Source organism: Neoarius graeffei, chromosome 13 (assembly GCF_027579695.1).
Source record: "Neoarius graeffei isolate fNeoGra1 chromosome 13, fNeoGra1.pri, whole genome shotgun sequence".
NCBI lineage: Eukaryota > Metazoa > Chordata > Actinopteri > Siluriformes > Ariidae > Neoarius > Neoarius graeffei.
Genome location: NC_083581.1, coordinates 49,949,778 through 50,021,866, shown reverse-complemented (window position 1 = coordinate 50,021,866; position 72,089 = coordinate 49,949,778). Strand labels below are relative to the sequence as shown.

The following is a 72,089-nucleotide window of genomic DNA, read 5'->3' as shown; positions in this document are numbered from 1 at the left end:
GTTCATGTTCTCACTGAGTTTAAGCGCCTGAAGGAGGTAAATAAGTTGAAATGTGTAAATAAACCTCAGTGCAGCTCAGTGCTTCCTCCTGCGTTCCAAATCACTCCGCCCTGAACAGCGAGTGCCCTCTGGAGGGTGCGCACTCTGGCCCTGCGCAGCTCACAGAGCGCGCGAGTGAAGCACACGAGCAGTGATTCGGGACTGAGCCGCTGTGTGTGTGATCCCAACGCCAGCGAATCAGGAAGGTGGATGTCACAGTGACATCGTCCAATGACGACGTCAGCTAGAGCTCAGCACAGCGTTTCCTCGTTCTTCAATGTTTACACAGCACCGGATCAGATACGAACTGGGTTGAATACGTGGGCCCTGTCGGATTCAAGTTGTTCCACCTGTGGAGTCGTTTCCCGGCGTTTTAATGTGCACGGACAGTGCATCCGCGACGAAAACGAGATGGATATGGTCTAATGTAAACACCACCCCAAAGTAAACTCACGCAAACTCCACACAGAAAGGCCCCCATCGGCCATAATAATGTTCGAACTCCAAACCTTCTCATTGTGAGGGGACAGTGCTAACCACTACACAACCATGCCATCCAATAGCCTTTCTACTAGCTCAGTCTAGTCTGGCCATTCTCCTCTGATCTCTCATCAACAAGTTCTGGGTTTCCACCTGCAGAACTGTCACCCATATGGCACCAACAACCATACCATGGTCAAAGTCACTGAGATAATATTTGTTCCCCATTTTGATGCTTGTGGTGAACCAAAACATGATTTTATGCATTGTAGTGTTGCTGACTTGCTGATTAAATAATCGCATGAATAAGCACGTTTATAGGTGTTCCTAATAACACAGTGGGCAGTGAGGGTATCACTGGAAAGGATGCCTGCTAGTTCTAATGAGCAGAAATAAGAAAATTCAAAGTTCTTGTGATACTCACTGTGCATGTTTTTAATGCCTTTTGGTCTTGACATGCTATGCTGAAGCGTAGTGTATCAGACTCGACTACGGAAAGTCTTTTTTTTTTTAAAGGTAGTAATTGGCAACAAATGGGGGAAATATTTCTGAAAATAAATATCTTAAAATATCTTTCTGATCATGTTACTGCCGCTTTATTCATGTTCATACATCTCCAGTCATCTGGTTTAATTTTCGAATTACCATAAATTGCTTATCAGAAGATTAATTTTTATCATGCATGCTACATTTAATTCTGAGCCAGTTAATCAACTCAGATACAAGCGCTTTATGTACATCAGTCTTCCTTTTTTTTGGTGTTTTGGTTTAGCAGTCAGATAAAACTTGAATAGTGTGGGTTTGTCAGTATTGTTTGTTGTATGAACATGTGTTGAATCTATAAATGCTGCAAAGCATTTGTACCACATTATCTACTTATCACCCTGTTCAGAAAATAATGTGCCATGACGAGTCTGGGTTCAGAAGACCTTCTCTTAAGATGCCACTAAGGACTGTTTCTGCTTACCCTGACACTTCAGACCTGTATTTTCAATCTTGAAAAAGACAACTCCTTTGACACATCCAAAAATCAATACATTGTTGAAATTTGCTTTGACTTCAGTGACGGTGCAACCCTGACTTTATGATTTATTACTCATGAAGAGAGGCATCAGGAGAGAAATGTCAGCTATCATGTTCTGAAGTCATAGACAGGCTCTCCGCATGCCACCATGATGATGAGACATAGAGGGGAGATGAGATACAAGATTAGCCTGCCATGGGGCTTGGTCTTCAAAATGCTTTGTTCAAAAAATGTCAATATGAAATGTGAAAGATGGAGGATCTGGAATAAAAGTTCTGGTGTCCTCTCCAGGCTGTATTCCTGCCTTGTGTTTCCAGTGTTCATTCATCACAATCCCGAACAGAATAAAGTGCTTAAATGAATGAATGAATTATATGATACTGGCATACACACAGATCAGCCATAACATTAAAACCACCTGCCTAATATTATGTAGGTCCCTATTTTGCCACCAAAACAGCTCTGACACATCGAGACATGGAAACCACATGACCTTTGAAGCCATGTTGTGGTATCTGGCACCAAGACGTTAGCAGCAGATCCTTTAAATCCTGTAAGTAGTGAGTCTGGGCCTCCATGGATTGAACTTGTTTATCCAGTACATCCTTCAGATGCTTAATTAGATTGAGATCTGGAGAATGTGAATGCCAAGTCAACACCTTTAACTTTTTGTCATGTTCCTGAACAATTTTTGCAGTGTGGCAGGATGCATTATCCTGTGAAAGAGGCCACTGACATTCAGGAATACCATTGCCATGAACGGCTGTACTCAGTCTGCAACAATGTTTAGGTAGGTGGTACATGTCAAAGTAACATCCACGTGCCAGAATCCACATGCCAGGACCCCAAGGTTTCCTATCAGAGCATTGCCCAGAGCATCACACTGCCACCACTCGCTTATCTTCTTCCCAAAGTGCATCCTAGTGCCAGGTAAGCAACACACATGCACCCGGCTGTCCATATGACATAAAAGAAAACGTGATTCATCATACCAGACCACTTTCTTCCTTTGCTCCATGGTCCAGTTCTGATGCTCACATTCCTGTTGTAGGTGCTTTCAGCAGTGGACAGGGGTCAGCATGGACTCTCTGACCAGTCTGTGACATAGAAAACTGTGATGCATTGTGTGTTCTGACATCTTTCTGTCTTAGCCAGCATTAACTTTTTCAGCATTTTATGCTACAGTACCTCTTCTGTGGGATCAGACCAGACAGGCTAGCCTTCACTCCCCAAAATCATCAGTGAGTTTTGGCCACCCATGACCCTGTTGCCAGTTCACCAGTTGTTCTTCTTTGGACCACTTTTGGTAGGTACTAACCACTGCATACCACAGACACCCCATAAGTCCTGCTGTTTTGGAGATGCTCTGACCTAGTTGTCTAGCCATCTAAATTTGGCCATTGTCAAAAACACTCAGATCCTTGCACTTGCCCATTTTTCCTGCTTCCAACACATCAACTTTGAGATCTGCCTATTCACTTGCTGCCTAATATAGGCCACGCACCTGCACTTTCTTTACAGGTGCCATTGCAATGAGATAATCAGTTTTATTCACTTCACCTCTCAGTGGTTTTAATGTTATGGCTGATCCATGTATGTAAAGATGAGGTCAGTGATTTTAAAGTAAGTGGATTTTATGTCTCAATAAAGCTGCATGCACAATGTAGCTGGCTTGCTAACTAGTAAGCATCATAAGGCCATTCTTTATCACTATAACGGCATTTTCTTAATATTACATTTTACTAGCTTAAGACAAGAAAACATTTATGCTAAATGATGGCCATAAAAAGTACATTCTTTTGCACCCATACTAACCACCAGGTGTCAATGAGAATCAACTGGACACCTCCTACCACACACATGCCAAGATCTTCCAACAAAGTTACAAAATGCTTGCAATAAACACCATTGTCATACAGCCACCTTTCTTCTTCTCACCTCATACACATCAGACTATGTGCACATGTACACCATTTGAATCTATCCATGTAACAGCTTGTGACTATGATCAGAGCTACAGGTCACCTGTCATCCAAAGATGACAACAGTCTCCTATAATCTCTTCCATGGTACGCATCCTGTGGTACTATTTAGACCAAATGGCAGCCATCCAGTCCGCAGACCAACTGTTCATCTGCCATGGAAGAAAGACACAGGGGCTCTTTTTTCTGAACAGACTAACAGACTGGCCCACTGGGTGGTGGACATCACCATGCCCTATTAGTGGGCTCCCAAATGTCGGAACAGAAAAGTGTTTGCCCTATCTACAGGAGCTTGTGAGTCTGAATTCAGATCATGCCACAGTCTTCTGGGAATGGGAGTACAAGAGAGCAAAATTGGTTATGCTTTCTGTGTGGGAGGGGTGGCATTAAACTTTCCCCTGTCACTCAGAGTGACATCAGCTAATCTTAGGCATCTGTAAGCTCATATATGCAGTTAGCATTTTCCTACAAATGGGTTTAGTTCAAAAAGATGTGATGGTGTGATGCAGGAACTATCAAGTGGTTGGGAATAAGCAAATGACCAAATTGAGAGAAAATGGAGTTTTTTTTTTAAACAGTGTTTAGTGTTTGTAAAAAGTGTTGTGCCAATTAATAAAGGGTTAATTCAAGATTGTGTGAAACTGCTTATCACATGGTGAAATAATTTAAGAAACCTGCACTCGTAGAGGGTGCTGTCTTACAAAAGTGATAGGTTTAAATCGCACTAATGGCTGAAGGGAACAGGTGAATAAAAATGTGTGGATGTCTTCTCAATAAGCAGAACTACATGTGATGCTGTTGGGACTTAAACTGTGTAAGTTATACCAATGGTATGGTATCTGGTTTGGAGCCTTTTTTAATAATAAAAAGTGGCCCTGGCTTGTAATCAAATGTTCTTGTCACTGTAAGCTACTTAAGTGCAATATGAAAAGATTAAATATTGTATCTTATGCTTAAAAATCTTTAGGTAGGCATAAAACGAGACTTCTTTTTGGTCAGTATCTACAGTGCACTCCACAATTATTGGCACCACTTGTAAAGATTAATAAAAAAGGTTTTTTAAAAATTCCACCTTTTGGTAGCTTCATCTCACACTGAAAAAAGAAAAAAAAATCCAACCTTTATTTGAAATAAATGTATTCAGAGAAGAGCGAATCCCTCATCAAGAAATAATTATTTTCAAGAAAAACACATGTGCCACTATTATTGGCACCCCAGCATTTAATACTTTATACAATCTCCCTTTGCCAGGAAAACAGCACTGAGGCCCTGTCCACACGGCAACGGATTCAGGTGAATCTAATAAAATTGTTTATTGTTTCGGCCTGGCGTCCACACGGCACTGGCGTTTTGGGTGCCCCAAAACGAAATCTTTTGAGAACGGGTTCCAGAGTGGAAAAATCTGGCAACGGCGCCATTGCGAAGTCGTCTGGATGAGTAGAACGGATTTGTTTACGATGATGTCACAACCACATGGCTGTCAGTGCTTCACGCCGGGTAGAAGTGTAACGAACTCGATGCGAGTTGTCAACAAATCCTATAACTTGGTTCATGAAACGCGCTTACAAAATATTTTCACTGTGAATATTTATTGTGTAATGGTGCAAAGTGAGAGAGAGAGAGAGAGAGAGAGAGTGAGAGAATAGCCCTTAGGGCAGAGTCTTTAGTCCAAACACTGCGGAAGCAGTACCAAACCGCGCACCGCCCGTGCGCTTTCCAAAAACAATCCCGCCAGCAAAAATAGGGAAAAAAAAGGAGCGATCTCACCTCTTCAGATGTTGGTTTAAGTCCGACAATACATTCCTCAAAAAGGGCGTAGAAGAACAAAGTAATCCATCAACGTGTAGCATTCAATTTATTCCGGACCATTAAAGAATTCTGGAGGATATCAGAATGTTGGCGTACCGGCTTCCATCTACCCCCATTCATTCCTCTTTCCGCGTCTTTCATTTTATGCTACTGATTAATAATCAAAACTTTATGTGGCTAATGCTACAGAAGAAGGGGTTTATGCGCATGCGTCTACTTCTTCTATTGTTCTGGTGTCTCCGATGGGACCGTCTTACAGCGCACGTAGAGGTGTGGCATGTGTATTGCATCATTTTCAGCAAGCGTTGCGTTGCCATATGTACCTGAAATTTTACTGATCCGTTGCCCATGTGGACGCGATATTTAAAAAAAAAAATCTCGTTGCCGTTGTCGTGTGGATGTAGCCTGAGTGTCCTAGAACACTTTATAAACTTATAAATAAGGTTGGAGATACAGAGCAGGGCATCTGAGACCATTCCTCTGAACACAATCTTTTCAGATCATTCAGGGTCCGAGGCTCTCTTTTGTGCTCTCTCCTCTTCAGCTCACCCCACAAGTTTTCAATGGCATTCAGGTCAGGGGACTGAGATGGCCATGACAGAACCTTGCTTCTGTGCTCAGATAACCATTTTTGTGTTGATTTGGACATATGCTTCGGATCATTGTCCTGCTGGAAGATCCAATGACAACCCAGTTTTAGTTTCCTGGCAGAGACAGCTAAATTTGCATTTAAAATGTCCTGGTATTTCATGGAGTCTATGATGCCATGTACCCTAACAAGGTTTCCAGGGCCTTTGGAGGAAAAACAGTCCCAAAACATCACAGAACTTCCACCATATTTTACAGTTTGGATCGGGTTCTTTTCATTATAGCCATCCTTCTTTTTACACTAAACACACCTTCAGTGTTTATTGCCAAAAAGCTCCATTTCTATTACATCAGACCACAGAACATGGTTCCAGTCAAAGTTGTAGTAGCGTTTCGCAAACTTCAGGCACTTACATTTGTGGTTAACTGACAGAAAAGGCTCCTTTGGCATGGAGGTGGTGTCTGATGGTGGCTTTGGAGACTTGGAAACCCCAAGACGTTACTTTTTCTTGTAATTCACCAACAGTGATCCTTGGGGATTTTGTGTGTGTGTGTGTGTGTGTGTGTGTGTGTGTGTGTGTGTGTGTGTGTGTGTGTGTGTGTGTGTGTGTGTTACCCTCCTCCTCACTGTATGTAGGGACAAAATAAATTTGGGTCTTCTTCTAGGCAAGTTTGTAACAGTTCCAGTTGGTGTCCACTTTTTTATTTTTGCCCAAACAGTAGAAATCAGCATTTTAAGGCGAATAGCTATTTTTTATAACATCTCCCTGCCTTATGAAGATCAACACACTTCTCCCTCATTTGGTTTGTGTGTTCTCTTATCTTTCCTATGTTGATGGATGACTAAAGGAATTTGGCCTTTGTGTCCCCTCATATTTGTCCCCCAGTTAATTAGGAAGTCATGGGTTACAGCTTGAAAGCTCCTACACACGTCAATCATCTCAGAAATGTACAATTTAAGTGGGAAACGTGCTTCAGTTACAGCCCTGTGATGACCTGGCGACTTGTCCAGGGTGTACCCCGCCTTTCGCCCGTAGTCAGCTGGGATAGGCTCCAGCTTGCCTGCGACCCTGTAGAAGGATAAAGCGGCTAGAGATAATGAGATGAGACATGCTTCAGTTACATTGTGCTCACTATAATATCCAGGGATGTCAATAATAGTGGCACATGTGTTTTTGTTGAAAATAATTATTTCTTGATGAAGGATTTGTTTTTGTCTGAATAAAGGTGGAACTTTTTCATCCAAACTGGTCAATCTATTTTTAGCAAAATGGCACCATCTAGGGTATGTTTTTGTAAATATTACTTCAATAACCAATAGATTGCACCAATACTTGAAAAGAGCGGTAAAATCATTTCATTGGGGCATCACGGTGGTGTAGTGGTTGGTACTGTCACCTCATAGCAAGAAGGTCCTGGGTTCAAGCCCAGTGGCTGATGAGGGCCTTTCTGTGTGGAGTTTGCATGTTATCCCCGTGTCTGCATGGGTTTCCTCCTGGTGCTCTGGTTTCCCTCACAGTCCAAAGAAATACAGGTTAGGTTAATTGGTGGCTCTAAATTGACCGTAGGTGTGAACGTGAGCATGAATGGTTGGTTGTGTCAGGCCTGCGATGATCTGGTGACTTGTCCAGGGTGTACCCTGCCTCTCGCCCATAGTCAGCTGGGATAGACTCCAGCTTGCCTGCAACCCTGTACAGGATAAGCGGCTACAGATGATGGATGGATGGCTTAAATCATCATTTCAGTTCCATTCAAGTCCACCTTACAACAGGAACAATACTGCCAAATAATTGAGATGACGGTTTTTTTAATAAAATAGCAATAGAAATAATTATTTAAAATCATAAGATAAATAACAATAATTTATGTATAAAGATAAATAAGGGCGGCACGGTGGTGTAGTGGTTAGCGCTGTCGCCTCACAGCAAGAAGGTCCTGGGTTCGAGCCCCGGGGCCGGCGAGGGCCTTTCTGTGTGGAGTTTGCATGTTCTCCCCGTGTCCGCGTGGGTTTCCTCCGGGTGCTCCGGTTTCCCCCACAGTCCAAAGACATGCAGGTTAGGTTAACTGGTGACTCTAAATTGACCGTAGGTGTGAATGTGAGTGTGAATGGTTGTCTGTGTCTATGTGTCAGCCCTGTGATGACCTGGCGACTTGTCCAGGGTGTACCCCGCCTTTCGCCCGTAGTCAGCTGGGATAGGCTCCAGCTTGCCTGCGACCCTGTAGAAGGATAAAGCGGCTAGAGATAATGAGATGAGATGAGATGAGATAAATAAATTTAAACATGGTTCTATTTGTGTGTTAGCACATGTTTGGGCGTATCATTTATTGTCCTTCAGACTGTCACAGGCTGAGACATACTGTGCATAACAGGATAAGCAGTTTATCAGTTTTGGTAAGAGTGTAGAACTGAAGTTATTAAAAATGCTCTCATGTAGCTCTGCCATAAATGCTTATATTGTTGACACTCAGTGAAGAAGTGAAGTCAGGGTTTCTTATCGACCCGTTCTGAGTCTGTACTCCAGTGTGTGCCTGTGTTTGATTGTAATCACTGTGCTCATGTGATTTGCTGCAGTGCACTGTTACTTCGAGTTTCAAATTTGATTTCTCTAATACCTGATGTGGTTTTGTTTTTGTCATAAATTGGTTTGTTCTGGTTGTTCTGAGGTTAAGCTGGTCTTGAGGTATTAGTGAGGTCGTGTGTCAGTGAACCGTCAGAGTGTGTCTTGGTGTGTGTTAGTTTGCTGAGGTTTAGGACCAGCTCACTGAGCAGACTGTACTCAGCTCTTAGCAGCAGAGCTTTGTGTTAGTGTATGTTAGTGCTGTGGTTGTGTATTTTAGTGCAATGTTAATGTGTGTTCATGCAGTGGTAGTGTGTTTTAGTGTAGTCTTGGTGTGTGTTGGTGCAGCATTGGTGTGGTGTTATCGTGTGTTGATGCAGGGCTGGTGGTGGGTAAATGCATCATTAATGTAGTGTTGGTATGTTGTTTGTGTGGTGTTCGTACTGTATGTGTTATTTTGTTTTTGTGCAGTGTTTGTGAGGTGTTAGTGTGGCATTAGTTTGTTTAGTGTGGAGTTGGTGTGTGTTAGTGGTTGTTAATGTGGTGTTTGTGTGTGTGTTAGTGTGGCATTAGTGTGTTTTAGTGCGGTGTTTGGTATGTGTTAGTGTGTTAGTGTAGTGTTTGTGTTAGTGCAGTGTTGCTTTGTGCTCATGCGGCATTTGTTTGTTTGTTTGTTTGTTTGTTTGTTTGTTTGTTTGTTTGTTTGTTTTGAGGGGCTTGGTCCTCTATACCATGCACTTTTTGTGCAGATGTACTGTATTTGATTGTCATGTGTTTTTCTTCCTATACAGTACCACTTTACAGCGCTTGCTTTGCCCCAAATACAATTGAACACTGTTTGGAAGTCAATAATTCATGTGAAATATTAGCTTTTATAATGGCTAAGACATAAGTCAGTCAGGGTGTGAAGGCTGCACACACGACTGGTTGTTCAGCGATGTGATATGAGTCCAGTCTGACTTTTATTCAGAACACTGTTTCATAAGGAAGTTGATCGTTCTCCAATTAATGACTGGAAAACCTTCACTGATCAATGTTCAAGCCCTGTGATGACCTGGTGACTTGTCCAGGGTGTACCCCGCCTTTCGCCCATAGTCAGCTGGGATAGGCTCCAGCTCGCCTGCGACCCTGTAGAACAGGATAAAGTGGCTACAGAGAATGAGATGAGATGAGATCAATGTTCACACAGACGCCTCCACTTTTGAGGTGTTATGAATTAATTATTCTTGATGTCAAGGAAATAACCTACACTCACAATCAAGCTGAATAACTAAATGAACATTTCGTTTTGTGTGCTTCATTTCATTCAGCATACCATCAGATCCACCTTTGTTCAGTTTAAAAGTCGATTCCTGCTCAGTAACCAGGAAGTCCAAGTGGCTCTGGAAGACTTTTATTGCCTAATTTGTTCAATGTTTCGATTATGTTGTTTTGTTCAGGTCCTGTATCAATGGTTATTTTATTATTGTGTTTTAAAATGATTGATCCGTATAGGACCATTTTGAGTGACAAGTTAATCAGGTTTATGCTCTTTTGAATGTTCTACTGTTCCCAGAAACTATTTTTGTTCATGAACTCTTCAGTTAGTGTTTTAGTTCTTGTGTGTGTGTGTGTGTGTGTGTGTGTGTGTGTGTGTATTAGATAACTGCCAAACTAATGCCTTTAGGTAGATTTCAGAAAAGTCTTACAGTATTTGGATTTATGTGCTGCAAGCTGCTTTCTGGAATTCCTTGGTACTATCCTGGGCCCATCTGTACATGCTCCTTACGCTGTAGAGCAGCTGGGATAGCTGTGGGCACTGCTGCTTGTCTCTGCCCTTTTACTGAGCGCAGTAATTTGGCTGCGATCAGACAGAGGGATTAGTGGCTTAAAAGTGAATGCAGTGAGTAGAAAGAGTCCAAATCTGTTATTGCATAATCTACTGTGCTGTTATCAAAAGATAAGCAGAAAGTGTTCCTACTGTTGACAATGCACAGGCCCAGGCTCGAGCAAAGCTGCAGCAGTTCTTTCTCACACTTAATGACCTACAGAGTTGTGCTGCGGAAGGTCTGTAGCATTTTGTCTGAATATATAACTGTTCCATTGCTCTGGACTGAGGTCAGGCAGGAATCTTCTGTGTGTATTCTGGTCCTGGAAGGTCCTGTAAACTACAGATCTCAGTGTGGACCTTGGGGACAATCTCATCATAGTACAGGAAGTCGCTGGGAGGAATGTATGCAGTACATATATACAGTCATACGTACATTCATACAATATATACACACATAGCCTACATCCATACATGGTACACTGCAGTGGGTATGGCACACCTGGATGAGGGGTTGATCTGTTGTACTGGGGCGATTTCAGCAGGAATGGCTTTAATGCCCTTGAGCAAGGCACCTAACCCCAAACTGCTCCCCAGGCTGCCCACTGCTGTGGGAATGTCAAGGTCCTGTTGTACATCGCTCTGGATAAGAGCGTCTGCCTGTAATGTAATGTAATGCCATATGGCTGCAATGCTGCTGGTCATAGCTAGGTAGTGCATGGTGTGTACTACTGGACATGGAGGATGGGTCTTCTACTGTTCCTCTTAGGGCTGTTTGGGCTGCATACTAAGGCAACATCCTTCAGATGTTGTTTGTGAAGGTGCTGACAGTGTCCTCATGCAGATTAACATGGTGATGAAGGCTGAGGTTGGGCTGGTGTGCTAGGAGCACACTGGCCATTAGAGCATTACCATGGGAGATCCCTGCATTTATCCTCTGGATGTTATTAGGGTAGAAATCTCTCCGTAGCTGTATCGTGGAGATGATGACTGTTGAGGAAGGGATTTTTATTTATTTTGCTGCTGTCTGTGCTATTCTTTTCACAGGCTCAGCCCTGCTGTCATCAGGTCACTGGTGCCTGGTAATGTGGCTTGGCTCACATGATAAGGGATGTGTATTTTGAGTGTATTGATGGTGCATGGGCAGTACATTTTATCCTTAGGAATTTTCCATTGGAATCAATGAGGATAACTCTATGTGCCACAACATATGTATTCGTTGCTTTTGATTGTTGTCTTAAGGGTTTACCTCATTGACATTTGGCATGGAGGAGGGTTGCGACTCTGGTGGCTCTGTGGATGTGTTTATTGGCTAGCTCTAGCTACATTGAAGCTGTTCTGTCTTTGTCTTGGAGATGCAACTCCTCTCCCAGTGTGTTGAACTCCCTCCTCAGGGCTTTTCTGTCTTGCATCAATCCTCTTATTTCCAGATAAGACTTTTAAGCTCTATTTTCATGCGGCTCAGCTGCTCATTACTAATGATAGCAAAGGGTAAATAATACATTTAGCTTTAGCTAATCCTTTTACACGGCCAATTTCTGTCCAACATGCTACTATTAAGGCGTTTTTACATAATTGTACATGAAACCTGCATTTTCTTATTTTTCCTAATTATTACTACAAATTCATATTCGTATGCGTATTTAACATAAGAATATAAGAATTTTCGAATAATAATTAGAAAAATAAGAAAACATACTTTTTATATTTAAATGTGAATTTAAAAAAAAATACACACTTAAACAAGACTGAGTGCCAGTGTTCCAATTTTTATTTGATTCTTAATGGGTGCTACTTCATCCTGCACAAATGAAGTCTCATGAGTATTTTTACTGTTTACAGTTATTGCTTTACTTGAATACTGTATTGAAAGCCCAGGCATTCAGTTCACAGAGAAATAATAAAATTGATTACTTTACACAAAAGCATCGAATACTTCATTACGTTCTACAAAATCTACTTTATAGAAATTTAAAAATTCTAAATATCAAAAAGAAGTTATGAAATTAGTTACAGATATGATGGCTTATGTTATCTCAGATGTTACTAAACTGGCAGAGGAGGGGTAGTGTTCATGAGTTCACCATTTTCAGAACTGCTTTTGGTGGGAGAGGAAATGCATCATGAAAAGCTTATTACAGACATCAATAAGAACTGCTCAATAGTGGTTAAACACAAACATACAATTAGCAATTTCAATTACTTACATTCCAACTAACTGCATAAATATCTAATGCAGGTGAAATTACAGTCCATTTAACAGCACCATAAAACGCTAAAACATTGTCCAAGAACTATTAAAATGTGTGATAAAATTAAAAAAAAAAAATTGTTACTCCCGTGTACATAACTGAGAGGCTGTTGATATTTTATGATTCACTTTTCAAGAAACGTGGAGAAAAGAACTTAATTGGTGCTCCTCTACGCCACACTTGACACACTCCTCCAAAGAGCAATAAAGGGATGCCTAACTGAGTTTTCACATTCCTAGAGTAAGAAAACATTGACTGGTTGAAGAATAAATTAAGAAGCTCTAATGACTTTCCGTTTGTGCCACAAGAAAGCAAATGCAGAAGGCAGTATATATAAAAGGTGACGCCACATAGAATTTGAACTGAACGGGCATTCGGTCAGTCTCTTATTGATTACTGTTTAAGCAGCAAAAGATATACAGTTATTTCTCATGTTTCTATGTAATAATTCTAAATTTTAGACATACAGGTATTGGTCCATTAACCGTCATCTTTTGGTTGCTGAAAAATAAGAATGCTGATTTCACAAGTATAAAATACTTTATTCCAGTGATTGTTTACATAATCCTCCAGTTAGACACCTTGACTTCTTTCAGGAATAGATGGTATTTGAATTACAACCGCTAGTGGTTCAATCCTACATGGAGGTTTTTTGAAGAGGCCCCTGGAATGTTTTAATCCTGATTTGTAGATTAAAGCATCTTTCTGACTACATAATCCTGGTCTATAACAAAACATAAGGGTGGGACCACATGCACACAACTCTTTGATTAAACACCTTTATAGAAAATCTGTGGCAAAACAATTTTAAGAAACTGGGTAACCACCATGATTAGACCATCATACATTCACCACTGTAGGCTTGTGTGTCAGTAAACAAAAAGCTCAAGTTAAAACCATTCTCCAGAAGAAAAAAAAAAAAAAAGACACAGCATCATGAAGTGTGGCTGTCAGAAGGCCATGCAAGGTTTGTGTAGAGACCTGAGGAGGATAAGGTTCTCTGATTTACCATGAAAATGCCCTCCTCTGGTGTGAGGTATTAAGACTTGCACTCTCTTTCCAGGGCTGCTGGTAATTTGGGGCTGATGTGGTGCTGTGTTTATTTTTAAAAAATTAAGCAATTGTTTTGCTCCAATCAGTCTTGCGCATGTTCTGAGCTTTGTGAAGTGTCCTCCGCAACGCTGTTGCCCTCTGCTGCCGGCTCTGTGTAACTGCTGGGAGACGAAGACGTAGACTCTGTATGACACTCTCCTTCCTCACTACCACTGTTACTGCTACTGCTTACTGGGTCACAGTTTTCCTCAGCCTCCTCCATTTCTGCAGGGTCAGACCTGTCTAGCTGTGTCTTGTGCTCTGACAGCTTTACTTCACAGCCACTCATATTACTGTGGGAGGAGCCAGGAGAATCCGGCGTCCCCAATACGGCAGCCGTATCATCACCAGACTCTGACTGTGTACTGGAGGGCTCTGTGGAGAGAGTAGTAAATTCAACAGAAATTTATTTTTAGGTTTCATTTAAATAAAATGCACATTTGTACAAACAGCCAATAAATTTCCACCCCAAAGTGATTGTAGTTCTTCAAAATTTACTTGCAGGAATTAGACGGGGGGGAGGACACCAGCAAAGCTTACCTTGGTCTTCACAAACGAGCACAGCAGTTTCTTTGACTTCCATACTAACATGCAGAGAGGACTCTGCCACATCTGTTGAACTCTCAGCAGGAGCATGACAAGACAACTCGTTCCCTCTGGCTTCATTCTGCTCCTCTGCATCCTTATCAAACTTAAGCCGTTTGACATTATGTCTGTCCTCCTCCTCCTCCTCCTCCTCTGGTTCTTCCTCCCTGCGGTGCTTGCTCTTTGTCAACCCTTCACTTGAGCATACCGTTTCTGATGTCAAGGAATCACTGTGGTAAAAGGATAAAAGGTTTAAAACAATAATAATAACTACAACAACTGAACGAATGTACTGGGGGGGGATTTTTTCTGCTTACTTGATTTAATTAATAAATCAAAAACAGTCCAAGGTGTTATCTTTGCCTAGAAGGACTATGGCATTCAAGATGGGTTTATATATATATATATATATATATATATATATATATATATATATATATATATATCTTTGCCTGAGGTTAATAAGAATGGCTCCTGAAATGTTACCTGACTGTTCTCTCGGTCTGTTCAAGAACTTGCTCGCTGGTCTCTGTGCTGTCTGGGAGGCCGTTGGCAGTTATGCTGCTTGACAGAGAAAGCTTTGATCTATTTATTGATCTAAGTGTTCCTGGACCATTCACATTTCTAGCAGAATAAGAGAAATTAAGAGAGAAGTTTTGTAATTGCAAGTGGAGTTGACAGCATTTATATTTTTGAAAAGGGCTGCAAGTGTCAGTCCTTACCTATCTAGAAGAGCAGAAGCATTTCCAGGGAACATGACTCCGTTCATTCTGTTCACACCACTGCAGCCATTCTTTCTTCAATGACAAATTATATCATGGCATTCAGTAAAACAGTCCATTTCAGCATTTTGTTATGCTATATATCCGGTGTCCCCAATCATATTCACAAAAAAGTGGTGTGGCTGTAGGTTTTCATTCCAGCCAAATAGGGGCCACACCTAGTAGTCTTTGTCTTTCAAGTACAAGATCTGTTTAAACAAGTGGCAAAACCTGCAGCACCATCAGCCCATTGCTGGCAAGATTAAAACACCCTGCAATTCCTTATGCATGAAAAATGATTATTGCACAGCATACAGACAGGTGACAAATTAATGAAAAAGAATTCTGGTTCAGTTACATCAAAGGAGGATTTTTTTTGTGTGCATGATTCAGGTTATTTGCACCGTTAATGGGAAGACTTAATGTTTTTTGTGACTGTAAATCTCTCCCCACTTTGATCTTGCCAATTCCCACACAATAGATAACCATCACACCTCCTAACACATGATTTACCAGCCGGGGTAGGTGGGGCAAACGTGCTTCCACCAAGACATATGAAACCAACTTCCAAAACAGTACATCATCATGTAAATCATATGCCATGGCCATCTCAGTCACCAGATCTCAAACAAACTGAGCATTTATGGGAGGCTTTGGATCCCTCTAGTACAGTTCCAGAGACTGTAGAATCTGTGCCAAAGAGCAAATGGTGGTCCAAAATCTGACTAAGACACTTTGCTTGTTTTTCCTTTATTTTGTCTCCTGTCTGTAGAATGCAATTAAAGAAAATGTAGCTTCACTCACTCTGAGGTAGGATACACACAGCTGACCACCATCACATTCTGCAATCAAATGAACAGAAAGGTTCTTTCAAGAGAGCTGATTGAGAAATTGTACATAATTTCCATAGCTCCACAATGGTGGCCAAGAACACAGCCTACCTTCTCCACACCTCGGAGGAACTTGTCCGTTCCTGTGTAGTTTCTCTTCGGCTCAGTAAGCAGCTCACAAAGACGCTGGATAGTGAAAGGGATCCTGGAACAAAGCGATCAATTTCAAAAACTGAAACACGTACAACCCCGATTCCAAAGAAGTTGGGACAAAGTACAAATTGTAAATAAAAACGGAATGCAAATGACGTGGAAGTTTCAAAATTCCATATTTTATTCAGAATAGAACATAGATGACGTATCAAATGTTTAAACTGAGAAAAATGAGGTGATTTTAAATTTCATGACAACACATCTCAAAAAAGTTGGGACAAGGCCATGTTTACCACTGTGAGACATCTCCTTTTCTCTTTACAACAGTCTGTAAACGTCTGGGGACTGAGGAGACAAGTTGCTCAAGTTTAGGGATAGGAATGTTAACCCATTCTTGTCTAATGTAGGATTCTAGTTGCTCAACTGTCTTAGGTCTTTTTTGTCGTATCTTCCGTTTTATGATGCGCCAAATGTTTTCTATGGGTGAAAGATCTGGACTGCAGGCTGGCCAGTTCAGTACCCGGACCCTTCTTCTACGCAGCCATGATGCTGTAATTGATGCAGTATGTGGTTTGGCATTGTCATGCTGGAAAACGCAAGGTCTTCCCTGAAAGAGACGTCGTCTGGATGGGAGCATATGTTGCTCTAGAACCTGGATATACCTTTCAGCATTGATGGTGTCTTTCCAGATGTGTAAGCTGCCCATGCCACACACACTAATGCAACCCCATACCATCAGAGATGCAGGCTTCTGAACTGAGCGCTGATAACAACTTGGGTCATCCTTCTCCTCTTTAGTCCGAATGACACGGCGTCCCTGATTTCCATCAAGAACTTCAAATTTTGATTCGTCTGACCACAGAACAGTTTTCCACTTTGCCACAGTCCATTTTAAATGAGCCTTGGCCCAGAGAAGACGTCTGCGCTTCTGGATCATGTTTAGATACGGCTTCTTCTTTGAACTATAGAGTTTTAGCTGGCAACGGCGGATGGCACGGTGAATTGTGTTCACAGATAATGTTCTCTGGAAATATTCCTGAGCCCATTTTGTGATTTCCAATACAGAAGCATGCCTGTATGTGATGCAGTGCCATCTAAGGGCCCGAAGATCACGGGCACCCAGTATGGTTTTCCGGCCTTGACCCTTACGCACAGAGATTCTTCCAGATTCTCTGAATCTTTTGATGATATTATGCACTGTAGATGATGATATGTTCAAACTCTTGGCAATTTTACACTGTCAAACTCCTTTCTGATATTGCTCCATGATTTGTCGGCGGGCGGCACGGTGGTGTGGTGGTTAGCGCTGTCACCTCACAGCAAGAAGGTCCGGGTTCGAGCCCCGTGGCCGACGAGGGCCTTTCTGTGTGGAGTTTGCATGTTCTCCCCGTGTCCGCGTGGGTTTCCTCCGGGTGCTCCAGTTTCCCCCACAGTCCAAAGACATGCAGGTAAGGTTAACTGGTGGCTCTAAATTGACCGTAGGTGTGAATGTGAGTGTGAATGGTTGTCTGTGTCTATGTGTCAGCCTTGTGATGACCTGGCGACTTGTCCAGGGTGTACCCCGCCTTTCGCCCGTAGTCAGCTGGGATAGGCTCCAGCTTGCCTGCGACCCTGTAGAACAGGATAAAGCAGCTAGAGATAATGAGATGAGGTTTGTCGGTGCATAATTAGGGGGATTGGTGATCCTCTTCCCATCTTTACTTCTAAGAGCTGCTGCCACTCCAAGATGCTCTTTTTATACCCAGTCATGTTAATGACCTATTGCCAGTTGACCTAATGAGTTGCAATTTGGTCCTCCAGCTGTTCCTTTTTTGTACCTTTAACTTTTCCAGCCTCTTATTGCCCCTGTCCCAACTTTTTTGAGATGTGTTGCTGTCATGAAATTTCAAATGAGCCAATATTTGGTATGAAATTTCAAAATGTCTCACTTTTGACATTTGATATGTTGTCTATGTTCTATTGTGAATACAAGATCAGTTTTTGAGATTTGTAAATTACTGCATCCCGTTTTTATTTACAATTTGTACTTTGTCCCAACTTTTTTGGAATCGGGGTTGTACTTCAGCATTTATGTATTTAAGCCTTAACCTGCACTGAGCTGCAAGTTAACATTTCCAATCCTCATTATATAATTAAAACTGAAAAAAAGTACAAACATTTTACTCATTTAGAAAACATGATCTGTAGAAGCATGCCCTGTGAACTAAATTTGGCTCCAACGCATTTCAGGAAATGCCTATTAGGATATTAACGAAAATGGCAAAATAGATGCCAAGCTAAAAAATTAAATCTTTTTGAACCCTGTTGAAACCTTAGCTATATTAGTCACGATGGATAAAAGCATCAGATAAAAGAATAAAAATTAAAAAGCAACACCTGTGAAATTCTTAAAAATCTTTGACATTAGAAATTAAGAGGTAATAGCACATAAGTAATGTGTTTGAAAAGTAACTCAACTAAAAGAAATCCGACTTTCAAGTGACTGGCTTTTCCATAGACCTAAAGTTACATCCATCGAACTTACATCCTCATAAACACGCTTGAATCTTTTGTAAAACGATTTTTTTTTTTGGCAGTTATAAGAATTTGTGTTCTCAATTTATCAATCAATTGCATCAGATAGTGCAATTTCAGCCTACAAACAAGCACTCAACTCTCATTATTGTCAGTGATGCAAAGGGAGTTTTATGTGGTGAGTAAGAATGCAATATTGACTTTTTGCTGCTCCTGATTTACCATTACAAAATCGCAATGTAATTATCCAGAATTAAACCAGGAGTTGAGAATTATGAGTTAAGGCCCCTAGACAAATGCAGCAATAATAGTGTTCAAAACATCTGCACAAATCTTTCCAGATTCATACATCATGGCTCACCTACTGTTTAACTGAAAAGACAACGACTGCTCTTTTGTCACGTTTTGAGCGATAACACGTACTTCACACTCTGATGTTAAATTGCAAAGCTCCTACTCAAACTGTGTAAAGTTTGGCAGGTCTGGTCGGTAACGTAATATAATTGACTTAAATGTCACTGGATATTGTGGTGGTGTAAAAATCATGCCGGGCCAATTAAACTGGCAGAAACCTACTGGTGAGTTACACCTCTTTAATTATGTCACGCTCTCTTACCCGTTGTAGCCATCCACAATTTTAAGTATCCGCTCCTTCATCTCTTTAAATGGAATGTATTCAACATTTGGATTGGCAGGACCTCGCTGCTCTGGAGATGAGGCTTGAAAATCATCCATGACTTTTTCTAGCTTGAATAGGAAGTAGCTTTTAAACTGGGACCACTGAATCCTAAGGACAAAACAGAAAAGAGGAGCATTTGTATTTAAGTGTAAACTAAACCGACTCCACATGTACACAATGCAGTCTGGTGTCATTATTTGTTGCTTGGCATTAACTGGATCCATATTTGAATTCAGCTGTTAAATCAAACTGCTCATCCGAAAGCATCGCGATAAAAGCAAGGACATCAACATTAATGATTATTCATTATGAGAAAAGGTTTTGTAAACAACTCACATCGTCTCTCCAGTTTTGGCTATATGGCACAAAAACTGGTCCAAAATGGGGCATGTTTCCTGTTTTCCTTTCTTCTCAAAATCTGGAATAAACAGTTAGTGTGTGCGTGATGTAATGCGATGCAATTATCTAAACCAGGGTGTTTCAGATCCAGTCCTGTGGATCTCCTCCTGTACTGCATCATAATTTGAGGTTTGTTCCCTAAGCAACTGGGTTTAATAAAATTATTTGATCAGCTGGATTAGGCTTGTTTACCATGAGGAAAACTTCAAAACAGCACAACAGGAGGTCCCCATAACTGGAGTTAAATGCTCTTGATCTAAACCATACTCTTCACAAGGTTTCACTATAACTTTAAAAAAAATTAAAAAACAGGAATTGCTATTAGCAAAAAAAAAAATAAATCACATTCCTGCTCCACTTTGACATCAGAAAATGTCATAATGCTCGGCATTAGTATTTGTCAAAGTGCGTTTCATGGAACTAAGTGGGTTTAAAAGCTCTGACAGTTAACTCTGTGCTAACTAATGTTCCTCTGAGAATCCTCTACATTAATAAAGTAAACACAAGAGCTTCCTGTTCTCAAGCGCTGAGGTGATTCGGTCCATTAGCTAACCGGCTAACTACACAACTATCTCCTATCCTGGTAAAGTAGCGAGTTATCTAACCAAAGCTAACTGGTAGCTGGAGCTAACCTTACTTTAGCGTTAGCGCTAATTTCGTTAGTCATCTAGCGTTATATATATATTTTCTAAAAAAAACTTACAAACCCGCAGGAAATTAGCCAGTAGTATCAAAACCAAAAGACACAATAATATTTTGGAGTACCTTTAAAAGCGCCAAGAAGCGTATTAAGCTCCATGGTGGCGTAATTTCTCCCCAGAGCGCCTTAAACCCAGCTACAAACAGAAAGACAACAGAGACACCAATATGGCGCTGATGACGTCACTGCCGGCCGCTCCATTTAGGAGAAGCAAAAAAAATAGTAAATTATACACAGGGCTTACCTGTGAACATAAACATAACACACATATGTTTTGAGATTGTAAGTTGTTTAGGAAAGAACTATGAATTATGAGTCTTGGATAGGACTGAAGTTTTGTAGATTCTTATCTGATCTCATCTCATCTCATTATCTCTAGCTGCTTTATCCTGTGCAGGGTCGCAGGCAAGCTGGAGCCTATCCCAGCTGACTACGGGCGAAAGGCGGGGTACACCCTGGATAAGTCGCCAGGTCATCACAGGGCTGACACATAGACACAGACAACCATTCACACTCACATTCACACCTACGGTCAATTTAGAGTCACCAGTTAACCTAACCTGCATGTCTTTGGACTGTGGGGGAAACCGGAGCACCCGGAGGAAACCCACGCGGACACGGGGAGAACATGCAAACTCCACACAGAAAGGCCCTCGCCGGCCCCGGGGCTCGAACCCGGACCTTCTTGCTGTGAGGCGACAGCGCTAACCACTACACCACCGTGCCACCCGGTATTATTGTTATTATTATTATTATTATTATTATTAGTGTGCTTGCAAAAACACACTATTGTTCTTCTTAAGTTTTATTATTATTATTATTATTATTATTATTACGATGGCACGGTGGTGTAGTGGTTAGCGCTGTCGCCTCACAGCAAGAAGGTCCGGGTTCGAGCCCCGTGGCCGACGAGGGCCTTTCTGTGTGGAGTTTGCATGTTCTCCCCGTGTCCATCTGGGTTTCCCCCACAGTCCAAAGACATGCAGGTTAGGCTAATTGGTGGCTCTAAATTGACCGTAGGTGTGAATGGTTGTTTGTCTCCATATGTCAGCCCTGCAATAACCTGGCGACTTATCCAGGGTGTACCCCGCCTCTCATCCGTCAGCTGGGATAGGCTCCAGCTTGCCTGCGACCCTGTAGAACAGGATAAATGGCTACAGATAATGGCTGGATGGAGGGCCACATTCACCACATTCTGAAGGAATAATTTAAAAAAATAATAAATTAAACATTTGTCAGCAGCCTAGCCCAAACGCAAAGGCCCATTAGAGTAAAGGCCAAAGGATCTCTGGGCTGCTGCTGTAATAAGAGTTCCCTTGGGGATCAATAAAGTACTCTCGTACCCCTTTTTGACCAACAGGGAACGGGTTTCATTCTGATTTGTGATCCAAATTTTGAACCATTCAGAGCATTTCAACCAAAAATAAATTAGTTCAGAACCTGAAAAGTTGGTTCCCAGCTGGAACCAAAATATAGCTGGTTGTTCCAGCATGAACCGTGACGATGTCAGTGGGTGTGTCATTAGTTTGGAGAGGAAGCGGAGCAATGGAGAATGCAAAGGAAAAGTCAAGTCAGGTCAGTTTATTTGTATAGTGCTTTTAACAACAAACATTGTCACAAAGCAGCTTTAAAGAGAAATAAAGACTTTAAACATAAGAACTAATTTTATTCCCAATACATTTATTTATCCCTAATAAGCAAGCCTGAGGCAATGGAATGGAAAAGGATACCTAAAAAAAAATAGACCGAAAACAAATATCTGCAGTAACAGAACAAATGCTCACAGGTAATCAATGATTTCTGCCCTCTTGCTATTAATGTTTACTCCCATTGCGAACTGTGCAACGCCCTCCATTTGTGACGCATCCTTGATTGCAACGATTCCGCTCAAAACTGGTGAAAACGTGGGCCGGTTCACTAGTTGGCACCAAGGTTCAAAGAATCCTGAATGGAAGTGGTTCAAGAACCCTTTCCCTGTTGGTCGAAAAGGGGTGTGTCAGGGTTGCTGCTATGATAAAAGTTCCCTTGGGGATAAATAAAGTACTCTTGAACACTGTTTCTCAACCACTGGGCCGTGGCCCACTGCGCCATCTAGTGGGCCGTGAAATTTTTTCAAGTTTGAAGCCAAATACTAAATAGTTCAGGATGCCGTAGTGTCTCAAAACCGGTAGCTAGTTTGACATACACCTTTCAAGTGGAATAAATACATTTGTGAGTAAATTAAGAAGAACAGGTCTTTATTATTGTCACGTTCCTCCTTTGCATTTAAACCCTCCCCCCGTGCACGCGCACACACATAGACACACAGAGCACACGCACGCACGCGCACACACACACACACACACACACACGAGTGTGCACTTGCAATGGACAGAATAAATAAATATGTTTGTGGGTAAATTATATGGACCTGTGATGCCTGCTGGAAGAGAAGAGCAGGGAGGATTGAGAATCGAGCCACTGTGGTTTGTTTACACCCGATACTAAAACTTCTAGCTTCCTAGCAAACATCGCAAAGACACATACAAAGCCCAGAAACTCCTCCTTACCGGGGCAAAAATGATACAGGATTTATCTTGTAGTGCCCTGATCCCCAGATCTTTAACCCAGCCACATATAAAAAGTTGTACACCTCCATGCTCTTCTCTTGGATGGATAATTTTCCAACTCATAATGAATTAATGAATGACTTTATTTAAACACTATAAGTTGATCAGCAGAGCTGGTGGGGTTGTGCATGTACAGATACAAATAATTCATCATCATTTGACTGCAGAGCAGGCGACCACTAGCTTCCTCCATTTTAGCTTGTCGTTGGCAAGGGATTCAATTTCCTTGTCAGAAATGAGATCATATCCTTCACCCATGACTTTCCGAATGTAGGTCAGATATAAGGTGGCTTGTCTACCAGGCCTTCGTTTGCCATGTTGTGGGACATACAAGGCATAAGTCCTTGCTGGCTCGTCTGTGTTCAGACGAAGTTGGTGACCGAGGAAGGACAGTTGGAGGCGTTGTACAGTGTTAATGAGTGGCTCCACCTCCAGGCGTTGGTATATGGTCAGGTTAGACACTCTGTCAGTGCGTTTGATGCCAAGCATTATCCTGTAACATGAGGTTGCATATGAGTTGATTTTATTACTCATGTCTTGTGAGATAACCCAGGTTTCACAGCCATACAGGAGAACGGAGAGACAGGTTGTTCTAAAGAAGGCTAGTTTTGATTTCAATAGGATCATAGTACTTCTCCAGATCTTCTCCAGCCTCCAAAAAACTGACCATGCTAATCCCCGTCTCCGGTTTAGATCAGTTTTGCTGTCAGCAACCATGGAACCCAAATAGCGGAAGTCCAAGACATGATTGATTTCCTCCTCATTAACCTGGAGGTGGTTCTGAGGGCACAGGTTATATGTCATGTACTCAGTCTTGTTAACACTTATCTTGACCCCAACTGATTTTGCTGCATTCACTGTGGTGCTTAGTTGTTTCTGGGCACCCTCCATTGTTGATTCTAGCAGGCATATATCGTCAGCAAAGTCCAGGTCATTTAATTTGACTTCGGGCATTCTTCGTGACTGTCTTTGGTGAGTAATAAGACCGGAGTTGCACTTGTTGGTAGCTGTGGTCATAAGATGGTCTACCACTATGATGAAAAGGAAAGGGGTAAGCACATCTCCCTGCAAAACACCAGTGGTGATGTAAAACGTGTCAGATATTTTTCCATCCACTAAGACTGCGCTCTTTGAATTGTCATACAGAACTCGAATGGCCTTGACGATGCACAGTGGTATACCATAGTGACGGAGGATGGCAAACATATATTCCCTGTTGATGGAATCAAACACCTTCTTAAAGTCTATGGAGGTTGCCACAAGAGGTAGCTGCTTGCATCTGAGGCCTTCAAATATTCTTCTGAGGATGTGGATCTGTTGGCAACAGCTGCATCCTGGTCTAAACCCAGCTTGGTTCCTTCTTAGTATAGGGTCAACCAGAGGACGAATCCTATTGAGGAGGATTTTGTTGTACACTTTAGCTGCGATTGACATCAGCATGATGCCTCTATAGTTGGTTTTTAGAGACAGGTCGCCTTTCTTAGGAACTGGCACTATGAGATTGGTGATCCACTGGGCTGGGGGTATTCGGCTGATGTAGACTTCTTTGCAGAATCGATGGGTGAGTTCGACCATGGCCTCGCCACCGTAATTAAATTACAATAAATAATTACAAACACATAGCACTGTCGCCTCACAGCAAGAAGGTCTGGGTTCGAGCCCCATGGCCGGCAAGGGCCTTTCTGTGTGGAGTTTGCATGTCCTCCCCGTGTCTACATGGGTTTCCTCCAGGTGCTCCGGTTTCCCCCACAGTTCAAAGACATGCAGGTTAGGTTAATTGGTGACTCTAAATTGACCGTAGGTGTGAGTGTGAATGGTTGTCTGTGTCTATGTGTCAGCCCTGTGATGACCTGGCGACTTGTCCAGGGTGTACCCCACTTTTTGCCCGTAGTCAGCTGAGATAGGCTCCAGCTTGTCTGCGACCCTATAGAACAGGATAAAGAGGCTACAGATAATGAGATGAGATGAGAATTACAAATACAAAAGACTAAAAATATACACAATGTTAAAAAAAATTAAAAGCTGTTGATTATCTGTTAATTATCTTCACATTAAGTTAATGAATAGTCAAGTCAAGTTTATTTGTATAGCACTTTTAACAATAAACATTGTCGCAAAGCAGCTTTACAGAATTTGAACGACTTAAAACATGAGCTACTTTTATCCCTAATCTATCCCCAATGAGCAAGCCTGTGGCGATGGTGGCAAGGAAAAACTCCCTCAGACGACATGAGGAAGAAACCTCGAGAGGAACCAGACTCAAAAGGGAACCCATCCTCATTTGGGCAACAACAGACAGCATGACTATAACATTAACAGTTTTAACATGAAGTCAGTTTTGTTGATGTTATAAACTCTTCATTGATGGAAACTTGAGTGCAAAACTGTTCATGACAACTGCAGTCCTAAAGTTAGCAAGTCAACTGTAGTCCTCAGCCATAAAAGCATTACTGTAAGAGTCCAGAGCGTCCTCCAGGTGTGACTTTCAACTGTCCTCATGGGGCCGTCCTCCACAGGAGCGATGTGATGAGACTCCAACCAGACACAGGGCACCAGGATGAATCAAGCAGGTCCGAGGAGCAGAAGAGGTCAGCATCTCGATCCCAGGACCGACATGTAACTCAGAGGGACAGATTTGGGGGGAAGGGGGAGGGGAAGAGAGGGAGAGAAAACACAGGTTGTTAGGTATGCCCAATGTCACCTGAATAAGTAGGAACAGTATACATATTGCACTGAGTACAAGCAGGGTCTCCGGCAACTAACTCTGATAGCATAACTAAAAGGGGAGAGCCAGAAGGTAACACAGGCATGAAGAAGCCCCAGGACATAAAGCAGCCAGCCACTACACCGTCAACAAACTCGAGTGAGCAAGCGAGTGGGGACTGACAGCATCCATACATCCCAGTTTACCAAAACACTCTATGTCTGAGGACCCTCCAGATCTACACCTTTACCTCATAAACACCATTAACAAAAGGCTTGACTAAACAGATATGTTTTCAGCCTAGACTTAAACGCTGAGACTGTGTCTGATTCCCGAACACTACTTGGAAGGCTGTTCCATAACTGTGGGGCTTTGTAAGAAAAGGCTCTGCCCCCTGATGTAGCCGTCACTATATGAGGTACCAGCAGATAGCCTGCACCTTTTGATCTAAGTAGGCGTGGCGGGTCATAGAGGAGCAGAAGTTCACTCAGGTACTGTGGTGCGAGACCATTCAGTGCTTTAAAGGTCAATAGTAGTACTTTATAATCAATATGAAATTTGATTGGGAGCCAATGCAGTGTGGATAAGACAGGGGTGATGTGGTCATATTTTCTAGTTCTAGTAAGGACTCTTGCTGCTGCATTTTGAACTAACTGGAGCTTGTTTATGCACTTACTGGAACATCCAGACAGTAAGGCATTACAATAATCCAACCTGGAGGTAACGAAAGCATGAACTAGTTTTTCCGCGTCACGTAGTGACATTAAATTTCTTATCTTAGCAATATTTCTGAGATGAAAGAAAGCTATCCGGGTAATGTTATCAATGTGAGTTTCGAATGAAAGACTGGGATCAATAATCACTCCGAGGTCTTTTACTGCTGCACGTGAAGAAACAGAAAGGCCATCCAGAGTCACTGTGTAATCAGAAAACTTACTTCTAGCTGCATGTGGTCCTAGTACAAGTACTTCAGTCTTGTCAGAGCTAAGCAGAAGGAAATTAATAAGCATCCAGTGTCTAATGTCCTTTACACATTCCTCAATTCTATTAAGCTGGTGTCTCTCATCAGGTTTTGCAGAAACATACAACTGTGTGTCATCAGCATAACAGTGGAAACTAATACAATGTTTACGAATAATATCACCCAGAGGTAATATATATAAAGAAAAAAGCAGTGGACCCAAGACAGAACCTTGTGGAACACCAAACTTTACCTCAGTACGTCTAGAAATATCACCATTTATATCAACATACTGATAGCGATCAGTTAAATAAGACCTGAGCCAGGAGAGGGCCGTTCCCTTAACTCCCACAACATTTTCTAGTCTATCCAGAAGAATGGAATGATCAATGGTATCAAATGCTGCACTAAGGTCAAGCAACACAAGCAGCGAGACACAGCCCTGATCAGACGCCAATAGTAGGTCGTTTACTACTTTAACCAAAGCTGTCTCTGTGCTATGATGAGGTCTAAATCCTGACTGATACATTTCATGGATGTTATTCCTATGTAAATATGAGCATAACTGCTGTGCCACAGCTTTTTCAAGGATCTTGGAGATAAAGGGGAGGTTTGATATTGGCCGATAATTGGACAGCTGACAGGGATCAAGGTCAGGTTTTTTAATCAGGGGTTTGATAACTGCTAGTTTAAAGGATTTGGGTACATAGCCAATCGTAAGAGAAAAATTTATTATTTTTAGAAGCGGTTCAATTACTTCAGGTATTATCTGTTTGAATAGACATGTAGGTAAGGGATCTAGTACGCAAGTTGAGGCTTTTGATGCCGAGATTAATGAAAGTAATTCAGTTTCTTTTAGGGGAGTAAAACATTCTAACTGATGATCTGATACAGTTATATAGTTAACTACAAGGTCACTTTCATTGTCTGACCTTAAATTAGTAGTTTGAATTTTTTGTCGGATATTCTCAATTTTGTCATAAAAAAATTCATGAAATTGTTGCTACTACATACTACAGGTGTGCATGTGTCTATAGTGGACTTATTCCTGGTTAATTTTGCTACAGTATTAAATAGGAATCTAGGATTATTTTTGTTATCTTCTATTAGGGTGGAGAGATATGTTGATCTAGCAGCACTAAGAGCTTTTCTATACTTCAGGAAGCTCTCCTTCCACGCTAATTTGAACACTACCAATTTTGTTTGACGCCATTTACGTTCCAATTTTCGAGTGATCTGTTTTAATGTGCGAGTGTCATCATTATACCAGGGTGCTAATTTTTTTGTCTCTGACCATTTTCCTTTTAAGAGGAGCTACATTATCTAAGGTATGCCAGAATGTTGACTCTAAGCATTCAGTTGTCTGATCAAGTTCTGCAGGGGCTGACAGTGACCCAATCAAAGTTGATAACTCTGGGAGATCATTTATAAAGCTCTGTGCAGTAGTTGATGTGAATGTACGTTTAATACAGTAGTGAGGTGAGGTGCATATATTATTTCTCAGACATAGTTTGAATGAGATGAGATAATGATCTGAGATAACTTCAGACTGTGGAAGTATGACTATATTTTCTACATTTAACCCGAATGTTAGTATTAGATCAAGGGTGTGACCACCATTATGGGTCGGTCCTATGACATTCTGATTAAACCCTACTGAATCTAAAATGGACACAAACGCTGTTTTTAAAGGGTCTTCTGGGTTATCGAAGTGAATATTAAACTCTCCGACAACTAAAGCTTTGTCTAAGGAAATAACCAGATCTGAGATAAAATCTGCAAATTCAGAAAGAAACTCAGAATATGGCCCCGGGGGCCTGTAAATAATAAGCAATGGAATTAACTGGGTAGACTTATTTTTCGAGGCTACATAGATTATATGAGTATGAAGAACTTCAAATGTATTAAATTTATAACCAGGTTTGTGTGTTACACCTAGATAATCATTATAAATAACCGCAACGCCTCTTCCTCTGCCAGTTTGACGAGGCTGGTGTATATAATTGTATCCAGGAGGACTCGCTTCATTTAATGCTATATATTCATTTGGCTTAATCCATGTTTCAGTTAAACAAAGTACATTAAACTCCTGATCAGTAATGAGTTCATTAACCATTAGCGTTTTATATGTAAGAGACCTAATATTTAATAGCCCCACCTTTAGATCAAAGGTGCTAGCAGCAGCTGTACAGTCAGTATGATCTAATTTTATATTGATTAGGTTACTGGAACAAACTCTCTGAATATGTCTACCTTTTTGTTTAGCTCGGGGAACAGAATACAACCCCGATTCCAAAAAAGTTGGGACAAAGTACAAATTGTAAATAAAAACGGAATGCAATAATTTACAAATCTCAAAAACGGATACTGTATTCACAATAGAACATAGACAACATATCAAATGTCGAAAGTGAGACATTTTGAAATTTCATGCCAAATATTGGCTCATTTGAAATTTCATGACAGCAACACATCTCAAAAAAGTTGGGACAGGGGCAATAAGAGGCTGGAAAAGTTAAAGGTACAAAAAAGGAACAGCTGGAGGACCAAATTGCAACTCATTAGGTCAACTGGCAATAGGTCATTAACATGACTGGGTATAAAAAGAGCATCTTGGAGTGGCAGTGGCTCTCAGAAGTAAAGATGGGAAGAGGATCAGCAATCCCCCTAATTCTGCGCCGACAAATAGTGGAGCAATATCAGAAAGGAGTTCGACAGTGTAAAATTGCAAAGAGTTTGAACATATCATCATCTACAGTCCATAATATCATCAAAAGATTCAGAGAATCTGGAAGAATCTCTGTGCATAAGGGTCAAGGCCGGAAAACCATACTGGGTGCCCGTGATCTTCGGGCCCTTAGACAGCACTTCATCACATACAGGCATGCTTCTGTATTGGAAATCACAAAATGGGCTCAGGAATATTTCCAGAGAACATTATCTGTGAACACAATTCACCGTGCCATCCGCCGTTGCCAGCTAAAACTCTATAGTTCAAAGAAGAAGCGGTATCTAAACATGATCCAGAAGTGCAGACGTCTTCTCTGGGCCAAGGCTCATTTAAAATGGACTGTGGCAAAGTGGAAAACTGTTCTGTGGTCAGACGAATCAAAATTTGAAGTTCTTTATGGAAATCAGGGATGCCGTGTCATTCGGACTAAAGAGGAGAAGGATGACCCAAGTTGTTATCAGCGCTCAGTTCAGAAGCCTGCATCTCTGATGGTATGGGGTTGCATTAGTGCGTGTGGCATGAGCAGCTTACACATCTGGAAAGACACCATCAATGCTGAAAGGTATATCCAGGTTCTAGAGCAACATATGCTCCCATCCAGACGACGTCTCTTTCAAGGAAGACCTTGCATTTTCCAACATGACAATGCCAAACCACATACTGCATCAATTACAGCATCATGGATGCGTAGAAGAAGGGTCCGGGTACTGAACTGGCCAGCCTGCAGTCCAGATCTTTCACCCATAGAAAACATTTGGCGCATCATAAAACGGAAGATACGACAAAAAAGACCTAAGACAGTTGAGCAACTAGAATCCTACATTAGACAAGAATGGGTTAACATTCCTATCCCTAAACTTGAGCAACTTGTCTCCTCAGTCCCCAGACGTTTACAGACTGTTGTAAAGAGAAAAGGGAATGTCTCACAGTGGTAAACATGGCCTTGTCCCAACTTTTTTGAGATGTGTTGTTGTCATGAAATTTAAAATCACCTAATTTTTCTCTTTAAATGATACATTTTCTCAGTTTAAACATTTGATATGTCATCTATGTTCTATTCTGAATAAAATATGGAATTTTGAAACTTCCACATCATTGCATTCCGTTTTTATTTACAATTTGTACTTTGTCCCAACTTTTTTGGAATCGGGGTTGTAGTATGCATAACTATTGTCTTTGTATTTATTAACAGCTACAATAGGATCAAAATGTATTCTACTAATGTCAAATTTAACTAGTAAATTTTTCTATCACAGGAAAAATCCTTCTTTGTTACCGTGTAAGGATCTATCTCATTGAGTGGTTTCTGTATCCACTTCTTTTGAGTGAACGTCTTGATTTTAATAGCTTGCTTGTTTTTTGTACACAAACATGGAAGTAAGTTCTTGTGTTAATCGATCAGACTCCACTTTTGGATCATTAATCCCTTTTGGCTGAGAATGTCCTGCATGTATGGCTTTATGTTGGCTTCTGGCACATCCATACAGTTTTAAATACAATACCTACAGTTAAAAACAGTTTGTTTTTATTGCATTTATTTAATTCCTGGGCTCCCATCTGTAACAGGGAGTGATGCTGCATCACATTAATAAACTTTACAATAGATAATTAGATTCTAATAGAATAGATGAGCCAAAATAATTGGTGATCTTTTTTAATGGGCCCCGACTTGTTATAAGTATGAATAGGTGGGCCTCGAAGCAGAAAAGGTTGAGAACCCCTGCTCTAGAAGACCCAGCTATGGTATGTGCCTGGACACTGGCAGAGCAAAATGAGGAAAAACAATATATACTCAACACTTCATGCAGCTATCTAATTAGATTGCGTGGCATCAGTACTATGCAAAAATTGATGCAGATACAGACTAGAAGCTTTGGGTAATGTTCACATCAACCATCAAAATGGGCGGAAAAAAGTGTTTTCAGTGATTTTGACCGTGGCATGATTACTGGTGCCAGATGGGCTGGTTTAAGTCTTTGTATAACTGCTGATCTCCTGGGACTTTCACACACAGCTCTAAGACTTTATTGAAAAATGGAGCAATAAAGAAAAAGCTTTGAGTGACTGGCAGTTTTGCAGACAGAAGCGCATTGTTGATGAGAGCAGTTAACAGAGAATGGCCAGACTGCTTCAAGCTGACAGAAAGGTCACCACTACCACTCTGTACAATTGTGCTGAGCAGAAAAGCATCTCAGAATACACAACAACAACACATCAAACCTTGAGGCAGATGGGTTACAACAGCAGAAGACCATATCAGGTTCCACGTCTTTCATCCAAGAACAAAAAGCTGAGGCTGCAGTGGGAAGAGGATCATCAAAACTGGACAGTTGAACACTGAAAAAAATGTAGCCTGCTCTGATGAATCTCTATTTCTGCTAATGCTCATGGATGGTAGGGTCAGAATTTGTCGCTAACAGCATGAACAGGACCCAACCTGCCTTGTGGTAACAGTCCAGGCTGGTGGAAGTGGTGTAATTGGGTGGGGAATATTTTCTTGGCAGGGCGGCGCGGTGGTGTAGTGGTGAGCACTGTTGCCTCACAGCAAAAAGGTCCGGGTTCAAGCCCCGTGGCCGACAAGGGCCTTTCTGTGCAGAGTTTGCATGTTGTCCGCGTGGGTTTCCTCCGGGTGCTCCGGTTTCCCCCACAGTCCAAAGACATGCAGGTTAGGTTAACTGGTGACTTTAAATTGACCGTGAGTGTGAATGGTTGTCTATGTGTCAGCCCTGTGATGACCTGGCGACTTGTCCAGGGTGTACCCCGCCTTTCGCCCGTAGTCAGCTGGGATAGGCTCCAGCTTGCCTGCGACCATGTAGAACAGGATAAAGCGGCTACAGATAATGAGATGAGATTTTCTTGGCACACTTGGGGCCTGCTATTATCAATCCTTACTTGAATACCACAGCCTATTTGAATATTGTTGCTGACCATGTGTATTCCTTCACGGCCACAATTTACCATCTTCTAATGGTTGAATTTGATGCACCATTGCACATCAGTTATGTACTGGTACAGGCAGCATGGTGGTGTAGTGGTTAGCATTGTCACCTCATAGCAAGAAGGTTCTGGGTTCAAGCCCAGTGGCCAACGGGGGCCTTTCTGTGTATAGTTTGCATGTTCTTCCCATGTCCAAAGACATGCAGGTTAGGCTAAATTGGTGGCTCTGAATTGACCGTAGATGTGAATGTGAGTGTAAATGGTTGTTTGTCTCTATGCGTCAGTGAAAGGGTGTACCCCGCCTTTCGCCCATAGTCATCTGGAATAGGCTCCTTTGACCCTGAACAGGATAAGCAGCTACAGATAATGGATGGATGGATGATATAATTACTGTAAAGCTGCCTGCGTTTAGTGTCCTGTTCTATCGTAGCTCCTTTTGAGTTATGCACCAGTACAGGTGGCATGGTGATGTAGTGGGTAGCATTGTCACCTCACAGCAAGAAGATTCTGGGTAGTGGCCAACGGGGGCCTTTCTGTGTCAAGTCCAAGGGTGTACCCTGCCTTTCACCCTTAGTCAGCTGGGATAGTCTCCCGCAACCCTGCACAGGATAAGTGGCTACAGATAATGGATGGATGATATAATTACTGTAAAGCTGCCTACGTTTAGTGTCCTGTTCTATCGTAGCTCCTTTCGAGTTATGCACCAGTACAGGCGGCATGGTGATGTAGTGGGTAGCATTGTCACCTCACAGCAAGAAGATTCTGGGTAGTGGCCAACGGGGGCCTTTCTGTGTCAAGTCCAAGGGTGTACCCTGCCTTTCACCCTTAGTCAGCTGGGATAGTCTCCCGCAACCCTGCACAGGATAAGCGGCTACAGATAATGGATGGATGGATGATATAATTACTGTAAAGCTGCCTGCGTTTAGTGTCAATGGGGGCCTTTCTGTGTAGAGTTTGCATGTTCTTCCTATGTCCAAAGAAATGCAGGTTAGGCTAAATTGGTGGCTCTGAATTGACCGTCGATGTGAATGTTAGTGTAAATGGTTGTTTGTCTCTATGTAGAGTCCAAGGGTGTAGTCTGCCTTTCGCCAGTCAGCTGGGATAGTCTCCCGCAACACTGAACTGGATAAGCGGCTACAGATAATGGATGGATGATATAATTACTGTAAAGCTGCCTGTGTTTAGTGTCCTGTTCTATCGTATTTCCTTTCGAGTTATGCACCAGTACAGGTGGCATGATTGGTGTAGTGGGTAGCATTGTCACCTCACAGCAAGAAGATTCTGGGTAGTGGCCAACGGGGGCCTTTCTGTGTAGAGTTTGCATGTTCTTTCCATGTCCAAAGAAATGCAGGTTAGGCTAAATTGGTGGCTCTGAATTGACCGTAGATGTGAATGTGAGTGTAAATGGTTGTTTGTCTCTATGCATCAGTGAAAGGGTGTACCCCACCTTTCGCCCTTAGTCAGCTGGGATAGGCTCCTTTGACCCTGAACAGGATAAGCAGCTACAGATAATGGATGGATGGATGATATAATTACTGTAAAGCTGCCTGCGTTTAGTGTCCTGTTCTATCGTAGCTCCTTTCGAGTTATGCACCAGTACAAGCGGCATGGTGATGTAGTGGGTAGCATTGTCACCTCACAGCAAGAAGGTTCTGGGTAGTGGCCAACGGGGGCCTTTCTGTGCAGAGTCCAAGGGTGTACCCTGCCTTTCACCCATAGTCAGCTGGGATAGTCTCTCGCAACCCTGCACAGGATAAGCGGCTACAGATAATGGATGGATGATATAATTACTGTAAAGCTGCCTACGTTTAGTGTCCTGTTCTATCGTAGCTCCTTTCGAGTTATGCACCAGTACAGGCGGCATGGTGATGTAGTGGGTAGCATTGTCACCTCACAGCAAGAAGATTCTGGGTAGTGGCCAACGGGGGCCTTTCTTTGTCAAGTCCAAGGGTGTACCCTACCTTTCGCCCTTAGTCAGCTGGGATAGTCTCCCGCAACCCTGCACAGGATAAGTGGCTACAGATAATGGATGGATGATATAATTACTGTAAAGCTGCCTGCGTTTAGTGTCCTGTTCTATCGTAGCTCCTTTCGAGTTATGCACCAGTACAGGCGGCATGGTGATGTAGTGGGTAGCATTGTCACCTCACAGCAAGAAGATTCTGGGTAGTGGCCAACGGGGGCCTTTCTGTGTCAAGTCCAAGGGTGTACCCTGCCTTTCGCCCTTAGTCAGCTGGGATAGTCTCCCGCAACCCTGCACAGGATAAGCAGCTACAGATAATGGATGGATGGATGATATAATTACTGTAAAGCTGCCTGCGTTTAGTGTCAATGGGGTCCTTTCTGTGTAGAGTTTGCATGTTCTTCCTATGTCCAAAGAAATGCAGGTTAGGCTAAATTGGTGGCTCCGAATTGACCGTCGATGTGAATGTTAGTGTAAATGGTTGTTTGTCTCTATGTAGAGTCCAAGGGTGTAGTCTGCCTTTCGCCCTTATGGCCCTTTTCCACTACCCTTTTTCAGCTCACTTCAGCTCGCTTCAGCTCACTTCAGCCCGACACGGCTCGCGTTTCGACTACCAAAAAACAGCACGACTCAGCTCGCTTCAGCCCTGCTTAGCCCCTAAAACTCGCACGGTTTTGGAGTGGGGCTGAAGCGAGCCAAAGCGAGCCGAGTGAGGCTGGGGGCATGAGCAGACACTCCCCTGTGCACTGATTGGTGAGGAGGAGTGTCCTCACATGCCCACACACGCCCCGCGAGCACGCTGGGATCTGTAAACACCGCAAACCCGGAAGGAGAAGAATTACGAATTACGAGAATTTCTGAAGCCTTATGCGCCTTGCCTCATCTATACGCTCTTGCCAGTATCTGTTCACGTTGTCGGTGACAACAAGCCACAGAACCAAGACCAGCAACACTAATGACTCCATGTTTATTGTTTACTATTCGGGTCGTGAGGCTACCGCTTAAAAGCTCACTGATGTCACTGTTTGCGCTGCTTAACGACATCACCTGACGTCCACCCACTTTCGCTAACTCCACCCAATGTGTCCACCCACTTCCAGCCAGCACGGTTCAGCGCGGTTGTAGTCGAAATGCAACTCAGCACGGCACGGCTCAGCCGCGTTTGTAGTGGAAAAGCGGCATTAGTCAGCTGGGATAGTCTCCCGCAACACTGAACTGGATAAGCGGCTACAGATAATGGATGGATGATATAATTACTGTAAAGCTGCCTGTGTTTAGTGTCCTGTTCTATCGTATTTCCTTTCGAGTTATGCACCAGTACAGGTGGCATGATTGGTGTAGTGGGTAGCATTGTCACCTCACAGCAAGAAGATTCTGGGTAGTGGCCAACGGGGGCCTTTCTGTGTAGAGTTTGCATGTTCTTTCCATGTCCAAAGAAATGCAGGTTAGGCTAAATTGGTGGCTCTGAATTGACCGTAGATGTGAATGTGAGTGTAAATGGTTGTTTGTCTCTATGCGTCAGTGAAAGGGTGTACCCCGCCTTTCGCCTATAGTCATCTGGAATAGGCTCCTGGCTTTGACCCTGAACAGGATAAGCGGCTACAGATATTGGATGGATGATATAATTACTGTAAAGTTGCCTGCGTTTAGTGTCCTGTTCTATCGTAGCTCCTTTCGAGTTATGCACCAGTACAAGCGGCATGGTGATGTAGTGGGTAGCATTGTCACCTTACAGCAAGAAGGTTCTGGGTAGTGGGCAACGGGGGCCTTTCTGTGTAGAGTCCAAGGGTGTACCCTGCCTTTCACCCATAGTCAGCTGGGATAGTCTCTGGCAACCCTGCACAGGATAAGCGGCTACAGATAATGGATGGTTGGATGGATGATATAATTACTGTAAAGCTGCCTGCGTTTAGTGTCCTGTTCTATCGTAGCTCCTTTCGAGTTATGCACCAGTACAAGCGGCATGGTGATGTAGTGGGTAGCATTGTCACCTTACAGCAAGAAGGTTCTGGGTAGTGGCCAACGGGGGCCTTTCTGTGTCGAGTCCAAGGGTGTACCCTGCCTTTCACCAATAGTCAGCTGGGATAGTCTCCCGCAACCCTGCACAGGATAAGCGGCTACAGATAATGGATGGATGGATGATATAATTACTGTAAAGTTGCCTGCGTTTAGTGTCCTGTTCTATCGTAGCTCCTTTCGAGCTATGCACCAGTACAAGCAGCATGGTGATGTAGTGGGTAGCATTGTCACCTTACAGCAAGAAGGTTCTGGGTAGTGGCCAACGGGGGCCTTTCTGTGTCGAGTCCAAGGGTGTACCCTGCCTTTCACCCATAGTCAGCTGGGATATTCTCCCGCAACCCTGCACAGGATAAGCGGCTACAGATAATGGATGGATGATGGATGGATGATATAATTACTGTAAAGCTGCCTGCGTTTAGTGTCCTGTTTTATCGTAGCTCCTTTCGAGTTATGCACCAGTACAAGCGGCATGGTGATGTAGTGGGTAGCATTGTCACCTTACAGCAAGAAGGTTCTGGGTAGTGGCCAACGGGGGCCTTTCTGTGTAGAGTCCAAGGGTGTACCCTGCCTTTCACCCATAGTCAGCTGGGATAGTCTCCCGCAACCCTGCACAGGATAAGCGGCTACAGATAATGGATGGATGGATGGATGGATGGATGGATGGATGATATAATTACTGTAAAGCTGCCTGCGTTTAGTGTCCTGTTCTATCGTAGCTCCTTTCGAGTTATGCACCAGTACAAGCGGCATGGTGATGTAGTGGGTAGCATTGTCACCTTACAGTAAGAAGGTTCTGGGTAGTGGCCAACGGGGGCCTTTCTGTGTCGAGTCCAAGGGTGTACCCTACCTTTCACCCATAGTCAGCTGGGATATTCTCCCGCAACCCTGCACAGGATAAGCGGCTACAGATGATGGATGGATGGATGGATGGATGATATAATTACTGTAAAGCTGCCTGCGTTTAGTGTCCTGTTCTATCGTAGCTCCTTTCGAATATGATGCACCAGTGAACAGTTTCATTTCCTCGATCACCCTCCCTACAGAGTGAACCCAGTGCTCTGTCTCTGAACTGTGTACTCATTTCTCTCAAATCTGTGGACTTTTAACGCGGGAGAGCGCTGATTGGTGGAGGCGCTGGTCACGTGACGCGTGGCCGCCTGGCGCCGCAGCGGGTTGGGTTTATGGTTCAGCTCCGTGCTACAGCGGCGAGTCTGGCTGCGTGTGGAAGCGCCACACTGTACATTACTGCAGGAACACAGCGCTTCTCCCATTATGGGCGACAAGAAAAGCCCATCCAGGTATTTGCTCGAACCGTCTTTCGGATGCATGCCTGCCTGCGCGTTCGTCACGGGTTCAAACCGAGACGTGTTTTTGTTGTGTGTGTTAAAGAGAAAAGAAGAAGAAGGAAAAAAAAGCGCAGCAATGGCGGATCCTTATTCCCAGCTCTCCGGATTTAGACAAAGGAATTCAGGAGACGCCTCGTCTCTGTCTCGTCGGTGCTTTGTGCTTTTTTTTCTCTTCTTCTTCTTCGTCGCTCGTCGTGTCCTTGACACCCACACGCTTCCGATGACACAGTGCAGTTATTAGTCGTGCGGTTGTTAATGTTAATCGCAGGCAGACCTTTATTGCGCGACTTTTCTTTATCCTGAATTCATTTCGATGCATGACTTTCATACCGATCAGGATCACGCGTAGGTGAGTGACACGTTTGCAGCAGCCATGCATTATGACATGCACAATCCTCTTTTCAATCCTGCAGGCCAAAAAGACACGCCAAGCCCTGTGCAGACGACGGATTTTGGGACTGTAGTGTCTGCACGTTCCGCAACAGCGCCGAGGCGTTTAAATGCAGCATGTGTGATGTGCGCAAAGGCACGTCCACAAGGTAAACTTTCCTCCTGAGCTCTGTTTCAGCTTCACGTTTGTCTTAAAGGGCATATCCTGGACCAATTTAGTATTGTTGTTGTTTTGAAATATGAAAGTATGTCCTTTTTAAGGGTAATTTTGCACAAGGCCATCTGTCTACAGCAGAAAAAAATAAAATAAAATGCATCTGGAGTTTGCGTGTTCTCCCCGTGTCCGCATGGGTTTCTTCCGGGTGCTCCGGTTTCCCCCACAGTCCAAAGACATGCAGGTTAGGTTAACTGGTGACTCTAAATTGACCGTAGGTGTGAATGTGAGTGTGAATGGTTGTCTGTGTCTATGTGTCAGCCCTGTGATGACCTGGCGACTTGTCCAGGGTGTACCCCGCCTTTCGGCCGTAGTCAGCTGGGATAGGCTCCAGCTTGCCTGCGACCCTGTAGAACAGGATAAAGCGGCTAGAGATAATGAGATGAGATGAGACGTCTGGAAAAGGGGCGGCACCAAACAGCAAGAAGATTCTGGGTTCGAGCCCCGGGGCCGGCGAGGGCCTTTCTGTGCGGAGTTTGCATGTTCTCCCCGTGTCCGCGTGGGTTTCCTCCGGGTGCTCCGGTTTCCCCCACAGTCCAAAGACATGCAGGTTAGGTTAACTGGTGACTCTAAATTGACCGTAGGTGTGAATGGTTGTCTGTGTCTATGTGTCAGCCCTGTGATGACCTGGCGACTTGTCCAGGGTGTACCCCGCCTTTCGCCCGTAGTCAGCTGGGATAGGCTCCAGCTTGCCTGCGACCCTGTAGGACAGGATAAAGTGGCTACAGATAATGAGATGAGATGAGATGTCTGGAAAAATCCCAAGGGAGTCTGGAGCCAGATTGATCCACGTCACGTGCGGATCCGCCAGCAGGCTGAGAGACAAACACAGGAACACTTAATTTAGAGTATAGTCTCTTTTATTTCTTACCCTGGCAGGAACGAGCACATCAGAGGGACAGGACATGTGGAGAGCTTGGGAATTAAGCTAAGAGAGATGAGACTGAGATGGTATGGGCACATCCTGAGAAGAGATGCAGAGCATGTTGGAAGGAGAATGTTGAAGATGGAGCTGCCAGGCACACAAAAACGAGGAAGGCCAAAGAGGAGATACACGGATGTGGTGAGAGAGGACATGAAAGTGGTAGAGAAGGATGCGGAAGACAGGGAGCAATGGAGACGAAAAATCCGCTGTGGCGACCCCTAATCGGGAGCAGCCAAAAGAAGAAACTTTTATTTGTCACATGCACACTTCAAGTACAGTGAAATTCATCCTCTGCATTTAACCCATCTGAAGCAGTGAACATGCGCGCACACACTCAGAGCAGTGGGCAGCCACACCAGAGCGCCCGGGGAGCAGTCAGGGGTCCGGTACCTTGCTCAAGGCCACTTCAGCCCAAGGCTGCCCCACGTCAACCTAACTGCACGTCTTTGGATTGTGGGGGAAACCGGAGGAAACCCATGCAGACACGGGGAGAACATGCAAACTCCACACAGAAAGGCCCTCGCTGGCCGCTGGGTTCAAACCCGGAACCTTCTTGCCGTGAGGCGACCGTGCTAACCACTACACCACCGTGCCGCCCAGAAGAAGATTTCTTACCCTGGCAACAGTCAACTTGTGAATTGCCGATTTTCGTGGTCCTTTTCTCTGCTCTGCTAGGTCCTCGGTTTCGAGGGCCTCAGTGGATGCAGCACTTTGCCTTCTGTCAGGGGAGACGGACATGGCTGGCTCCTTTGGTGACGCTGACACAAATGGAGATGCTTTTGCTTTGGGCATTCTAACAGATGGAACTGCGTCTTTTTTCAGATCAAGTTGCCTCGCGAAGTCCATTTCCCACCGCAAATAGTTCTCAAAGTCGTCGGGCTTTATGAAGTGAGCCCCACATATGATGCTGTTGCATGTTGCCAGTTTTTCCGGGTGCCTCACACAAAGCACTCCCATTTCTCTCTCATTGTCCGGTCTTTTGGAAAACGATGAGTACTAATTCCATCAAGATTGGTGTCGCTACACCCTCCTACGATACATCTGTTAACCATTTTAATAATTACGTGATAACGTTGAAGAAATTTGCAGAAAACCACCAGGTCATATTCTTGTAAACAAACCAGCGCTGACATGGGATTCAGAAGGAGGCGTCCCGCACGTGACGTCACGAAAATCAATGTTTGCCAGGAAATCCAAATGCCAAGTTTTTTCAGAGGCGGACCAATTCGCCTCAAATGGCTTGATTTCAACTGAATTTTTCTGGTACCGCGCAAGGTAAAAAAAATTGCACAAAATGCAAAATGTAACCGATATTTGACCAAAGTTCAATATAAAATAAGAGAATTACATTGATCTTGCTCCTAAATATACCCAAGATGTGCCCTTTAACCCTTCATACGACTCTTCTCTACATCATGCTTTCTTTTGTCCATTAGAGATTAAATAGACTACAAATCATTCCTTTGAGCATTCACATTGGTTAGGGCACAATCTAACCTTTTTTTTAAATGCCAGGATCAGACTACACATCATTTGTCTTTCATGATCAGATTGGTGGTGTAGTGGTTAGCGCTGTTGCCTCACAGCAAGAAGGTTCTGGGTTCAAGCCCAGCAGCCGATGAGGGCCTTACTGCATGGAGTTTGCATGTTGTCTGCGTGGGTTTCCTCCCACGGTCCAAAGATGTGCAGGTTAGGTTAATTGGTGGAAAGAAAGAAAGCACAACTTTATTCATCATACACTTGTGAAATTCCTCTCTGCATTTAACCCATCTGAAGCAGTGAACACATACATACATAGCCAGAACAGTGGGCAGCCATGATAATAGCGCCCGGGGAGCAGTTGGGAGTTAGGTGCCTCCCTCAAAGGCGCTGTCCAATATTAACCTAACCGCATGTCTTTGGACTGTGGGGGAAACCCACATAGACATGGGGAGAACATGCAGACTCCACACCGAAAGGCCCTTGCCGGCCGCTGGGCTCGAACCCAGAACCTTCTTGCTGTGAGGTGCCCATGCTAACCACTTACACCACCGTGCCGCCCCACTAAATTGACCGTGAGTGTGAATGGTTGTTTGTGTCTCTGTGTGTGTTTTCTGTTCCTCCTTGCAGTCAGATATGTTCATCACCGAGAACGTTATATGCCATGATTGTTATTGGTTGATTGCATCGAGTTTCAAAGCACTCATGCTTGTGTTGTTTGTGTATAACAAAACGACATAAATTGACCGGTAGTGCGAATGGTTGTTTGTATCTGTGTGTCAGCCCTGCGATGAGCTGGCAACTTGTCCAGGGTGTACTCTGCCTCTCGCCCGTAGTCAGCTGGGATAGGCTCCAGCTTGCCTGCGACCCTGTAGAACAGGATAAAGTGGCTAGAGATGATGAGATGAGATGTTAGTTTTCATGTTGTTGTTGTTAAAATATTTAAAGAGATGAACTAGCAGTCAATTCTTTGAAGACACTATGACTTAAAAAAATGTTATGCTGTTCAATTGTCATTAAATTCAAATTAAAAATCCCCACACAGGATAAGCGGTTACAGATAAAACAAACACTATATCAGATTAGGCAACCATCTATCCATCCATCTATCATCTGTAGCTGCTTATCCTGTTCTACAGGGTCGCAGGCAAGCTGGAGCCTATCCCAGCTGACTATGGGCAAGAGGCGGGGTACACCCTGGACAAGCCGCCAGGTTATCGCAGGACTGACACAGAGAGACAAACAACCATTCACATTCACACCTACGGTCAATTTAGAGTCACCTACATGTCTTTGGACTGTGGGGGAAACCAGAGCACCTGGAGGAAACCCACGCAGACACAGGGAGAACATGCAAACTCCACACAGAAAGGCCCTCGCCGGCCACTGGGCTCAAACCCAGGACCTTCTTGCTGTGAGACAACAGTGCTAACCACTACACCACTGTGCCACCCAATTAGGCAACCATAGTGCCATACGTTCTTGCCATGTGTTGGTCGGGAGATTGGCAACACTACATGTTTAACCTCGACTGATCATCGTTCGTGCCCTTGCATGTCATCGGGGAGGAGGGACAAGAAACTGTCAATCATAACTATCAAGGAACACTTCGTAGTTTTTGTCAGGATGTCGTCAGACATCGCAGATGCCTCATCGCTGTTCTTTAGTTATGTCACACGACAAGCCTCTTACATCATGCGTATTCAGGCCAGACGCTGGAAATGTGTCCACCGTGACAAAATTGGCCTGAATTTGTGTAGTCTGAGCCTGGCATAATGGATTGATTGTGTTTTTAAATTAGTGTCTCATTTTTCTATGTCTTTTCCACCCCACCTGTTTTTCTTTTATAGCACCCAAATGATGCAAACTGTGTTTTCTGTTCCTCCTTGCAGTCAAATGTGTTCATCACCGAGAACATTATATGCCAGAATTGTTATTGGTTGATTGCATTGAGTTTCAAAGCACTCATGCTTGTGTTGTTTATGTGTATAACAAAATGGCATAAAGAGAGAAGAAAAGAAAGCTGCTTTAGAGCAGACAAGTGGAAGCATCTCAGTAGAAACAAAAGGTGGAAAAAGTGCTGTATCTGCACTAAATGTCCCTCGTGGCACTGACTGGTGGGACTGGGGGGGGGGAAAGCCACCATGTTCTCCAAGCATGCAGTATTGATTTGTTCAGGCATGCCAGAGCAGAATTAAAGAAACCTGAGTCGTACTCACAAGCACACATTACCACGATGGAAGAAATTAAGGGACCACTTTTAACGGTGGTCACCATTAAAAGTGGTCTCTTAATTTTTTTATCCCCCGCTGGCTGAAAGGCCTGAAGGGGGATTATATCGTGGTGATGTCCGTCTGTCCCGGGAAGCGTACTCGCCTTCTGAAATCAACTCCTCTCACAAGTTTTGGAGGAATTTCACAAAACTTGACAGGATTCTTTGTTATATGTCGTTAATACGCATATTGCAATTTCGTTCAATTCAGTCACATTTTACCAGAGTTATGGCATGGTTGCCAGCGGGGGGATATTGTGTTCTCAGAGCACTCTGGTTTCCATAGATGGGCAATTCCATGTAAATGTCAACCTCACCATGCAAAAATAAAGCAACATGTAATACATCAAAACCACTCCCAGAGATATCACCTAGGCCTGTATTTTACAGATGTGAATAAGTTGAACCAATTTGTAGCCAACCTAATATGTCACTGTCAGTCTTTCTTTCTTATAATGTAAAACCCAAGCTAAAATCAACTTTGATCATGTACAATTCTATATTATTGCCACAAGCCACAGAAATGTATGCTAAAATCCACAAAACAGCAAAACAATAGCCATTCTAAATATTATTTAAGAACTTTGATAGTTTTAGCTGATATTTAGAGAGTTTTTCAAAGGGTTATGGTGGTTAAATTGCTGATTTTCTAAACATATGCCATGTCTATTTCAGACGCGTCACATCCATAACGGAATTTCGTCACATCCATAACGCTGACTTTGCCTTCCGAAACTCTGCATGAAATACAAAATATTTTAAACAAAGATTTTTTAATATTCACCTTGGACCCCTCTATCAAATGGATATCTCCATTTCGACATTAGGCTTACGATTTCACAGAGTTTGATAAAAATGTACAGTCACCCAAGAAAAGTGATACTTTTTCTGTCACATCCATAACGCATCTTTTATTGGCATTTTCTGGCATGCCCTAGATGTACTATGGGAATTGTTCTTGTTCTATCACTTCTCCAGTATGGTACAGCCTTAAAATATGCAACACCTGTTTAAATACTGGGAGACAATAAAACATGCACTGGGTCATTTGTTGCCATTTTGAGTTCAAGTGTCACGTCCATAACGCTGGAATTGCTCATATGTACATCCGTTATCGTGTATGTACAAGTGTGCTAGATCTTTTTGTATACACTACTACTTTGTTTAGAGCGCTGCTATATTGTGGTCAAAAAGTTCACAACTGCATGAAAGGTAAGCATGATTTTATGTTTGCAAGGTCACCTGGTCAGTCATTAGCCATGACTAAATAGTACTTAAATACCCATCTGTGTTGTACTTAAGCTGTGTGGGATGAACTTGAAGTCTGCTGTAACTCCAGAGTGGAGTGGGTGTAGTGTTTACATGTCATGGCCACTGTTCCAGACTTGGTGTATACTTCCTGCTGTGATAAGCTGGTTGCCTACTGTGTGTGCAAGACACATCTCTCCCACACACAATCAGGAACACAGAGACACCCTGTTGTCTGTCCTTGTTCATCTTACTCCATGGTTTTATTTGGCGTAGGAGTGTCCAATTTTGCTCCACATACTCCTGATACACTTTTCATGACCTGATATGGTGCGTTTCAACGTCTGTTACTCTGAGATGTTTTATTTTTAGTAGTAATTAATCCGTGTAAAGCAGGCGTCATCGGTTTTAACAACCAATTAACCTCTGACCAAAAACAAACCCTTCAGTGCCTCATGCAAATAATACCGTATTTAAAATGGGTACCAACATTTAGTAGGAGATTATTATATTACATTCCATTGCGATATATTTTTAATTTTAAAAGCAGTTGTCTACCTAGGGTATTACGTAATTGTTTGTACACGCTGTGTAGCTGCCCTTCATGTAGTAACTGTACTGAAAAAACAGAGCCATGGTATAAATGTGTCTCTGTCTTTTATATATCTATTTAAATAAGATGAATTATAATGAAGTATCCTTTGTTTTTTTTTAAAAAATAAATAAATAAAAGGCAGTTGCATATCATTTTTAATAATCTTTTGGTCACAAATACATGTGAACAGCACAGAATTACAAACAGATCCTTTAAAATCTATCATACAGCGAGTTATGTACAGGGAGGAGATGACTCACTGATTTTTATGCACTTTAATAAAATTGGAGCATGTGCTTACAGTCACCTTAAAAATTGCTCTAAGCTCGAAGAAGCCACAGAAATGAACAGCTCAGTACCCTGTTGGTGTTGGAGAACAATTTGAAACTAATGGGACAGAAATGGAGCATGGACATAATTGCTGCTGGGAAATATAACATTAGCAAATAGAAAACACTTTTCAGCTACGGGCTGAAACCCTACCACAGCACTCCTGTGTGTGTGTGTGTGTGTGTGTGTGTGTGTGTGTGTGTGTGTGTGTGTGTGTGTAATGTTGCCGTTTGAATTATGCATGTAATGATAACCTAGTCAAAAAAAAAAAAGTTTCATGATTCACTATATGGGCGGCACGGTGGTGTAGTGGTTAGCGCTGTCGCCTCACAGCAAGAAGGTTCGGGTTCGAGCCCCGTGGCCGGCAAGGGCCTTTCTGTGCGGAGTTTGCATGTTCTCCCCGTGTCCGCGTGGGTTTCCTCCGGGTGCTCCGGTTTCCCCCACAGTCCAAAGACATGCAGGTTAGGTTAACTGGTGACTCTAAATTGAGCGTAGGTGTGAATGTGAGTGTGAATGGTTGTCTGTGTCTATTGCCGCTTTTCCACTATCAACGCGGCTGAGTCGGGCTGAGCCGTGCCGTGCTGAGTTGGGCTGAGTCGAGCTGAGTGGGGCTGTTGGAGTTGCATTTCGACTACAACCGCGCTGAACCGTGCTGGCTGGAAGTGGGTGGACACATTGGGTGGAGTTAGCGAAAGTGGGTGGAAGTCACGTGATGTCGTTAGGTGGCGCAAACAGTGACATCAGTGACCTTTTAAGCGGATAATAAACAATAAACATGGAGTCGTTAGTGTTGCTGGTCTTGGTGCTGTGGCTTGTTGTCACCGACAACGCAAACAGATACTGGCAAGAGCGTATAGATGAGGCGAGGCGCATAAGGCTTCAGAAATTCTCGTAATTCGTAATTCTTCTTCTTCCGGGTTTACGGTGTTTACAGATCCCAGCGTGCTCGCGGGGCGTGTGTGGGCATGTGAGGACACTCCTCCTCACCAATCAGTGCACAGGGGAGTGTCTGCTCATGCCCCTAGCCCCACTCGGCTCGGTTTGGCTCGCTTCAGCCCTACTCCAAAACCGTGCGAGTTTTGGGTGCTAAGCAGGGCTGAAGCGAGCTGAGTCGCACCGCTCTGAGGCAGTCGAAACGCGAGCCGTGTCGGACTGAAGTGAGCTGAAAAAGGGTAGTGGAAAAGGGCCATATGTGTCAGCCCTGCGATGACCTGACGACTTGTCCAGGGTGTACCCCGCCTTTCGCCCGTAGTCAGCTGGGATAGGCTCCAGCTTGCCTGCGACCCTGTAGAACAGGATAAAGCGGCTACAGATAATGAGATGAGATTCATTATATGGCCAAAAGTATGTGGACACCTGACCGTCACACCCATATGTGCTTTTAATCCCACCCTTTGCTGTTATAATAACCTCCACTCTTCTGGGAAGGCTTTCCACTAGATTTCGGGATGTGGCTGTGGGGATTTGCTCATTCAGCCACACGAGCATTAGCGAGGTCACGCACTAATGCAGTGTAGTCACCATTTCAACTCATTTTCAAGGTTTTCAGTGGGGTTGAGGCAACCGTTCGGGGAAAGTCCAGATATGGGTGTAATGGTCAGTTGTTCACAAACTTTTGGCCAACAGTTAACATGTAATAATATAGTAGCAGTAATAGTAAGTGCAAAATCTTCCATCAACTGTGCCAGTTGTACACGTCCTTATGACTATGCACATACAGACCGGCCTGTTCTCTGTTTATTTCTTTTGTCATAATTGAATGGTTGGTATCTGTCTTAATTTATGGGTTTGTGTTGACGTACTTCCTTTATTTTTCGTGTTGTTTAATTGCTGGCAATAATATAAAACGGCTGCTTCACACACAATTTTCTTGACGGTATTTCAAGTCCCTAAACTAGTGAACTAGCATGAGGATGTGTTTTTGATAGAGACTCCAAAACTCTTCTGTAAGTAGCACTGGATAAGGGTGTCTGCTAAATGCTGTACACATAATAAAAATAAGCCATTTAAACTCTGCAGTATTTGCAGTACATAGAGTTATAAAAGAGCAGCAATCCACACAAATTATATGACTTGAAGTTGATCGAGGCAAGGTTTACATTGCTTAGACTTCTTATGCGTATATTTACACACACTCAGGAGTGAGATATGAAAGCTTTTTCTGAATTTCTGGAATTTTCCTGGATACCAAATTCCTTGTGTAAATGTTCGTCTGAGCAATTCGCAAATAAATTAATTTGTATCCAGCTTGGCCCGGTGTCCGTGTTATTCACATTGTGGTTATGACCTGAAAGAGACAGTGGCTGTGAGTTAACGTGGCACACTCAGCCAGAGGATTTTCACAGTGTGTCCCCGTGTGTAGGAATGGAGGTTGCTGTCGTATGATTTAAAGGATGTCCAGAGGGAAGGGGTTGCGAAATTTTATATGGAGTTGCAGCCAAACACCAAAGGGATGATAACGTAGCTTGATTGGGACAAAAACTTGTAATACAGTCGGAGGAAAATGTTTGTACACCCTTTGGAATTTTTTACATTTCTGCCTAAATTGGTCATAAAACATCATCTGAACTCTCCAGCAATCTTAAGAATGAACAAACAGTGTCTGCTTGAACTAAAACCACCCAAACATTTGCGTTTTATCATTTTTATTGACCATAAGATGGAATTATTCACAGGATAGGGAGGCATAAGTAAGTACACCCTTTGATTTAGTAGCTGGTTGACCCTCCTCTGGCTGCAATAACTTCAACCAGACGTTTCCTGTAGTTGCAGACTAGACGGGCACAACGATCAGGAGAAATCTTGCACCATTCCTCTTTGTAAAACTGTTGCAATTCAGCAAGATTCCTGGGATGCCTGGAATGGATGGCTTTCTTGAGGTCATGCCACAACATCTCGATTGGATTGAGGTCGGGGCTTTGACTGGGCCATTCCAGAACGTGAATTTTGTTCTTCTGAAACCATTCTAATGTCGACCTGCTTCTGTGTTCAGGGTCATTGTCCTGTTGCAGGACCCATCCTCTCTTGAGTTTCAACTTTTTGACAGATTGCCTCAGGTTTTTCTGCAAAATATCTTAATATACTTGAGAATTCATTTTCCCATTGATTATAACCAGTTGTCCAGGCCCAGAGGCAGCAAAGCACCCCCACACCATGATGCTACCGCCGCCATACTTGACGGTGGGGATGAGGTTTTGCTGATGGTGTGCTGTACCAACTTTCTTCCACACATGATGTGGTGTGTTCCCCCCCAAACAATTAAACTTTGGTTTCATCAGACCACAATATGTTTTTCCAGTGGCGCTGAGGAGCATCCAAATGCTTTTTCGCGAACTCCAAACGAGCAGAAATGTTCTTTCTGGACAGCAATGGCTTCCTCCGTGGCCTTCTCCCATGAATCCCATTCTTGTTCAGTGTCTTTCTTATAGTAGATGTGTCCACAGAGATGTCTGCATGTTTCAGTGATTTCCTCAAGTCTTCAGCGGACACTCTTGGATTCTTTTTTACCTCATTGATGATGACTCGCAGTGCCTTTGGAATGATCTTCGCAGGGCGGCCACTCCTTGGCAGAGTAACAACCGTTCCAAATTGTCTCCATTTATACACAACTTTTCTAATTGTAGACACATGAACACCAAGGGTCTTAGAGATGGTTTTGTTACCCTTTTTAGCTTTATACAAATCAATTATTTTGTGTCTTAAGTCTTCAGACAGCTCCTTTGAGCGAGGCATGATGCACAGAACATGCCTCTCATCAAAACACACCTTTTAACTGGTTTTCCAGTGGGGTGGGTAGCTTACGACACACCTCAGTGATTGGACATCAGGTTGGCTCACACCTGAGTCAAATTGTTTAATCATCTAATTAGTCTAATTAGCTCTTGGATGAGCCTTAGTTAAGGGTGTACTTACTTCTGCCTCCCTATCCTGTCAATATTTCCATCTTATGGCCAATAAAAATATAACATGTAATTGTTTGAGTGGTTTTAGTTCAAGCAGACACTGTTTGTTCATTCTTAAGATTGCTGGAGAGTTCAGGCGATGTTTTATGACCAATTTAGGCAGAAATGTAAAAAATTCCAAAGGGTGTACGAACATTTTCCTCCGACTGTAGACAGCAATGAATTTTGAAAAAGTTAGAATTTTCCTTCCTGTCTCTATAATCACATGGAGTGTAACATGTTGCACTGATGTTCAAACCACTGCTATGCAACTTTGAGGGGCTGATTAATTTCGCATTCAAATTTACTAAAATACACGCGTTCCGAGTGCATTAGACAGCTTAATTAAGCAGATATAATATTTCTCTTTCTGTCTGTGCTTGTTTTGCCTTTTTCATATTTTCATTATTGAAACGTCATAGTATTATGTCCCTGTTTTATTGAGCAGCACCAGGCAACTGTAGGTGTGTCCATGACCCAATAAACGATATGGGTATTGGAGCTGATGCTGGCCTGAAACACTGGAATGGTATTAGAATGAACAAGGTAATAAATTCTTCAAGACATAGGTATAATCTTCATTTATTGTACAGTCTAGGCTTTATTTTCAATAAAAGCACTGGGCAAGGTGTAGAGCTTTTCCCAGTGAAGTGTGGAGCTTCATTCCTGTGACTTTTCACAATGCATAAATAAATATAATGGACAAATGTCTGCATTGACCGAAGATGAGTACAAATGTGTTACTGGTGTATACAATTAAAGTTTATTAGCCCGATGAAATACACTTCACGTGACTGTACCAAAGCCCCTTTGTCTTGTCGTCTTTGATTAACATGAGCAAGCTTTGCCATTATTGCTCTAGTGGCCTTTTAACTCTATTACTTGTACAGTGTGTCATCACTTATACTTAAACACACATCAAGGGAAAATAAAGATGTTGGCCAGACAGCACATTAGCTACTTGTTGCCCTTAAGTTTTGTTGGCACCCCAACCTCATTTTCTGTTAGTGTAATAACTAACTAACTCGAATTCATATGTCTAGTGAATCCAACTTGTCTTAGTGTGTAGTATTTTTTTTTCCCCCCCAGAATAAAGCATCAGCTCCATTATCAAAAGGCAGCCAAACTCTTAGATTTGTTCACTTTTCATGTGATACTTAAAGTGGGGTTGTGACATTCCTAGTTTCAAGGTCATTTTTCATCTTGTAGATATTTATAATTCATAAACGTCGCACGCGCACACACATCTGGTACCTATACCTGCATCTAAATATTAGAAGGCATAAAAATTTGTTTTGCCTCCAGGACGTTTACTCCCACACTCCAAAGACACGCAGATTAGATTAACTGGCTACTGTGAAGTGTGTGTGTGTGTGTGTGTGTGTGTGTGTGTGTGTGAGAGAGAGAGAATGATCATTTGTCTGGTGAAGCCATGACAGGCCTCGCAAGCCAACGGTGAATGAAGCGTGCTCAAGATAGACGCAGACAGACTCGTAAAAGGCTGGCAACTGACAGGCCAATTGACGTACAGGCATCAGGGTGAGTGAGTGAGTAAGTGAGTGATCAAGATTTGCTTCTTATGAAACTTTAAAGAAAGCCTGTACTGTCAAGTGATTAAAATTAAATTAACCTCAGATTAATTGTAACGTCGACCTACATACAAACAGAACAGTGTGCTGAGTGCAGAATAGATTTCATTAAGTGAAACTGAGAACAAGAGAACGGACATATTGGAAGGCAAGACATTTAAATTAAATAATGCACTTAAAAACTCTTTGTGTAGTGGATGTGCAACCTACATTCATTCACACTGAAAAAAGAGAAAATGTGGTCATCCAGAATTAAGAAAATATGTATAGTTTGCAACTAGACCTGGCGACTTGTCCAGGGTGTACCCCGCCTTTCGCCCGTAGTCAGCTGGGATAGGCTCCAGCTTGCCTGCGACCCTGTAGAACAGGATAAAGCGGCTAGAGATAATGAGATGAGATGAGTTGTATAGTTTGCATACAAATATTTAGTTTCTCATCAAAACCGAAGTTCATTGCTTATACTAAATTTAATTTAAACATATCTAGTATCTAATTTGTAAGTAACTTGATTAAATCATGTATGGCATGAGAGTGCAGCAGGTAACATTACCGCCTCACAAAACCAGGGGACTAGGATCGGTCCTAGGAATGAAGTAGTATATGTGGATTTTGACTAGACCTGATCAAACCATGCTGGATGTACAAAAACAAGTTGTGTTAATGTAACTCAGTTCATTCATGTGGAACCAGCAGACACGTATGAAACAAGTTCATTGAATTTACTTTTCTTCCCAGTGTATATACAGTGCCAGTCAAACGTTTGGATGCACCTTCTAATTCAATGTTTTTTCTTTATTTTTATTAATTAAAAGACACTTCATGTCTTAAAGTAATGATGGATGTCATTTCTCTTTACTGAGTTGAGCGGTTCTTGGCATAATATGGATTACTACAGTTGTGGAATACAGCTATTTACCGTATTGTTATTATTTACTGTTTGATCTCAGACGCATTAAGAAGGTAATAAAGCATGCTAATTAACTTTTGACGAGACACCTGTTAATTGAAAAACAGTCCAGGTGACTACCTCATGAAGCTGGTTAAGATAATGCCAATAGTGTGCAAAGCGTCATCAAGGTAAACGCTGGCTACTTTGAAGAATCTAAAAAAATATAACCTATTTTAACACTTTTTTTTGTTTAACCTGTGATGATCTGGCAACTTGTCCAGGGTGTACCCCACCTCTCGCCCATAGTCAGCTCGGATAGGCTCCAGCTTGCCCGCAACCCTGCACAGGATAAGCGGTTACGGATAATGGATGGATGGATTTTTTTGTTTAACACATAATTCCATATATGTTCCGTATGTTATTTCATAGTTTTGATGTCTTCAGTATTGTTCTACAATGGAGAAAACAGTCAAAATACAGAAAAACCTATGAATGAGTAAACGTGTCCAAACTTACGACTGGTACTGTACATACATTAAATGTCTAACATGGTTCAAACATGGCCTTGTTGATAATTGCTTGTAGACGCATCCACATTCAGAATCAAAAACACAGGCAGACTGAAGTCAAAACAATACAACTTGGGACCAGATCTGGAAATAATATGAGAAAGGTGGAAACTAGGTAACCTGGGAATAGAACGCTATGGAAAATCAAGATACATGGCTTAGAAAGTGTCTATAAATATACGACGCGGACCAGTGAGTCTCTCACAAGCTTAGAAAGCACAGTGAAATAAGTGACAAGGTGTGTGTATGAAGTGTGTGAGTGTGATCAGATGGAAGCTGGAGCAGTACAGAGTAAAAACAGAAAGCTAACAGGAATATTTTGACGATCCCTTAGCTATCTAGAACAAAATGAAGGAACAGATATGCTGTATGTTAAAAAAGAAGCATCGCTAGTGTTGTTGGCCATATATAAGTATTTTATTATTTAGTAGTAATTCAGTGGTGCTGAAAGTTCCAAAATATCTTAATTTCCCAAGGCCAAGGTCTCTTAACTGCCTGTTAGTGATCATTAGAGCTGGTAGCGTCTCTGTGCGCATATATATACAGTATATAGGTAGGTGTATGTACCCGCTTTGCCAAGATTTGGAAAAAAACCCAAACTCTCACGCTCAGCTGAGAGGAAATTGATCTGGATGGCCAGGAACAGTCTAGGTATCACCAAGGCATAGGTCTGCCATTAACTGGAAGCCCCTAGAACAGCAGGTCACTGTCTGTAGTAAAGCGAGTTTTACACTGCCATGAACTGAGAGGCTGCCGTCCAAAAAAGAAGCCCTTGCTCCAAAATCAACACTCTGAAACTTGACTAAAATTTGCAGTGGAACTCCTGGACGGAAAAAAAAGCCTTCTGTCCATGTAATTGAGTTATTTGGCCACAATGGCCAGAGGTACAGTATGTTTGGAGAAACAAAGGAGAGGCATTCAACCCCAAGAACACTGTACCAACTATTAAGCATTGGCTGGAATAATGAAGGAGGAGGACTACCTCAGAATTCATAATGATTGAAACTTGGATGCAGTTGGGTTTTCCAACATGACAGATACCCCTTTTCCACCAAATCAGTTCCAGGGCTGGTTCGGGGCCAGTGCTGGTGCTGGTTCACAACTCGTTCAACTTGCGAGCCAGCTGAGAACCAGTTTGCTTTTCCATAGCTCGCGGTGCTAAGCGGAGCCACGTCATTACGTCACTGTATACGTCAGTTACGTCGCTGTATATGTCAGTTACAGCGCTACGTTTACATAAACCTTGGCGCAAATATCGAAGCAAAAACAACACGGAAGAAGTAGCAGCGGCAACAACAACAATAATAATGGATGACTTCGCGTTTGTACAGCTGCTGCTTCTCGTCGCTTAAAAATGGCGACCTTTCGCGGTCTTGTTATTGTTGTTGGTCTTAACAACTTCGCCCCCCTGCTGACGTAAGCGGTTCTTTCCTTTGGCCCAGCAGAGAGTTGGTGCTAGCCTGGAACCAGTTTTTTCTGGCCCCAGAGCCAGTTCTTTGTCAGTGGAAACAGAAAACCCGGTTCCAAACTAAGCACTGGCCCCGAACCAGCCCTGGAACTGCTTTGGTGGAAAAGGGGCAAATGACTCCAAACATACCAAAGCTGTTTATAGAATGGATAAAGCAGGCTAACATGAAGCTTTTGAAATGGCCTTCCCAAAATCCTGACCTCAACCCGATTGAAAATATACGGACTGTGCTTAAAAGAGGGGTCTGTGCCAGGAAATGAAGAAAAAAAATTAATATAACTCTTCCAATTCTGTCAAGAAGAGTGGTCAAATATCTGACCAAAATTCTGCCAGAAGCTTGTTGATGGCTACCAGAAACATCTGGTCAAGCTGAAACTTGCTAATGGACATTTCATCAAATATTAGGTGTGCTGTATGTATAATTTTGACACTGTTTTGATTTCAGAAAATCCGAAATAAATTAAAACTTGTGAACCAAATTCTTTTTTTTTTCCATGAAAGATGAATGTTGTACAATCATTCTTCCCCAGAAAATTAACGGTTCAAAGAAATTGGTGAAAGCCCGGTATTGCCATGACATTCATATCCCTGAGTGTTTGTAAACTTTGGACCTCAACAATAAAGATAAACGTATTTTTAAAAATTTAGCAGTCCTCTTGTAAGACAAGAGCACCACACATTTGTGTGGCTGTAAACTTCACAATTAACAGAATGAAAGTGTGCCAGTGTTCTGTGTCTTTAGCTACACTTATAGCTATAGCCTACTATTTGGCTGTAAACTTGAAAGAATCATTTCATAACCAATTATCTCATCTCACATCTCATTATCTGTAGCCGCTTTATCCTGTTCTACAGGGTCGCAGGCAAGCTGGAGCCTATCCCAGCTGACTACGGGCGAAAGGCGGGGTACACCCTGGACAGTCGCCAGGTCATCACAGGGCTGACACATAGACACAGACAACCATTCACACTCACATTCACACCTACGGTCAATTTAGAGCCACCAGTTAACCTAACCTGCATGTCTTTGGACTGTGGGGGAAACCGGAGCACCCGGAGGAAACTCACGCGGACACGGGGAGAACATGCAAACTCCACACAGAAAGGCCCTCGCCGGCCACGGGGCTCGAACCCGGACCTTCTTGCTGTGAGGCGACAGCGCTAACCACTACACCACCGTGCTGCCATAACCAATTATTTGTGTCAAAATTGTATGTTAATTTTTTTTCCAATAAACTATTGAGGCTGTCATAGCCAACAAGTCTACAATAAAAAAAACAAATTGCCAATCAAGTAAATGTTTCTAAATTGCATACAATTAAAAAACAGCATGCAGAAAACTGACTGCACTGAACATTTGAAAACAGTGTTAGACGTTTCTTGGCATTGCCTATTTCTGAGGCTGCTATCCATTTCTTTGAAAGTTTTTCTATTTTCTTTGTCCTGCACCTCATATGTTAACATTCTTTTGTCTTAAACAAAAATATCAAGAATTATTCTATCCACAGTCACTGGATATGAGCAATCATGTGCTCTGATTGGCTACTCTACTATTAAGGTGCCAGCTCATATACCATGAGTAGAGAAAAACAAAATGGCGGCGCATGTTGCTGAACCAACCAAGGATGAAATAGAGTCTACTTGAAAACCCCAAAAAATACAAAAAAGCAACAAAATATGGAATAAGTGTTTTGATGAAAATGTATCTTGATGAGAATGTATCTCCTTTTTCTTCTTTTTTTTTTTTTTCAAGAATTATCATCACATTTTTCACAAATTGCTACTGTCATTTGCTGGTTTGTTTACATTCTAAGCAAAAATGATTTTGTCAGACAGTTTGTATAAAATTTTTATTTATCGAATTTGTTACAAGTAGGGATGTCCCGATCCGATCACGTGATCGGAAATCGGGCCCGATCACGTGGTTTCAGACTCGATCGGAATCGGGCATTACCTCCCGATCAGGGATCGGATATATATCTATATAATCTATTCTCATTTTTAACACATCAATAGCTATGCGTTGGCACAGAGTGAGACCAGACCTCTTGTCTCAACACAGCAACATCAACGCGTGCAGCATGACATCACTTTGTAGCAGAGACGCTATTGGTTATTGGCTGCCTGTTGCCGGCGAAGTTGAACACGGAAGCAGTTCGAAGCGGAAAGCAAAGCATGTCTGCGGTGTGGCAGTATTTCAAAGTTGATGACAACATTGCCATAGCAAACTGTGAAATATGTAAAGCTGGAATTTCAAGGGGTGGACAGGAAAGGGCCGCATTTAATACAACAAACCTGACACGGCACCTGAAAAACAAACACCCGACACAATACAGCGAGTTTTTCGTGCTGTTGCAAACGTGTTGGATGACAAAAACAGGCTCAAACCTGAAAGGGTAGAAATGCTTGTTTTCATCAAGAAAAACGTTCATTTCCTTAATTGAAATTACTGTATACCACTGTGAGATGCGTTCTTAAAAGCAAATTACTGGCACTATGGCAGTTTTATTTATTTTTTTTATTTGTTTACATTCCTGCCAGGTATTTTAAGGTTATGTTTTTAATTTATGTTATTTATTGTTCAAACTACCTCACGTAAGTGCTCTGTTTGCTAACGGAGTTGTTGGATGTTAAAATAAGGTGTTAAATAAAAAAAAATGAGGAACATCCTGGATCCGTTTCTTTCCTCGTCTTTATTTTTTATGGATTATAAGAAGTATCGGATCGGGACTCGGTATCGGCAGATACTCAAAATCAAATGATCGGTATCGGATCGGAGGGCAAAAAAACCTGATCGGGACATCCCTAGTTACAAGTAAAAATGCTCTGTTTCTCAAAATCCAGTGAATGGATAGAATAAAACAGTTATTCCACTCAATCTCATTGTGCATGGCTTATAGCTAACTTGGTGTTACGCACCTCGTCAGATATCAGCTCATGTACGACTCGATTTCATGGAATAACTGTTAAATATTACATTAGGCTTATAATAGTAATCACATAAAGCAATTTTTAAATAAAAATAAATTAACCTCTGAGAACTGATTTTAATAATGGGTTTAAAATATTCAGAAAATCACCTAACATAATTTCATTAACTACTGAACGTTTAGACACATCCCCTTTTCATAACCTTTAAACCATCAAAATAAAAAAGACATTACATATGATTCATAAACGGCAAATCTGAAGAAAGGAAATTCGTCACTAACAAATCTTTTGGACTAGTTACTCTGTGCTCAGTTATAATAGTACAGTGATTCACATGATTTGCAGATAGAGATTTAAGGCTGTTAAGACATTTTTTGAATGAATGCCTGAATTCTTGAAAATCCTCGATGGGCCCATAAGAAGAGGCAGCACACAGGTATAAAGCTTACAGGACTGTTCTGTTGGAGCTTTTCCCCAAGATTTATCTTTTATGCAGGTTTATAGTTATAGTTCAGTCTCTCTACAAGTGCTAATGATTGCAGATGATAAACCACATACACTCTTTACTTCTTAAATGTATTCTTTGACAAAGGGAGATCCTGCCTGCATGTCCTCTGTTTCCACAGGATATACTGTAACTTATCCTGTGCCCTGCTTTGGTCATCTCTTTTTCCTTCTAAGCCCTTTATCGCCATCACCGAATAAAGGGCATTAAAGGGCCTTTTTTTTAATCTCTCTTTCCTATCTGCTATTAGTTACTCTAGCTGCGTGCCAGCACCCATCTCATCTCATTATCTGTAGCCGCTTTATCCTGTTCTACAGGGTCGCAGGCAAGCTGGAGCCTATCCCAGCTGACTACGGGCGAAAGGCGGGGTACACCCTGGACAAGTCGCCAGGTCATCACAGGGCTGACACATAGACACAGACAACCATTCACACCTACAGTCAATTTAGAGTCACCAGTTAACCTAACCTGCGTGTCTTTGGACTGTGGGGGAAACCGGAGCACCCGGAGGAAACCCACGCGGACACGGGGAGAACATGCAAACTCCGCACAGAAAGGCCCTCGCCAGCCACAGGACTCGAACCCAGACCTTCTTGCTGTGAGGCGACAGCGCTAACCACGACACCACCGTGCCGCCACCAGCACCCATATAATTGCAAACATCTGCATCAGGCAGCTGGTTGCTAGCTCTAGCTGTCTACTTCTTCAATCTTACATGCTGGGGATCCTCTTTCTCTGGCTTAAATTTTCCTGCTGGTCCTTGTTTGTTTTAATAACTGTGGTTGGTGCTTCAAATAAGTTGTATACATTCATGTTGCTTGAGAAACCCTTTGGCTATACAGTTGACCTCGGCAACCCTGGCACAGTTGATTAATAGCCTCTTTGGCCTGTTCAGTGAGTCCAATTTCTGCTCTTGTAGTGGTCTAAAAGTTATGGGGGGGCTCTTTTTTTTTTTTCTTTTTAAATTTTTTTAACTTCTATGCTCCCTCTAGCTCTGCCTCGAGCCTGTCTCTGTTCAGGTGGTGATGCCATTTTTCATATTGACACATCAGACTAAATTCTACATTTATAGCTCTAGCTGTTCTCCTAAGAATACTTCAGACAAAGTACTGAAAACAGTGTAATTACTTAGTACATGTGCATTCCTTGTAGTTGAACAACTAATTTGTGAGGTGATACTGAATCTACATTTTTAATAATCTGTTTGTTTTTGCAGCATGATATTTTCAGATACACGTGACTTTATTCCACTGTATAGACATTAATTACAGTAAATTTAAAAATCTGGAGCGTTCATCATCTACGTCTACAACAGGTACAGGTAAAAGTGCAGTAAAGACCACTAAACCAGACATGTGTTTTATTCCTTCTCTAGAAAACCTCGTCTGAACTCACAGCTCGTGGCGCAACAAGTAGCGCAGCAGTACGCCACCCCTCCACCAGCTAAGAAAGACAGGAGGGAGCGCACAGAGCGAGACGACCACTACGACATAGACAATTCAGACTCAGACAGGCCAAGTGTAGACAACTCAGACTCGGACAGACTGGGCCCAGACAGCAGTCACTTGGACAGAGGACACACACACAAGGACAGGAAACAGGAACGCATTGGATTGGACAAACATCAGCTAGTGCAAACATCAGTGGAAAGGAGGCCTGAGAGAGCAGGTCTAAACCAGGAACTACACAGAGAACTTCTGGATAAGGTTCATTCACACAGGCCCCACATGGAAAAAGACCATCATACAGGAGCATCTGGGACACAAGCAGCTGAGAAGGAGGACGTGAAGAAAAGCAAAGTAGAGAAGGCAATGGTGGACAAGCATAAAGAGAGGGAAAAGATGCCTGGTTCCAACAAAAAGCCCACTGCGAAGAAGATGAAGTAAGTGGCGTCTTGCAAGACTTACAAATCTAGCCTGAGCAAAACTTGTTTTATAAAATGTAAAAATACAGACTTTCCACTCAGCCAAATTAGTTTCCATAAGACCGGCAGAAATTTAATGTTTGCCTTTTTTTTTATAGCATTTTGTCTTCAGTAACTATTTTTCCTTTAAACTATGTCCTTCCTTTGGGGTATGAGGTTGCACACGTAAATTCCTTTGTCAGTTATCACTGTGGACAAAAACTAAGCGCTTTCAGCACAGGATATAGAGTTAGTGACCTGCATAAAATGTACGAGAAGATAAAAGAAATTATAGTTCCGCACAATGAAGGTCATGAAAAGATTCAGAAGTCTGGAAGAGAAAGAGGATGTCTGGACATAACTCCCCACTGCACAGGAAGGAGAATATAAAAGGAGGCCACAGATCTGACTTCGGAATTACACAACTTGGTTGATTTCTTCAGGCTGTGAAGTTTCAAAATCCGTATTATACAGTGTAACACCGCAGCTGTTTGGAAATATTTCATGAAAGAGGTCTGACATCAGAGCAAGACACAAAATGCAGCTAGGTCATTTACCAGTATCACGCAAGCCTCCATCATAGCCTCCAGATTTGAAACTGTGAACTGGATGAAAAAGGGCATTCTACATGCCCAAACATAGAAATGTAAAGGATTTTGCATATGCAGGAGTTGTCAAAGCAGTGTCAGGGCTATAACTTTTGGTGCCATAGGCAAGCTTGAATCCCCAACCCTGGTTTGCCAGTGCACTGTCAATCCCCAGTCTCCACCCCCAAAGCTCTATAACAACGTCCAGTGATAGTGACAGCATTTCTAAATTATGTTTTTGTATCACATAACAATCTGATCCGTCATTGACTCCTAATCCTCTGATCATTTAGTCATCAGAATAATTATTTTTAAAAAGTGTTCAAACACTAAGGTGCCTGTTATATTATCGATCATGCTTTTGTGCTAAGTCTAGTACTGCATCATGTTATCTTTATTAACTGGACTCTCCCATGATGTACCTGCACTTCAAAATATGTGCACAGCCAAACTGCACCCAGTTGAAGTATGGACTCTGTGTAAATCTGGTCCACTAGAACATTAAGCATTCTACCAAAAAAAAAAATCAGTTTAAAACAATACAGCATCCCCACATGTGTGAGCTCTAAATAGTACTCATTGTATGTTGTTCATTATTTTTCACTTATTTTTATAAAGGGTACCAATAATTCTAGAGTTGAATTTATAACCTAAGTAAGTGTGTGTGTGTGTGTGTGTGTGTGGGGGGGGGGGGGGGTTATTGGGTCTAGTATCATTCAAAACAAGACTTGTTTGAACCTTAAACCATTTTTTTTGGGGGGGCGGGGGCTGTTTTGGGTTTTTTTCCCCACTAATTCAGACTGTCTTCTTGTTCTCAGACCCAAGATCCTTAATAAAGGTCCTCCTAGTGAAAGAAGCAGCATGAAATCTGGCAAATCGGCCACTAAAAGCAACAAATCAATTATTTCAAGGTAGGTTTATCACAATTATACTTGTCTTTTTAGCACTATTGCTTATGATGCAGGGCGATTACCTGTAGTGTGTCTGCTGTTCCCAGGATCAGCTCCAAATCCACAGTGACCCTGATCAAGATAAAGCAGCTACTGAAGATGAATGAATACTGCTATCACTATTCTGTATTATGAAAATGCATCATTTATTGCTAATCAGCATTCCAGTTCTGTAACTGGAAATTATAATTGAATAAAAACCGTTACATACTGAAATCTAGAACAGAACTACAGTAGTCCACGGCTGGCACTGAGTTAACATGGATAACATTTTATGTTATGCTCCCTAGAAATAAAATTAGCAATGTATGTTATCTCTTCCCAAATTCATGGTTACGTAACCTCTCACCTTAATAACACCACAAATCCTGATGGGTAAGGATGCCACTGGTCTGTTTAAAAGATTCAAGTCATTAGTTTTCTTTTGTTACAGACATGTAAAAGTTTTTTCCTTTACCTGACATGTTTTGATGGTGTAACTTCCGTCTTCATCAGAGGGTCACCCGGTTGTTGGTGTGTGACGTGCTTTTGTAATCAGCTGATGTTACAGAGGTGTGACCTCCCTGTCAACATTTAGCATACGAAAAAAGGAACATAAAAAGGAATGTGAAAAAGAAACAGAACAGAGACAAACAAGAGCAAAAAAAGATAAAGCCACGCAAGAGAACCTCAAATCAGCAATAACAGACCACTGCAGAAGGGAAAATCATATAATGGACTGGGACAATGCTCAAATCATACAACAAGAGAACAACAGATTCCACAGTTGGATTAAGGAGTCAGTAGAAATCAGAAAGCGTAGCCCAAGAACAATAAACAGGGATGAGGGGGCATACATGCTCTCCCACACCTGGAGCGCCGTCCTGAGGGGGCAACACTGACAGCGGGAGGTGTGACCGACCTGTCAATGTTGACAGGGAGGTCACACCTCCGTAACATCAGCTGATTACAAAAGCACGTCACACACCAACATCCGGGTGACCCTCTGATGAAGACGGAAGTTACACCGTCGAAACGTGTCAGGTAAAGGAAAAAACTTTTACATGTCTGTAACAAAAGAAAACTAATGACTTGATTTAATAAGAAGACATAATGAACGTGACACATCTGTTTAAAAGATTGTTCCTGTCGGTTTTAGCCCACTCTTCCACTGGACCCACAATTCAGCTAGTACTCATAAGGCCTATACTGATTTAACCTCCTGTTCCAAATAAATGAATAAAGTTTTTGGAATTGAAGTCCAGTGAGTTTTGCTGGCCATTCAGTGTGTCCCGGTGATCTGTCATGTTTATCCAGTAAGTCGTGCTGAGATTTGGTCCTGTACACCCTACAGTTCATCCTGGAACATGGGCGTGTCAGTCTTGTGAGGTGATCTCAGTGTCTGACCAACAACTACTGATCTGGTTTTACACGTCGCTATATTTGTCCAAATGTGCAACATACTGACATTGTATATTACTCTATCCACATTCACGGGATATGAGCAGTCGATGCTCTCTGATTGGCTACTCTACTACTAGGCCATCAGCTCATATACCGTGCGTAGAGAAAAACAAAATGGCAGAGTGCGTCAAGTCAGATATAACACTTTTTATCAAGTATTTAAAAGAAACAGAAATAGCTAAAAGAATATAGTTTGGAGTCCCCCCCCAATAGTTCCTGTTCCACACTCCAGCCCAGTTGGTGGCAGTAATGCACCTTTAAATTGGTTCGCCAACTGCTAAAAAAAAAAACCTGAAGAAGGAGGAAATGGTGAGGCGTGTTGCTGAACCAGCCGAGGATGGAAAAAAAACTCTACTTGAAAACAAAACCCCCCAAAAATACAAAAAAAAAAAGCAATAAAATATGGAATAAAAGTATTTGACGGTAAGAACTTTTTTTCCCCTCAAGAATTATCGCATTTGTAACAAATTACTACCGTCATTTTGCCGGTTTGTTTACATTCTAAGCAGAAACTATTTTATCGGATATTTTGTACAAAGTTTTTATTTATCGAATTTGCTAAAAATAAAAATGCTCTGTTTCTCAAAATCCAGTGAATGTGGATATAATAAAACACTTATTTCACTCAATCTCATTGTACATGGCTTCTAGCTAACTTGGTGCTACGTGCCTCATTGGCTATCAGCAAATGTACGACCTGATTTCGTGGAATAACTGTTAAATGTGTCACTGCTGTTTTGTTGAGGGAGCTTTTTGTCTGAATGTTAGTCACGCATTATGTGCTCAAATATAATGTCAAACAGATTATCTCAGGACATATCCAGTTTGTCGTTTGAACGCTTGCCTGGGAAGCACAAAGAGGTGTTGCCGTCACTTAGAATTTTACACCTGCCTGTTTCATGTACTTCAGATTGAAATCCACTGAAAGGACAAGTTGCCATTTTCCACATATTGGACTTTGTACACGTTGTACTGTAATTGTATATAGCTATGGCATCCCTTGATCACTGCTGTGGTGACCCATGGGAGGATCCTTCAGACAAAAACCATAGTGGTAAACTAAGCAAATTATGTCTTAGTGGTTGCAATAGTGTGTTCAACCAGCATCAGTTCAAATATTACCTGATGCTGGAAACTACCTCACAGTAATGCATAAAGAAGTAATCTAGCTTCCAGTGTATAATTTTGAGCCTTTGCTCTTCTGTCTTGCTGCAGGCCTAAACTGAAGAACATAGACCGAAGCTCAGCTCAGCAGTTGGCCATAACAGTCGGCAACGTTACGGTCATCATCACAGACTTTAAGGAGAAGACACGCTCCTCTTCAACCTCCTCATCCACTGCCACTTCCAGCAGCGGCAGCTCCGAACAGCAGCATCTGAGCTCCAGTTCGGAGAGTACAGACAGGGGGTCGTCCCGTGCCTCTACCCCACGCAGAGACCTTACTTCTGGACATAATGAGCTCCTTTGAGGCAGCTGGAAGTCAGGAATCCTCAAACACATTGATAATGCACAGATAGAACCTTTACACTTTAAAAGGATGAAGGATCATTATCATGCATGGGCACCGTTTCCATCTTGATATTTTATGGCAAGGTGTGCCGTGTGTTTCAATACTGTTTTTCTCGCACCCACTTCAACTCCCCACACAAATCACACGTGTGTATCACCTGCATCTCATGAGTGACCACTTGGTGTACAAGAGGAAGAGGATGTAGCACATTTTGGGAAAAGCTACGCTATATGGCCAAAAATTTATGGACATGTGACCATCACACCCATATGTGGTTCTTCCCCAAACTGTTGCCACAATGTTGGAAGAACACAATTCTATAGGTTGTCTGCATGCTGTAGCATTACCATTTCCCTTCACTGGAACTAACGGGCACAAACATGTTCCAGCATGACAATGCACCTGTGCACAAAGCAGTCCATGAAGATATGGTTTGCTAAGGTTGGAGTGGAAGAACTCTGGTGGCCTGCTCAGAGCCTTGACCTCAACCCTGCTTGAACACCTTTTGAGGTGAACTGGAACGCTGACTGAACCCAAGCTTCCTCATCCGCGTTAGTGCCTGAACTCGTTAATACTTTTGTGGCTGAATGAGCAAATCCCCACATTCATGCTTCAAAATCTAGTGGAAGTCCTTCCCAGAAGAATAGAGGTTATTATGGCCACAGAGGGGGACTAAATCTGGAATGGGATGTTCAACAAGTACATATGATTGTGATGGTCAGGTGTCCATATATCTTTGGCCATATAGTGCATTTCCTTGATTTGTAACAGTGTATTTCCATAGAACTCTGTACAGTCGTATAGTCATACATTCTAGCAAGTTAGCCAAAAGTGTGCTCAATTTAATGTAACTGTTATGTGCATATTTTTGCTGTTTTGAAAAGGAAATTGTATTAGATCTCTTGAAGTCTACAGTAAGGTTGACTGGATTCCTGAAGCCTTTAAGGAGTCAAAGAGTCTTTTATAATATTGCCCTGAGCCAATACGGTACTGGAACAGCCTTTGACATGGTGACAGGGATTTTTAGATTTAAAAACAGTATTGAAATGCATGGATGGCTTTCACACTATTTCCCAGAGAGAACTTTAGGATCAAATGTTGTGGAGTCAGCATTTTTAAGTGGTAGAAATCGCAACCCTCTGTATGTTTTGAGACTTAGATCTCCAGTTTACATAATTGTTCTCTGTTATGAAAATGGCCTGTATGATTCTCTGACTATCCCCATACCATAGTCTGACACTGTACCTGTCAGATGGTGTCACAGTTGTGAGAAAAACATGTAGTACCTTCCAGAGAAAAATGTGTACTTTTTGATTTGTTAAATTAATAACTGTATTTATAAACTGTGATGAGAACAAATAATCTAGTAGATGGCTGAACTGGAACTGCAAACACGAACATAATAAAAGACTGTTGTTCTAGGTGCTAAAATACATTTAATAAAGGTAATGGATGGATTGGAAATCACCAATGGATAATTTGAAACATGATTATGAGCATTTCAAGAATAATGTTCAATGAAATCTATTCAGTAAAGGCCATTTTTATATTGATAGATGTTCTGTATTGTCAGTCTATCATTGATCAAAACCCATATGATCTGTTTGAGAACCATTCTTGTAAATGCTACTGCTAAATGTTACCAAGCTTTTTATTTGCCACAAGGACACATTTCTTCTATTAAGTCGCTGTAAGGCAAGTAAGCAGCAAAACTTCATCCAATTCATGACTGCCTCAAAGCATTATAAAACTGTTGATGTGATCTTTATAGATGAAATGTCTTTAATTAGTGTATTTATTTTGTGCAAGCAATTCTGTTCTTGTGTATGATCAGTAACCTTAATTTACTATGTAAAGATGGTTACATATAAGGAATACTTGTCATAATATAGATTAACACTATGTTTATCTGTGGTGTATTGAGTATTTGGCACAGTTTCTTATTTTGGCATCTTATTCCAGTTGTTGTCTGTTAAAACAGCAGATATTGCATACACTGTTTCTCCAAATTCGGCTTGCTTTTTTTCTTCTTCTTTTATTTCTTTTTTCTTTTAATCTGCTCAGTCTGAAGTAAATACTGCTTGGCGAATTCTGCTTGTAGCATAGCTTTCATTTCAAATAAAGTAACTGCATTTGTTTATTCTTGTGTCTGTCTTTCTTGAACACACGACAATCACGTTTATATTTCGTCATTCATTAGGCACTGTTATTCAGGATAACTTATAAAATGTGGCCTTTAAAGTGCCCGAAAACAAAACATCTAGGGAATCTGCAAGGATTTATAACATGAAAGACAAATGCTAGATTGTACAACTGCTAGTGTTATCAGTGGTGGCCAAAAAAATTTAGAATCAAGTGTGTAAATAATAATACAATAAATTATTAAAAAAAAAAAATGGGTAGTACTATAAGCAATCAATGCAAGGTGAGTATAGAGAAAATAAGGCCTTGTGTCTGTGAAGGTTCTCAGTCATCCAGGTCCTGCCTATCCACCTACAAACTCTATCAATACACAAACTCAGGAATGTTAAATGTACCTTAGTCGAAGGTTTGTTGAGATTATTTTAGACAGATCTCACATTGGTGGCCTCCACTTGCTGTCTTTAGACCAAAAAAACAAAAGCATTCTTTGATTAAATGAAAATGTGACAGAAAAGCAAAGTGAAAAATACAATAAAAGAAAATGATAGTGGGGGGACAAAGTGTCTAGTTTAAATGCCGACACAGGCAAGATACTACTGGCAAATGATTCAATAACAGGAGTTATGTCAACAGGACCTATGTCCTCTGATGACATCTGTGATGGACTTGATGCCATTTCTTTTTCTGCCCCGGTGATGCCAAGCAGTATGAGGACTTTGCAAATAAGCGTTCAGCAAAGTCCCTACAACCTACCTTTAATGGCTCACAAGAAGCCTGCCATCTGTTCCTTTGCCACTCTTCCAGGAGCTCCTGATATTTGTTGAGCTTCTTCTTATTTGCCCCATCAATGTGATTTTTCCTGGGTAGCTCTGTCATTGGCAGTTGTTTTCAGACCTCTGATAGAATAAACATGTCAGGCTGCTGAGATTTTGGTGTACAACCCAAAATGTGAAAAAGTTGGAATGGTATGGAAAATGCAAATAGAAAAGAAAACAGTCATTTCTAAATTTACTTTGACTGGTGTTTCATTGCAGACAGTATGAACCCAATATATTTCATGTTTTGTCTGGTCAACTTCATTTAATTTGTTAATATACATCTATTCCTGTGTTTCGGGCCTACAAGACATTCCAAAAAAGTTGGAATGGGGCAATTTAAGGCCAGTAATGAGGTAAAACAATTAAATAATGATGTGATTTGAAACAGGTGATGCCAACAGGAGATTGTAATCATGATTTGGTACAAAATCGGTAACCAGGAAAGGCCTCGTCTTTGCGGAGCAAAGATGAGCTGAGGCTCTCCAGTTTGTCAACAAATGTGCGAGAAAATTATTGAAATGTTTAAAAACAATTTCACCCTCGACGTGATTTGGATATTTTCCCCTCTATGGTACGTAATATCATTAAATGATTCAAGGAATATGGAAGACTTTCTGTGTGTAAAGGGCAAGTGCTCAAGCCTAAGCTGAACACCTGTGATCTCCGATCCCTCAGATGGCAGTGTATCAAGAATCATCATTCATCTATAGTTGCTATAACCACATGGGCTCAGGATTACTTTGGCAAACCTTTGTCGATCACTACAGAGTTACATCCACAAATACCAGTTAAAACTTTACTGTGCAAAAAGGAAGCCTTAGGTTAACTGTGTCCAGAAGCGCCTTCAACTGGACCATCACACAGTGGAAATGTGTATTGTGGTAAGATGAATCAGTATTCCAGTCTTTTTTGGAAGAAATGGATGTTGTGTGCTCCAGACCAAAGACAAAATGAACCATCCAGACTGTTACCAGGATCAAGTCCAAAAGCCAGGGTCTGTCATGGTATGGGGTTATATCAGTGTCCTTGACAAAGGTAACTTACACTTCTGTGGAGAGAGCATTAGTGCTGGCTTCAAGATGACATCTTTTCCAGGGAGATTTCAACAAGACAATGCAAAACCACATTCTGCACACATTACAAAGGCATGGATATGGAAGAAGAGGGCGCCTCCATCCTCTGTCCCCAATAGAGAATGTGTGGTGAGTTTTGAAATGAAAAATATGGCATTGACGGCCCTGTACTGTTGCACACCTTAAGACCTGTTTGCAGGAAGAATGGGACAAAATAACACATGAAACACTTCATCACTTGGTGTCTTTAGTCCCTAAACATATTTTAAGTGTTGTGAGATGAAATGGCAACATTATAAAGTGGTAAATGCTTTACCATCCCGACTTATTTGAAATGTGGTGCAAGAATCAAAATTGTAATACGTTTTTTTTTAAAGCAATAAAATTCATGAGGTAAAACATCAAATAATGTGCTGTTGTATTGTTTTGAGTGTAATACAGGACAAAGTTTATTTACTTTTTTTTTTTTTTCATTGTCAATCTCACAGCTGGGCGGCACGGTGGTGTAGTGGTTAGCGCTGTCGCCTCACAGCAAGAAGGTCCGGGTTCGAGCCCCGTGGCCAGTGAGGGCCTTTCTGTGCGGAGTTTGCATGTTCTCCCCATGTCCGCGTGGGTTTCCTCCGGGTGCTCCGTTTTCCCCCACAGTCCAAAGACATCCAGGTTAGGTTAACTGGTGACTCTAAATTGACCGTAGGTGTGAATGTGAGTGTGAATGGTTGTCTGTGTCTATGTGTCAGCCTTGTGATGACCTGGCGACTTGTCCAGGGTGTACCCCGCCTTTCGCCCGTAGTCAGCTGGGATAGGCTCCAGCTTGCCTGCGACCCTGTAGGACAGGATAAAGCGGCTAGAGATAATAAGATGAGATGAGATCTCACAGCTTGGTGAGTTGGCCTGTTGTCGTTCTGGGCTGTGTCTGAGACTGTTCTCTGGCTCTCACAAAAATGATCTAATTACTGGGAGAACAGTGATGCTTGCTGGTGCTGATGTTGGTAGAGATGCTTTCTGAAAATACCTTAGGCCCTGTCCACACGGCAACGGATTCAGGTGAATCTGATAAAATTGTTTATCGTTTAGGCCTGGCGTCCACACGGCACTGGCGTTTTGGGTGCCCCAAAACGAAATCTTTTGAGAACAGGTTCCAGAGTGGAAAAATCTGGCAACGGCGCCGTTGCGAAGTCGTCTGGATGAGTAGAACGGATTTGTTTACGATGATGTCACAACCACATGACTGTGAGTGCTTCACGCCGGGTAGAAGTGTAACGAACTCGATGCGAGTTGTCAACAAATCCTATAACTTGGTTCATGAAACGCGCTTACAAAATATTTTCACTGTGAATATTTATTGTGTAATGGTGCAAAGTGAGAGAGAGAGTGAGAGAGAGAGAGAGAGAGAGTGAGGGAATAGCCCTTAGGGCAGAGTCTTTAGTCCAAACACTGCGTAAGCAGTATAACCAAACCGTGCACTGCCCGTGCGCTTTCCAAAAACAAAAACAATCCCGCCAGCAAAAATAGGAAAAAAAAAAGGAGCGATCTCACCTCTTCAGATGTTGGTTTAAGTCCAACAATACATTCCTCAAAAAGGGCATAGAAGAACAAAGTAATCCATCAACGTGTAGCATTCAATTTATTCCGGACCATTAAAGAATTCTGGAGGATATCAGAATGTTGGCGTACCGGCTTCCATCTACCCCCATTCATTCCTCTTTCCACGTCTTTCGTTTTACGCTACTGATTAATAATCAAAACTTTACGGTATGTGGCTGATGCTACAGAAGAAGGGGTTTATGCGCATGCGTCTACTTCTATTGTTCTGGTGTCTCCGATGGGACCGTCTTACAGCGCACGTAGAGGTGTGGCATGTGTATTGCATCGTTTTCAGCAAGCGTTGCGTTGCCATATGTACCTGATATTTTACTGATCCGTTGCCCATGTGGATGCGATATTTAAAAAAAAATAATCTCGTTGCCGTTGTCGTGTGGATGTAGCCTTAAACACCTGGTCGTGACACCAGCAGGATTGACCATCTCTGGGGCTTTTGGCCAGCTGCTGATAATATGTTCTAGAGACCCTCTTCCAGAGCAACTCTAGCCCCAAATTGATGGACTTGGCAGGACATCGTAGATGGGTTTGATCAAGAAGCTGGGGCTCTGCATGCCTGTCAGTCTGTTCAAGTGATCTTCCATTTCAACACACTTTTCCTATAATCCTGCTGTCTTGCTTACATGTGCTACCTCCACACCTGCTCACACCTCTTTCTGAACTATTTTCTGTCTGTCCAGATCATGTTGTACTGGGGCCTGAGGGAGCCATGTCTCTGCCCTTACAACTGAAATCACAAAACCACACATTTTAAACACTGTGTACTTTATTTAAACTCATAATCTACAAAGATGTCATAATTGTGCAACCTGTCGCTGCATAGCAAAGTATTTGTATACTATGATTTTACACCAACATGGGGAAAGAAAATAAACACAAACATACCAGTTAATTCACTGTCTGATTGTCATGGTTTTTTGCCGAACAGTTTTGTAATTTCAGCAGGCAGATTGCTATGGACAAACTAAACAGAGACTTAGCAGTGTGAGCGCTTCCTCTTCTTGGTTTTTGTGTACTTTACAACCAGTTCATTGTATTAGCACCTTGATCATCACAATTTGGCAAAAACATCTAGCTCACCACGTACTATGGCGATGCCTTTAGCAGAGTTCCTCATGGTGTTCTTATATTCGTTCGTCTCGCTATCTCTAGCCGCTTTATCCTGTTCTACAGGGTCGCAGGCAAGCTGGAGCCTATCCCAGCTGACTACGGGCGAAAGGCGGGGTACACCCTGGACAAGTCGCCAGGTCATCACAGGGCTGACACATAGACACAGACAACCATTCACACTCACGGTCAATTTAGAGTCACCAGTTAACCTAACCTGCATGTCTTTGGACTGTGGGGGAAACTGGAGCACCCGGAGGAAACCCACGCAGACACGGGGAGAACATGCAAACTCCGCACAGAAAGGCCCTCGCCGGCCATGGGGCTCAAACCCAGAACCTTCTTGCTGTGAGGCGACAGTGCTAACCACTACACCACCATGCCGCCCGTGTTCTTATATTCTATTAGATAATCTTGTACAGCAATGTGAACTACAAACTGAGTGACATTTATAAAGTACAATGGAGACGTAATGAGGAACAGGTGAGCTAATTGTCAATTGGCAGAGATGGTTGCAAGTGCAGGCAGACTTTATTACAGCACGTGAACAAATCCAAATCAACAGTCAAAAACAGAGGCTTGGGTCAAGAGACTGAAAAAGAGAATATAATGATTTAAAAAAAAACAGGAAAACAGAACAACATAAAAAAACAGCGTGCGCACAAAATGAAAATGCTTGGTATTGTTGTGAATAAACTCAGAACAAGAATTTCCGTTGTGTATGGATGAGTCTGGGTTATTTACAGGAGTGTGTGTGATTGAGTCCAGGTGTGATCAGCATGTATGATCAGTAATCAGGTGAGTACGAACATTATAATGGCAGTAGAAGACAGGTAATACAGTCCAGATCAGCAATAATACGATGCTGTTTATGGAATCTGGAAAATTGAGTCCATGACTGAATCTGGTGCTGAGATGACAGAACAGCCCCTGTGAAGGGCTCACTCTGGGAGCTGAATCTTTTCTGGGTCAGCCTCTAGATGTACCCTTGCAGCATGAGTTCAGGATTTCCTTGACTATGTATGCAGGTTGATCCTCAATGCCCTGAGGAGTTGGTGGTAGTGATATGGGGTTATGGGTTTTAGTCTTGAAACATGGTCCAGTTTGTAGGTTACCTCAGTGATCCTTTACAGAACTTTGAAGGGCCCATCTGTGGGCCTTTTGTATCTGTGGATTAGTTTTCAACACCCATGTCTAACATGAATGTGTCACATACTATCCACTGGTTCATACATGGGTTTTGCTCCAAATTCCTTGTTTGATAGAGTCACCTGCTAGAGACACTGGTGGGTGTTCTCCCATAACTGTTCACTTCTCCTGAATCACTTATCCACAGCAGGTGAATTAGTGGGTTTAGCATTCCACAGAACAAAACTGGTTTATATGCTAAGATGCATTGGAAAAGTGAGAGTTGTGTGGCTAAGTGGCATAATGGGTTCTGGGCTTAATCAATCCATGAGAGAAATCATCACCAATCCTTCTGATTGTCTGCGCAGAAGTTCTTAGGAATCGGCCGATGTCTTGGCTGGTTCTCTCTACATGTCTTTTAGCATGCAGATCGTATCCAGATGTGAAACTTATGGTGATTCCAAGTTTATCCATGAAGTTCTTCCAAACTTGCAACGTGAACTGGGCTCCCTAATCACGCTCAATACCTGAAGATCTGGTTAAATAATAACTCAACTGTTTCAAAGACAGAGGAAAATGCAGGTAATGGGACATGGTGGGGTGAGAAATGCTCTACAATGACCAGGATTACTGTGCTGTTTTGTGAGAGGGGAGGGTCAGTGATGAAATCAAGAACCAAATGACACTATGGACTTTGACGGACAGGCAGAGGCATGAGTCTCCCAGCAGGCAGAGTCTACGGGACCTTTGCTTGAGCACATGAAGTGCATGATGAGATTAATTTATTGATGTCCGATACCATATTGGGCCATCAGTACTTATGTTGGAGGAGCTGATATGTTTTATGAACCCTGGAGTGACCCAAAGTGAGAGAAATGTGGGCCCACACCCAACTTGTCTCTGAGGCATGATGGCACATAAGTCTTGTCTGTACTGCATTGAGGTGGCACCTGCCTCTTATT

General features: G+C 42.4%; 2 protein-coding genes across 5 annotated transcripts; one reads left to right on the top strand and one right to left on the bottom strand.

Moving 5' to 3' along the window:
* Positions 1–13,060: 13,060 nt before the first annotated feature.
* ppp4r2a (protein phosphatase 4, regulatory subunit 2a) lies at positions 13,061–20,423 on the bottom strand. Its single transcript, XM_060937968.1, has 9 exons — positions 20,318–20,423; positions 19,490–19,571; positions 19,091–19,261; positions 15,919–16,012; positions 15,782–15,819; positions 14,939–15,013; positions 14,703–14,840; positions 14,172–14,446; positions 13,061–14,006 (listed from the first exon to the last, which is right to left on the bottom strand). Exons 1-9 carry the CDS (start codon positions 20,349–20,351, stop codon positions 13,675–13,677), a joined length of 1,239 nt encoding a protein of 412 aa, XP_060793951.1. The 5' UTR covers positions 20,352–20,423; the 3' UTR covers positions 13,061–13,674.
* A 16,926-nt stretch (positions 20,424–37,349) lies between these two features.
* On the top strand, positions 37,350–65,369 carry rybpa (RING1 and YY1 binding protein a). 4 transcript variants are annotated; one of them, XM_060937967.1, is made up of 5 exons: positions 37,350–37,474; positions 37,936–38,061; positions 58,243–58,749; positions 60,176–60,268; positions 60,355–60,702. In XM_060937967.1, exons 1-5 carry the CDS (start codon positions 37,449–37,451, stop codon positions 60,440–60,442), a joined length of 840 nt encoding a protein of 279 aa, XP_060793950.1. In that variant the 5' UTR covers positions 37,350–37,448; the 3' UTR covers positions 60,443–60,702. The 4 variants fall into 4 exon arrangements, with proteins under 4 accessions (XP_060793950.1, XP_060793949.1, XP_060793947.1 ...); XM_060937964.1 differs by lacking the exon at positions 60,355–60,702 and adding an exon at positions 62,966–65,368 and having other exon boundaries at positions 37,356–37,474; XM_060937966.1 differs by lacking the exons at positions 37,936–38,061; positions 60,355–60,702 and adding an exon at positions 62,966–65,369 and having other exon boundaries at positions 37,355–37,474.
* Positions 65,370–72,089: the final 6,720 nt, after the last annotated feature.

Coding starts and splice junctions, on each gene's coding strand:
- ppp4r2a (XM_060937968.1), bottom strand. CDS start 20,351: ATGGAGCTTAATACGCTTCTTGGCGCTTTTAAAG. Junction 16,013..19,090: donor ATTGTGGATGGCTACAACGG/GTAAGAGAGCGT, acceptor GCTTTGTTCCAG/GATCCCTTTCACTATCCAGC. Junction 15,820..15,918: donor TCCTCCGAGGTGTGGAGAAG/GTAGGCTGTGTT, acceptor ATTTGATTGCAG/AATGTGATGGTGGTCAGCTG.
- rybpa (XM_060937964.1), top strand. CDS start 37,449: ATGGGCGACAAGAAAAGCCCATCCAG. Junction 38,062..58,242: donor CGCAAAGGCACGTCCACAAG/GTAAACTTTCCT, acceptor TTCCTTCTCTAG/AAAACCTCGTCTGAACTCAC. Junction 58,750..60,175: donor CCCACTGCGAAGAAGATGAA/GTAAGTGGCGTC, acceptor TCTTGTTCTCAG/ACCCAAGATCCTTAATAAAG.